At 36.0% G+C, this 60948-nt stretch overlaps 7 protein-coding genes and 1 long non-coding RNA gene across 11 annotated transcripts; 5 read left to right on the top strand and 3 right to left on the bottom strand.

Annotated features, from left to right (window-relative positions):
* The first annotated feature begins 1436 nt into the window (after positions 1–1436).
* On the top strand, positions 1437–6848 carry LOC131001536 (uncharacterized). Of its 4 annotated transcripts, none has more exons than XM_057927941.1 (9): positions 1437–1638; positions 3229–3392; positions 3592–3726; positions 3813–4349; positions 4440–5585; positions 5672–5996; positions 6066–6441; positions 6507–6583; positions 6660–6848. In XM_057927941.1, the coding sequence occupies exons 3-8, from the start codon at positions 3619–3621 to the stop codon at positions 6577–6579; spliced, it is 2565 nt and encodes an 854-aa protein (XP_057783924.1). In that variant the 5' UTR covers positions 1437–1638; positions 3229–3392; positions 3592–3618; the 3' UTR covers positions 6580–6583; positions 6660–6848. The 4 variants fall into 4 exon arrangements, with proteins under 4 accessions (XP_057783924.1, XP_057783925.1, XP_057783926.1 ...); XM_057927942.1 differs by having other exon boundaries at positions 3229–3396; positions 3596–3726; XM_057927943.1 differs by having other exon boundaries at positions 3229–3396.
* A 3231-nt stretch (positions 6849–10079) lies between these two features.
* On the top strand, positions 10080–11031 carry LOC130998149 (uncharacterized). The gene is made up of 3 exons (XM_057923582.1): positions 10080–10264; positions 10493–10673; positions 10867–11031. The coding sequence occupies exons 1-3, from the start codon at positions 10080–10082 to the stop codon at positions 11029–11031; spliced, it is 531 nt and encodes a 176-aa protein (XP_057779565.1).
* Positions 11032–12967: 1936 nt separating this feature from the next.
* LOC130998148 (uncharacterized) lies at positions 12968–14419 on the top strand. Its single transcript, XM_057923581.1, has 2 exons — positions 12968–13699; positions 13781–14419. Exons 1-2 carry the CDS (start codon positions 13589–13591, stop codon positions 14417–14419), a joined length of 750 nt encoding a protein of 249 aa, XP_057779564.1. The 5' UTR covers positions 12968–13588.
* A 934-nt stretch (positions 14420–15353) lies between these two features.
* On the bottom strand, positions 15354–19473 carry LOC131001690 (uncharacterized). Its single transcript, XM_057928266.1, has 3 exons — positions 19317–19473; positions 17548–17973; positions 15354–15648 (listed from the first exon to the last, which is right to left on the bottom strand). Exons 2-3 carry the CDS (start codon positions 17960–17962, stop codon positions 15614–15616), a joined length of 450 nt encoding a protein of 149 aa, XP_057784249.1. The 5' UTR covers positions 17963–17973; positions 19317–19473; the 3' UTR covers positions 15354–15613.
* Positions 16916–17975, top strand: LOC131001717 (uncharacterized). Its single transcript, XR_009093996.1, has 3 exons — positions 16916–17085; positions 17168–17287; positions 17364–17975. It is a non-coding gene; the product is annotated as an uncharacterized LOC131001717 (long non-coding RNA).
* A 4713-nt stretch (positions 19474–24186) lies between the features above and the next one.
* On the top strand, positions 24187–25872 carry LOC131001593 (aspartic proteinase PCS1-like). The gene has a single exon (XM_057928090.1). The coding sequence runs from the start codon at positions 24408–24410 to the stop codon at positions 25722–25724; it is 1317 nt and encodes a 438-aa protein (XP_057784073.1). The 5' UTR covers positions 24187–24407; the 3' UTR covers positions 25725–25872.
* Positions 25873–40946: 15074 nt separating this feature from the next.
* Positions 40947–44434, bottom strand: LOC131001629 (glutamine synthetase cytosolic isozyme). The gene is made up of 13 exons (XM_057928169.1): positions 44358–44434; positions 43999–44196; positions 43323–43362; positions 43121–43224; positions 42984–43032; positions 42789–42895; positions 42609–42696; positions 42170–42298; positions 42008–42082; positions 41868–41921; positions 41736–41773; positions 41485–41644; positions 40947–41372 (listed from the first exon to the last, which is right to left on the bottom strand). The coding sequence occupies exons 2-13, from the start codon at positions 44070–44072 to the stop codon at positions 41220–41222; spliced, it is 1071 nt and encodes a 356-aa protein (XP_057784152.1). The 5' UTR covers positions 44073–44196; positions 44358–44434; the 3' UTR covers positions 40947–41219.
* Positions 44435–56811: 12377 nt separating this feature from the next.
* Positions 56812–59667, bottom strand: LOC130998147 (uncharacterized). Its single transcript, XM_057923580.1, has 4 exons — positions 57966–59667; positions 57429–57547; positions 57051–57342; positions 56812–56963 (listed from the first exon to the last, which is right to left on the bottom strand). Exons 1-4 carry the CDS (start codon positions 59665–59667, stop codon positions 56812–56814), a joined length of 2265 nt encoding a protein of 754 aa, XP_057779563.1.
* Positions 59668–60948: the final 1281 nt, after the last annotated feature.

Here is a 60948-nt window from a genome sequence, read left to right as displayed (position 1 = left end):
AACAAGCTTTCTTTCAACTTCTGAATTTCTTCTAAGTCATCCCATGTTATGATCATATCATCAACATAAATGACTAAGCAAGAAATAAGATCACCTCGCTTATTCAAGAATAAGGTATGGTCTACGTTGCTTTGTTAGTGCCCAAACTTCTTCATAGCTGCGGTGAATCTCCCAAACCAGGCTCTGGGAGATTGTTTGAGGCCATATAAAGTCTTTTTCAGTTTGCACACCTCACTCTCTTCAAAGTCATCTAAAAAACCTTGAGGAACCTCCATGTAAACCTCCCTTTCCTCCTCAAGTTCTCCATGGAGGAAGGCATTTGTAACATCAAACTGGTGAAGATCCCAATCCTTGTTGGCAGCTATGGAAAGAAGAACTCTGACGGTGTTCATCTTTGCTTCAAGTGAGAAAGTGTAATATCCCGCCCATTCCTATTAAGTTTAGAATTTATTTTAAGCTTAGATTAAGATGATTTATGCCGGAGAAATGAAAATGAATTTATTTTAATGCCAACAAAAAAATTATTTTCAAAAGCTTTTTTGCAAAATTTAGTTCTTGATTTTGTGCATTTCATATAAATTGACTTATATGAATATGTGATTGTACAATATGATCAGTATTTATTTGGACAAATTTTAAATTAAAGTCTATTTGCAACTTTGATTGTTAATGCATGTCGTAGTTTAGTAATTTAGTTTTGAACTTTGATTTTATTAAATTTTGTGTATGGATTTAAGAGTCCAGTGCTAGTCATTCTTGAGTTAGTGATCCAGGATTTTATTCAGAACTATTTTGATTAAAAGCCTTGGATATTAATTTTTATTTATTTATTTATTTATTTATACCATCTACTTGTTCTTAACCTTATCCTATCATTCTAAAGGCGTGTTTGATATTGGCTAATACACTGTATTAACTAATTCAGTACAGATCAATCTAGTGTTTGGTATTATTTAGTAATAATGCGGATGTGTGTTTGATATTGGCTAATACACTGTATTAACTAATTTAGTACAGATCAATCTAGTGTTTGGTATTATTTAGTAATAATGCGGATGACCTGATTTAATCCCACGACCCAATATTATTAATTCAGATTTCTTAGGATTAATAATACCACCTCCCCTAGGATTAACTTAAACCATGATAGGTATTATTTAGTAATAATGCGGATGGCCCGATTTAATCCCACGACCCAATATTGTTAATCCAGATTTTTTAGGATTAATAATACCACCTCCACTAGGATTAACTTAAATCATGATATTCTGTATTTAGCCATAATAGCAAACACCAACTCAGTATTAATAATCTGTCATTATCCACACTAAATATCCTGGTTACAAATTATCCTACATAATCCTTTATTGAAAACCAAACGAGCCTTAAATATCCAATTATTTTTATCCAAATCTTTAACTTCCTCATTAAGTAATTTTTACAATCTTCCTTTGTAAGTCAAGCTTAAGCTTTTCTTCGCTCAATCCTCTCACCTGCTCTCTCCCTACTCTCGTTCCAACAAAACCAAAGAAAATCAAGTGCAAAGCTCCATTTAGTATGCAGCAGCAGATTCAACACCAGCAACAAATTGATTCCAGCCATCACAAATCAATAATACAACAAAATTTGTTTCTAAAGGTTCTTCCCTCTAACTCAATTTCCCCAAGCATTTGTTTGAAATCAAACTCAAATTAGAAAATCCCACACGCACATCTGTTCCACCTTTCACATATATATATATATATATATATGCTGAACAAATTCATGTATTTGTTTATTAGAAGAAACAAACTGAAGATGCTTGAATATAAATTTGTATATATATATACATATATGAAACATGATTTGTTTTAACACTGAAAGGAAAAGAAAGGTAGAGTCCTGAATTCTTGTATCTGCTTTTGAACTGGTGTTGTGTGTGTGTTGGGCTGGATCGTGAGAGAGATGCGAGACAGAGGGAGGCCGCGGCACGGCGGCGCTGCCGCTGTTGCCGGACCAAGGACGGAGGGGAACAGGGGAGGGCGCGGCGGCAGTCCGCTTCTTCTGCTGCTGTCGGCCGATTTGAGTGAGGAGGAAGGGAGTTCAGGCGGCGGCGGCTGGTCTGGTGCAGTCTTCGGAGGGAGTTCTGGGTTCGGTGAGATAGAGGGCGAGTGATGGGGGCGGCTGCGTGGCCGGCAACGCCTACCGCCGCCGGAGAAGGGAAGAAGGGGGAGGGGGAGTGTTTTGCAGCGCAGCTGCTGTGTGTGAGTGTGTGCGTGTGTGTTGTGTGTGTGGGTGTGTTAAAATGAAGATGGAATTAGGGGGCTGCCATTTTTTTTAAAGGAAGTGGGCCCATTTTAATTATGTTTTGGGCCTCTGTTTAGGTTAAAGAGATGGGCAGCTATTTATTTAGTTTTCAAGCTAGGATTTCACCATTTTAATTGTGAAGCTTGACTTTTGTTTTAAATTATTGGACTTATTTAATTAAATTATTTATCTATTTAAGTTCAATTAGTTTATTAATTAGACCTTATACTTGGATTTGATTAATTAATAATTTCAAAGTATAATAGCATAATATTATATTATTAATATGTGCATATTTTAAGTGATTACTTATTATATATTTAAAGCATGACATGTATTGCACTTGCATTATGCAATAAAAGTATTTATGATTTAATTGGTTATCCAATTAATAAAGAAAAACGAGTAAGGATATTGTTGGTGTCCTTAACTCAAAAATTTTAGTTTTCAAATATTTATTTTTAAATTTTGAAAACCCGGCTAAGTGAATCATAGAATATTATGCACCTCACCATAACAACTTATATTTGATAATTATTTAGATATTTAATAAATTTAAGCATATTCGGGTAATTAATTAGCATATATATATTACTATTATGAATTTACAATGATGAGAATGAGTACTAAAATTATTTTTAAAATTGAGTTTAAAACGAATACGAATATATAAACAAAATTCATAATTTGTAGATTGTATAATTATCAAATTTATACTTAAAATTATATATAATAATTAATTCCCGTCTACGGTCAGCTTTAATATATTCCATTCTTAATCACATCAAAATGCCAAAAAAAAAAATCATATTCCAAAATGATACGAATTGTCATAAAACCACGGTCCAAATGCCGATTAAATTCTTGCAAGTTGCTTTTATTTTATTCGTTTCTTAGTTATATTGTGAAGGAAGAAACTCTACAAATTCCCTTCTTGTACAGAGAATGAGTTGATCGGATGGAGTAGATTAAAAGTCCCAATGTAACAGTGACCATCTCTTCATTTTCCCTCACATGCACTCTCCAACATTATGAGCTTCCCACCACATATTTGTATTGCAGAGAGAAGAGACACTGTATACGAGCTCATAGTCTTTCTCTTGCAAGCAAGTATTCCCTTCTTTTTTGTTCATGAAATTAACATGTCTTATTTTCTTTCACTGTTTTTTCTTCTGTATGTCACCAATTTTCATTGATGTTTTTTTTGCATGAAAATTCATATGATCAATATTTCTTTTTCCTTATAATTAATACATTTGGAATAAACATTTTATATTTGTGTTGATTACCTGATTGTTCGTGTAGGAAGCTCAACAATAGAAGGGGAAGATCATGGGCTCGATGATTAAGAAGAAAGGAGAGAGAACTCCACAGTTAACTGATTTCATATTTTCTTGGTCCATTGCTGACATAATGAACAAAGATCTTTACAAGGACAAGGTATCATCATCATCATCGTTCTTGCATTCTTGATTTTTCCAAACTTAGCCCAAATTCCATATTGTGATAATATTTCATGGCTGCAGGTTGATAAAATTCCAAAGATCTTTTCATCTGTGGATCATTACTTGAAGTCATTTACAATCCCTCTCATTGTAGAAACGCATGCTGATCTGCTGTCAAATATGACAGCGTTGCACTCTGCTCCATGTTGCGAGGTCTTCAACGTCAAGAAAAGGAAAGCAGTTAGGCTAGATGATGATATCTTGGTAAACACCTTCACTTTCAAAGCAGCTTTAAAAGGAGAGAAAGACTCACCTAAATCATATGAACCTCAGTTTGCGGATTTGGTTGCACTAACAGATGTTAGGCCTAAGTGTGTTAGTGATCTGGATAGCCCTAAAGCACCATTCAATCTTGCAATAGTGAAACGTGCATCTGATACGAAGATACGGATCCTATCTTCGAAGCCAGTGTTGTTTGAGAATGGCCAAAGGGGAGATAGGCTCTTTATCGTGTATTTAACAAACCTGAACACCAACATTCGAATTTGGGGCGCTTTGCATCCGCACAAAGGAGTGAACACCAGCATTTTCACTTCTGTGCTTACAGTTAGTCCATCTGTAAGATATATGCTCAATGATATATTCCTCTTTGTTTCTCTCTTTGTGACATTGGAGTTTTAGCGATTGAATTGATTGTGCAATGTGCAGAATTGTGGTGTTTGCCCCTTCAAGAGAGGTGAGAGCAGAAAAATGGCTAATTCAAGGGAGATTATTACCTCATTCGGGCTTGATGATTCGCAGAAGGCTGCAGTTTCAAACTGCATCGCTCTAACAGAATGCAGCCATAGGAAGAGTGTGAAGCTGATATGGGGACCTCCCGGAACAGGGAAGACGAAGACAATTTCTTCATTAGTATTCACACTTTTGAGGTTGAAGTGCAGGACTGTGACTTGTGCTCCCACAAATGTTGCTATTGTGGGAGTGACTAAGAAGTTGATGAGTTGTCTGAGTGGGAAACTAGAGCACGGGACCTACGGATTGGGCGACGTCGTCTTGTTCGGAAATGGGGAGAGAATGAAGATTGATGAGCATCAAGACCTCCATGATGTGTTTCTTGATCATCGGATTTCTGAGTTGGCACGCCTCTTCAACCCGTTGACAGGGTGGAAGGGCGTCGTGAATGAGATGATCTCCATCTTCGAGGATCCTCAAGGTGTGTATCTGCGCTACTTGGAGCAAGTTAGAGGCAGAGACGACGAAGGAGGTTCATCCATGGCAGCGGCTTTGATTGGATTCTTTAACGAGAATCAACGTAATGACAACAGCATTAATAATGTGTGGACATTGGAGGAATTCTTTGAAAATAAATTTGTTGCTATAAAAGCGCGATTAGTCAGTTGCATAACGGGGTTAATCACACATCTGCCTACTTCTTGTCTTCGTCTGAAAATGCTAGAGAAAATGATGAGAGTTTCTAGAATGCTCCAAACACTAGAAGAAGCATGTCTGCATCATAAGCAGCCATTTATGCAAAATGAAGGCTTCTGCACGTCCAAAAACAAGTGTTTGGAACTAATGAAATTCCTCACTAGAACTCTCTCACTTCCTGAATTGAAAGAATATGATATGGTGAAGGAGTTTTGTCTGAAAAATGCTTGCTTAATCTTCTGCACCGTTTCAAGCTCCGCGAAGCTGCACAACATAAAAGAAATGACACCATTTGAGCTAGTGATCATAGATGAAGCTGCACAGGTCAAGGAATGTGAATCTTCGATCCCCCTGCAGCTTCCGGGGGTGCGCCACGCCATACTAGTCGGGGACGAGAAACAGCTCCCTGCAATGGTCATGAGCAAGGTTGAAACTTGCCCCAACTTCTATACATGCAGACTAGGCCTTGTTTCAATCTGTCACTAACCTGATCTTGTTTCGTTTGTTGACAGAAGTGTGAGAAGGCGGGCTTCGGGAGAAGCTTATTCGAGAGGCTTGTGATGTTGGGACACAAGAAGCATCTTCTGAATGTGCAGTACAGAATGCACCCTTCTATAAGCCTGTTTCCAAATAAGGAATTCTATGAGAACAAGATCAAGAATGGGTGTAATGTGAAAGAAAGAGGTTATAACAGAAGCTTCTTTGAGAAAGAAAGCTTTGGCTCATATTGTTTCATCAACGTAGCAAATGGGAGAGAGCAGTTTGACAAAAGGCGTAGCCTTATGAATAATGCAGAGGTTTCCATGGTTTCTCAATTAGTATCCCAAATCCATAAAGGTCAGATCACAAGTAATCAGCATATATACTCATTTTTGGACTACTTCTTACTGGTGTTTTGTTTGATAGAGTGTGTGAAGTCGAAGAAAAGGGTTCGAATTGGGTGCATATCTCCGTACAAAGCTCAAGTAAACGCGATTGAAGAAGCGGTAGGGAAGGCGTATAGCAGTGACGCGAATGCTGAATTCTCCGTAAATGTGAGGTCTGTTGATGGGTTTCAAGGAGGAGAGGAAGATGTGATCATAATCTCGACGGTTAGGAGCAATGGGCGTGGGTCGGTTGGGTTTCTTGACAATCGAGAGAGGGCGAACGTAGCCTTGACTCGTGCTAGGTACTGTCTGATGGTAGTAGGTGATGCTGAAACTCTGTCGAGGAGCGGTTGCGTTTGGCAGAAGCTGCTGACGGACGCCAAAAGCCGCGGCTGCTATCACCAGCATCCAAACAAGTATGCAGACATTTATTTATTTGTTTTCAATTTCATCATGTGTGATGTTGGTTTGGATGATGCAGGAGGTTGGTCGGTGAAAGTGATGCATGCGCTGAGCTAACCTCAAAACTAGCAGCGATCATGTTGAGGAATTAATCAGGTTAGTTTGAATTTCTGTTTATGGCATATCATATTCATTTTGGATTGATTTACTATGTTTTATGTTTCGTGTGCAGGAAGGTGTGGTTAATAGCAAATATGGTGGGCGATTGGCATTTCCTCTTTTTGAAATTTAAATTGTGTTTCTATGTTGAGGGGCCAAAGCTGGAGTTTTGGGGGTTTATGTAATTGATGCTAATTATTTACAACTTGATATTGTGCTATTGGAATATAAATACTCGAGGCCCATAATATTTCGTCTTCTAGTTTTGGTTTTTATCATTTGATTATCTAATACGTATTGGTGATTTCTAATTTCTTCTTGGACTACTTTAAGTTATGTGACTTGTTAGTTGTTAGTGTCACTGGCGGATCCGGGGGGGCTGAAGCCCCCTCCCAATTTTTGAGTTTCATAATTTTTTTATTTATGTTTATATATATTTTATATATCTATATATATGTATATAAATAAGAAATATAAGAAAAAGATATAATACATTGTTTATAGTATCCAACTATTTATATTATCTATACTATATTAAAAGAGGAGTTTTCAATTTGAAATCAATTTCAAATTGATTTTAATGGTGATTTTGTAATTTATTTGAAAATTAATGGCTTATTGTATATATTCAAAAATTAAGTAAACTAACTTAATTAATTAAAATTACATGTCCCACCCACGTTTGAAAGAAAGGGGCACCAAAAAACTGCTTTGATTCATGCAATTGATTGATAAATTGCATTTGGATTTAAGAAAGTGGAAATAGCACATCATTTTGTGCATAAAAAAAAATTGTTTGTTTATTTATTTTCTTTTATTTTATTATTTTTTAAAATATCCATTCATGAAATTATATGCAATATGGATCTTGAATTAAAGATCGTGATACAAACTTTAATTTGATACATGACACTTAAAAATGAATTTAAAATAAACACATTATAATCATTTAAAATTCCATAATGAATTATATGTTTTATATATATATATATATGTGTGTGTGTGTGTGTACAATTTATAGGCATTCATTGTAAACAATTTAGAAATTTATATTTACATAATACTAATTTATAATATATTAAGAAGGTAACTTTTAATTTCAAATTAATTTTAAAATTAATATTGTAGTTATAATAAAATTGAAGATTTATTTGTAAAGTATAATTTTTATTTATTCCTTTTTCTTTATGTTCTTATTTTTTTATTTCTAAAATTGTGAAATTCGACCATTTATAAAATATTTAATATGCATATCAAATTAAATATCATGATAAGAGCTTTAATTTGATATGTTTTATGTTATATATTTGATTTAAAATGTAAGAGTTACATTTATTTAAAGATTAAATTTTTTAAAAATTCTCTCTCATTTCTCCTCTTTTTGTGAAAAAAAAAATCTACTTTTTTGTTTTGTTCTTTTTACTCATATTATGCATTTTCATAAAATTATTTTTTATTATATTTATAAATATGATAATTAAGTTGGTATCAATTTTATATAAATATAAAAATACAAAAATGTTTCCCGTGCATTGCACGGGGTGCAAATGCTAGTTTGTTTAATATTGTACATTGATTTGTTACATTTATGTTATTTTTATCCTATTTTTCTTTCTTGTTTAATTTTTAATGTTGAATTTGTGTCAATTAATCTCAAGTTAAAAGTAAAATAACAAATAATTAATAATGAAAATTAGTTTATTTGTTTAGAAGATGAAACATTTCATTTTAAAAAAATGCATAAAAGTATTTTTATATACTTTCAATCTACTTGATGTTGAATTAATTGAACTGCAAATAATTTTCTATTATATTAAGTGATTGTTAAGAAAATGTATAAAAATGAATTAATTGAATCCCCGTATAAATATTTTCAGACATCGTACTTCAACAAATTCAGCCCCCTACCATTAAATTTTGGATCCGCCCCTGGTTAGTGTTACTAACCCATGATATATTGCCTCAGTGTCTCGGAGCATGAATGTAAATGTACATGGAAGAACATGCGCAACATTAAATTAAATTAGTACTAGCCAGAGTTAATATATGACGTCGAAATTTTACACCAAAGCTTGAAATTTCAATGAAAAGTCGATGAGCCTGGTTTTATTTTAACTAAATGTCGATTTTTTTAAAAAATATATAATAAGAATTATAATTAAAATATATATTGAATTATTAATTAAATAAATATCGGTTATTCGGTTAACTCGAATAAATTATCGGGTTAATCGATAACCGAAATTTTTGAAAATCTAATAACTGAATCCGATCCAATAATAAAAAAATCTATTATTCGATAAACAAACTCGGATGATTCGGTTCAATTACTGGATTATGCAATATTCGCTATCCGTTTAGATAGCCCTTAATTGGTTAAATACTTAAATGTTTATTAAATAAGAAAATTAATACTAATATTTTTGGGAAAAAAAATATTTTTTAGGATTCACATTCTCTACTTTTTTTAGGTATTCTTTTTTCTTATTTTAGAATTTTTAATTACTTACATATTTAATTTTTTTTTTGTTTTATTAAACACAAACAATATTAGGTGTTTTGCATTATGTCTTATTATCATTATTATTACTAGCATGCCACTCTGGTGCAATGCACCAGATTATATTTCATAATTCCTCCTATTTAATAAAATCAATAGATAAGATATTAGTTAAGGCTTTGATTAAAAAGTAGCAAAAATTATACCCCCTTTGTGTTGAAAGAGTATGCTTAGTTTGTTCCACACAATTTTTAATAAATATTAAGGGAGTGTGTTGTGAATGCAGAAAGAGGTCCACTTGTAACTTATATTGTGACTTGTGTTGTAAAGTAAGAATAAAAAGTAAGGGGCTAAGAGCACCCACAACATCGGGTCACCCACTACAGCGAACGGCGACTCGAGGGAGACACAATACTTTGGGACATACCTGATCTCCTTTAATTAAGGCGCGTGTGGTGCACGCGCCTATTAAAAAAAATCGAATCAAATGGCTTTCACAGCCGTTGCTTCCCTTTTCTTTTTTATTTTTCTCCCCAACGGCTTCATAGCCGATTTTCAACCCTTTCCTTTTTTTTTTTTAATTTTTTCCTTTCTATACATACCTCTCACTCATTTCTTCATTCACACACACAAATAATTTTCTCTTTCAATCTTCCTATATTTCTCCTTCATTCACACACGCAAAAAATGGAATGGTTCGATGATACTTCGTCGTCTTCGTCCGACGGTGTAGTAGAGGCAATCATGGATGAGATCCATGAGCAAAAATAATTGCTTAGTCAAATGTACTCCCAATCGGCACCAGAACGTGTTGTTCATCACCGACAATACATCTACCGTGGTCGTGAGGCTGCCCATTTACGTCTTATGCAAGACTACTCCAACAACAATTCGACGTACGGACCTTCATTTTTCCGACGTCATTTTCGGATACAGAAGGAGTTGTTCTTGCGCATCGTTGTGGCTGTTCAAGGTGAAGATACTTACTTCCAGATGAGCCATGATGCACGAGGTCGGGACTCTCTCACGCCTTTGCAGATATGCACGGTGGCTATCCGCCAATTAGCCACTGGCGTCAGTGCGGATACTTTCGATGAGTATCTCAAGGTCGCCGACACGATAGGGCATCTATGCCTCAAGAGATTCTGCAAGACTGTCATCCGGACTTACGAAACCGAGTATCTTCGATGTCCTATGACGGCGGACATCCAACGCATTCTTCAGATGCACGAGGCGTGACACGAATTTCTCGGGATGCTCGGAAGTCTTAATTGTATGCATTGGGCGTGGAAGAATTGCCCAAAGGCCTGGCACGATGCATATACACGCGATGATCAAGGGGAGCCCACCTTGATCTTGGAGGCCGTTGCATCCTACGATTTGTGAATTTGGCATACCTTTTTCAGTGTCGCCGGTTCAAATAACGACATCAACGTTCTGAACCAGTCGTCTCTGTTCTCCGACGTGTTGGATGGAACGATGACGCCGATGATCTTTGAGACCAACCAACGCTACTACCAGATGGGCTACTATTTGTGCGACGACATATGTCCAGAGTGGCGCTGCTTCCTCAAGAGTCCGCCGATGGCAACCAATCCAAAGGAGGCGAGGTTCAAGAATATGCAAGAATCGGCACGGAAGGATGTCGAACGTGCCTTTGGAGTGCTTCAAGCTCGATGGGGAATCATTCGAAGTCCGGCGCGGGGTTGGCACGTCGAGCATCTCAAGGACATCATGATGTGTTGCATCATTCTCCACAACATGATTGTGGAGAACGAAGGTGAAAGAGCTGCCCATTAGAGAGATGAAGACGCAGGACACGGGATGTCTAGCAGTGACTCGACGGAGAGTGCTCGAGCAACCCCGGTTTGCTTCGAGGAATACGTGCAAAGAGATGCAATTCTCCGAGATAGACAGATATATGCTCAACTCCAACATGATTTGATCGAGCACGTTTGGGCACGTTTCAGACCTCTAGTGCCGGAAGAGTTATTTTAGGATATATTTTTAAATTTTTAAGATTTATGTAATTTTTTAATGTAATTTTTAGGATTTTCAATCAATGTAATTTAAATTTGAAGTAAGTTGTGTTATTTAAATTTATGCAATTAAATTTAAATGAAAAATACAAAAATCAAAACAAAAAAAAATCAGGTCAGCTATCAAGTCACCCCACTGTGGCATCCTGACTCAATGTGGTCCCCCCTTCTATCAGGTCAGCCATCAGGTCATCTCCACTGTGGATGCTCTAATAATGATGGGATCATATCCAAAATACTATTGTGGAAGTTTCATGAAAAAATTAATATGAGATTCAAAATAAAATGAATAGAATAACGTTGTCTTTCTCACTAAAAGAATAAAATTCCATAAATCAAATAATTAATTACTTATATATTTAATATTTCCAAATGCAATAAAAACTATATTGTGTAAAATAAGAGAGATGATAAAGAAACATATATAATTTTAAAACTTCTGACTAGTATAACTTTTTTATTTAAAACTATTATTTTCATATTATATATCAAATTAAAACTTTGCCACGATCTTTATATTTGATATGTATATTGAATATTTTATCATTAACCAAAGTACATGTGTTTTTAGCAAAAATGAAAAAAAAGACAAATAATAAAGAAAGTTATACTCCCTCCATCCCCAAAATAAGTTACTCTTTGGGGACGGCACGAGTTTTAAGGAAAAATAGGAAAGTGTATTGATAATGGAGAAAAATATGTTATAATTAGTATTGAGAGTGGTGAAAATGTGAAAAAGTGTTATAATTAGTATTGGGAGTGATGAAAAAGTGAAAAGTAAGAATAAATAAAGTATTATTAGTGGTGGGGTAGTTGTCCAAAAATGGAAAGAAAGAAAGAAAGAGAAACATATTTGGGGACGTCCCAAAAAGGAAAAAAGAGGAACTTATTTCAGGGACGGAGGGAGTATTATTTATGAAAAAAATTCATGTTGATAGAGAATTATTTTTGAATATATTGAAATGAAACAATAAATCATCATTAAAGTAAATAGATGTAGAATTGCAGAAAAATAAAATAATTCTCTCATTAATTCACGTCGAACTATGAATCCCAAATCATATCTATAATCTATAATCTATAATCTATAATATATTAAAAAGACAACTTCTAATTTGAAATCAATTTGAAAATTGAGTGGCAATTTTGTAGTTATAATAATATTGAATGTTTATTTATAAGCTATATTTTTTCTTTTGTTCTTCTTTTCCTTTAAGTTCTTATTTTTTGTTTTATTTCTTTTCAAAATTGTGAAATTCGATTAATTATAAAATATTTAATATGCACATCAAATTAAAGATCACAATAAGGGCTTTAACTTGATATATTTTATGTAAATATTTAATTTAAAATGTAAAAAATATATTTGTTTAAACATTAAAATTTTAAAAACTCTCTCATCTCTCATCTTTTTTGAATAAATCTATTTTTTATTATTATTTTTTTTACTTTTCATAATATCAAATTTTATAATTGTGAATTCTTCTTTTTCTTTTTCTTTTTTCAATTTTCAATTTTAATATATTCAGTTAAAATTAATTGTTTATTATATTTATAAGCATGATAATTTAATTACTATTAATTTTATATAAATATAAAAATTTAAAAATATTTTTCCATGCATTGCATAAGGTGAAAATGCTAGTGTTATATAATGACTGATAAATTTCACAACTAAGATGAAATCAATAAAATTGGTCAAGTTTGGAATAGCCGTGATCATTCACCCAATGTTTATTGACTTGATTTGAAACTTAATTAAGGACTTCACCGAGAAAATAAAAAATTAATTACAAGGTAAATTAGTTCACGAGATCAACGCCACCAATATATCAGTTTCTCAAAAGCATGAAAATATAATATATAGAGATCAGATTCTTTTTGAGGGGCTATATATAGATCAGATTTGAAATAATCTATAGTAGTACATAGTTTTCCTTCATAGAGTAGACGAAGAGTCCCCGATATTCAAAATATGTATCCCTCGGTAAACGAAGAGAGTCCCAAAAGGAAACAAGGAGCCACAACTCTTCATTTTCCATCACCATCTTCTTCACTCTCAAAAAAATCAAAATAAAATCACCATCACATGCCAAGTGAGTTTGGAGGTGGACTTACATCGACGAATTCCACAACTTAAAACTGGGATATATCATATATTTGTTCTTGTAAGTAATACTACTTTCTTATCTTCTCTTTTGCTTCTAATATATATATTTTTTTAATCATCTTTCTGGGAATGTTCTCTGTAGATATCACTGGAAAAAGGTTTTCTGCGTTTGGCTGTTTTGGTTGCGAGCAAACTTGGCACCTTGCACTGAAAAACTGAAGGAAGAAGAAAAGGGTATAAATTAAGTGAGTTGTTTGTTTTCTGGAACAAGTTGGAAATAAATGTAGCTAGGGTTTAAATGGTTATGCGTTAGTTTGATTGCTCAGGGAAGAAGGCGAAGATCAAACGGAGAGATGCTTGTCTCTTGGAGAAAGAAGAAGCAAGCAAATCCAGATCAGTTGGTCGATATCATTTTCTCTTGGTCCATAGATGATATAATGAACAATAATCTTTACAAGCATAATGTAAGTGATGATGCTCCATTGCATTCTTGATATTCCCAAATTAGGGTTTGTTTATTGCAATAATATCCAAGTATTTTGCAGGTGAATGATATTGATGATACGTTCCCATCAGTGAAGCATTACCTCAACTCATTCATCAACCCACTCATCGAAGAAACGCACGCTGATCTGCGCTCCAACATGACCAGTTTGCATTCTGCGCCCGTTGTACAGGTCCTCGAGGTTGCAGAAGACGACCACTTTGAGCCGCCGGATAACTTACTCTACGAGTTGAAACTGGAAGAAGCTGATAAAACTGCGGAGGAGTATGAACCGCAAGTTGGTGATTTGATTGTACTATCACAAGTGAGACCAAAGTGTATAGATGATTTGCATGGGCCTCACTTGTCGTATCATTTTGCATTGGTTCAAGGCATGAGGGATGAATACGACTTTCTTTCAATCTTATCTTCCAAGCCTATCAATTTAGACAATGCAGATGGTGAATTTAGACACGCATTGTTTGCTGTCTATCTTACCAACTTGACAACCAATCTGCGGATATGGAAGGCTTTGCATCCGGGCGAAGAACCCAATACGGGCATCCTCAGTTCTGTTCTTCGAATTGATCCATCTGTAAGATTCATACAAGACTGTTTTTTATGTTTATGCTGCACACATTTTTATTGTGTTTTGAATAATGCTGTGCATGCAGATGGAGGAGTGTGGTCTTTGCCCTGATAAGATTGAGAGTGGTGATGTGTCTAAGTCGAGGGAACTTATAATGTTATTAGGACTTGATGAATCCCAAAGGGATGCTGTGTTGCAATGCATTGCGTTAAGAGGATGTAGTCATCGGAATAGCGTCAAGCTGATCTGGGGTCCTCCGGGGACAGGGAAAACGAAGACGGTTGCCTCATTGTTGTTTTCGTTGTTGAAGATCAAGTGCAGGACGCTGACTTGTGCCCCGACCAACGTGGCTGTCTTAGGAGTCGCGAAGCGCCTCATGAGCTGCCTCAACGGGTCTTACGGGTTAGGCGATGTGGTCTTGTTCGGGAACGGGAAGAGGATGAGCATTGCTGATCATCAAGATGTTCATGATGTGTTTCTTGACTTCCGTGTCTCGGCACTGATGCATTGCTTCGCCCCAAAATCTGGATGGAGAGGCAGTGTTGATGACATGATTCGCTTGCTTGGAGACCCACAAACTGAGCATCAACGCTACTTGGAGAAGCTGATCGAGGACGGGGAGCTTGTTGAAGATGGAACACACAAAGCAAAGTCGAAAAATGATTTCTTAAGGAAGTTAGTCGTTGAGAATGAAAAGAGAAATAGGGACACGAATAACAGGAGGAAGAAGAAGAATAAGAGTAAGAAGGCGAGTTTTCAAGAAAGAAGGAAACCCAAGTGTAACGGAGATGACGATGAGGGAGCCAAGAGAAAACAGAAAGACGAAGAGATCATTCCATGGAGTTTCGAGGAATTTTTTGCGAACTATATGGTTAGAATCACAGAGCAAATTGCTCTGTGCACAGAGTTGTTGTGCAGCAACATGCCTACTTCATGTCTTCCTTTGAATGAGCTTAGCGCCATGACCAAAGCTGTTGCTATGCTCCAAGTACTAGGAAAGTTCCTTAGTGACAACGAGTGGTCAAAGGGGGATTTGATGGGAAGTGATCACAAGTTATGTTCCATGAGACTTTTGTGCTTGGAAATGATGAATACCATCTCTGCAACTCAACTCCCTAAACTTTACAACGCTTATGACGTCAGTTGCTTCTGTCTGCAAAATTCATGCTTGATCTTTTGCACTGTTTCAAGCTCGGCCAAGCTGCACACACAAGGAATGGCGCCGTTTGAGTTGGCGATAATCGATGAAGCTGCGCAGGTTAAAGAGTGCGAATCCACCATTCCCCTGCAGCTTCCCGGGCTCCGTCACGCTGTGCTTGTTGGTGACGAGAAGCAGCTCCCTGCAATGGTTATAAGCGAGGTTACAAAATCCTTTTTAGACATATATGCGTATAAACAAATCTAGGCAGGTTTTTCTCATTTCTGTCATTAACATATGTGTTTGGGGTTGACAGTTTTGTGAGAGAGCTGGATTTGGGAGGAGCTTATTCGAGAGGCTTGTGATATTAGGCCACAGCAAACACTTACTTAATGTTCAGTACAGAATGCATCCCTCCATAAGCTTATTTCCAAATAAGGAATTCTATGGAAATCAAATCATGAATGGTAGAAATGTCACAGAAAGAAGCCATGAGAGACGCTTTCTCAAGGAGAAGTTGTTCGGAACATATTCTTTCATAAACGTGACCAATGGGAAAGAGGAGTTCGACGCTAAGCATAGTCGAAAAAACATCGTCGAGGTCTCTATGGTTGCTCACATATTGTCTAAACTATACAAAGGTATCACACAACAACATCTCTACTTCAGCACACTTGATTATTTTGAGCTCTTATTTCGTTTACTATGCATGTTTTGCAGAATCTATGAAATCTAAGGAAAAAGTTCGCGTCGGCTGCATTTCACCATATAAAGCTCAAGTTTTCGCGATTCAAGACCTGCTAGGAAAGACTTACAGCTCTGATGCAAAAGATAAGTTCTCTGTAAATGTTCGATCTGTTGATGGTTTTCAAGGTGGTGAAGAAGACATTATAATAATCTCTACTGTGCGCTGCAATGGAAATGGTTCCATTGGATTTCTTGACAATCTTCAAAGGACCAATGTAGCTTTGACTAGGGCAAGGTATCTATCTATCCATTTCTACAACTTTTCGATTCTATTGTGCTTAGATTCACACCATCATATATTCTTCTCTAGATATTGTTTGTGGATACTAGGCAACGCTGCGACTTTGCAAAACAGTGGCTCTGTTTGGGGGAGGCTAGTTGCAGATGCCAAAACCCGCGGCTGCTTTCACAATGCCTACGAGGACGAAAATTTGAGTCGGGGCATCTGCAACGCCTTGATCGAGCTTGGCCAGCAGAGATGCTTGTTTAGTGCGGACTCTATACTCTTCAAAGCAGCTAAGTGGAAGGTTTGCTTCAGCGACGAGTTCCACGAGTCCTTAACAAGATACCACGAGTCAGAAATTTTAATAGAGGCGGCTTCTCTACTACAGAAGCTCTCGAGTGGGTGGCGCCAGCAGCGCGAAGATGAAAGTGGCATCCGTGATGAAGGGCCCTCATCTCGGTTGCTGGAGTGGGATGTTGTGAAGGGGCTGGTGAGGCTGTTTTGGACCATTGACATTCTGAGGGAGAACTCAACTGATACTCAAGTGATCAAAGTCCTCGATCTCTTACCACTATCCCAAGTAGTACAAGTAGTCAAGAAATTCGATCTTCTGGTCGGGGACTACACCATCAATCATATGAACCGTTGTCTGAGCAAGAAATCGGAAGGGTATATGCCGGTTTCCTTTAACCGTAAAACTGCTCAAAACTCTATGTTTTCTTATGTTCTCATGAATGGCTGTGTGATGCAGAGGACTAGTGCTACCTATGACATGGCCTGTTGATCGAGCTAATTCTAGAAGCAACTACTCTAGTAATGATCTAGCAACACAACTCTCCACAATCAGTTTGAGGAATGATCCTAGAAGAAGGTAAACGTATAGCACGAAACTAAGTGTAGTATCACATACAATATCTCATGTGACAGGTTTATTTTTCTCTTAACAGGAAACATATGAAGAGGTGGGAGAATCACCGTGGCAGGACTCGCATTTAACTATCATATGAAGGGGTTTTCAAGCACATAATTCTCCTCTTTTTTGGTCGACAGCAGTTTTTTGTATTGTCTTAGTAACTAAGCAACGGTAGTTAACAACACAATCGACATGTTTAACCAACTAATCATTCTTGCCTTTTGGGAGAACCTTTGAAAACGAGGAGATGCCTGACTTATTGAATGAGTTCTCCCAATTCTGTCCATCGAAATGCCTCGTCTCCACATGTTTTAGTGTTCCAGGATCTATGCATTTGTATGAAACAGCTACGCCGTCTGGATTCGACCTTGGAATGTAGAATGATGTAATTCCACAAACTTTGCAGAATATGTGCTTCGCTGTGTGTGTGCCAAATGTGTATGTTGTTAGGAACTGTTTGGAATCTTCGTTGAGCTCGAATTTTTGAGATGGGACAACGAAGTGAGGGTTTCCTCTCATCGAGCAATCGGAACAGTTGCATTGCCAGACTACAACACTTGAAGGAGCTTCAGCTTTCCACCTTACTCTTTTGCAATGACATCCACCACTGTGCATGACAATCTCAGAGTCCATTGAAGATGTATCTGCAAGATTCAGTGTAAGATACCGTGTCTTGTGTTATTAATCGACATTATAAATGAACAGACGATCTTTAATTGAAGAATTCAGCAGCATATCTAAGTTGATTGCACCTAAAAAGGGAGGTTATTGTCATAGTAAGTAGAAATGATTAGTAATTACCAAAAACTACAAGCTTATGTAGGTGAAAACAGTAGCCTTCCGTTTAGGGATTTTCCCCATAATTAAATTCATATAGACAACTACTATAGTCTATAGAGACTTGATATTAGAAAGGAGAAAGCATGCCAGCTGCAGCAAGTATATATTCTTGAAGAAAATTGGCTCTAAGAATAATAGGAGTCGTGCTACACCTTTGGCATCAAATTTCCACACCATAAATGCTGTAACCTCTAAGTCACCTTACAAAATGGTTATGAGTTGAAATAGTGGTTGCATGAAATGAACTTAGTCAAACGTTGTGATCAATTTGCTGAAGAAATTGAATCTATTCTTACTGAAAATGTTACTTCCAATTTTATCTATGCACAACCTATATATTTTAGCAATTATGGGATAGCTAAAGAGAAGCACTTCCAAAGCCAATGAGAGAAGACATATTTGTGAAACTAGTGACAATTTTCCATGGAGAGACTCACTATGAGACGAATCAAGATTCGGATCCAAATACATATCCAATGACATGTTTGTAATTACAACTCCTAATAAAATTATGAATATATCATTAGTATATGGGTTTGGGTCCGAATCTAGAGTCTTGATATCAATCGCATACTACCTTCTCCACTGTGTAAGAGCGAAATTTGGAATTTTTTGACCACAGAAAAGAATAGTTGAATCCAATTAGCAGGAAACAAATGTTATCGAAACTGAATTTCAAGTCAAGCACTTCTTCGATGTCCCACAAAACCAATAATAATTCACATCATCATTAATCGTCGTATATAATTAAGCTGCAAGCAGATCTAAATTGTGTAGCAACTCATTCCTCATTAATCTCATCTGGTTTTGAGCTGAATGAAAGGAGTTCTAGAAGAGCATCAAAGTTTCTCGGTCATGCTTATCCAAACACATGTTTCTTGAATGCAAGTCAAGGCATTAATTCTAACTCACAAAGCTCGTTGACTTGCACTGCTCATACAAACCGAACCTACAACTAGCTAAAAACATTAAATTCACAAAATAAATCGAAAAAAAAGACATATAAAAAGGTGGATTAACCGATTAATAACTCCGTGATTAGCTGATATATTTCAAACATCATTCTGGAAATTACATACAAAGATCACAGCTTAGTAAAAATTCATAAAAAATATCTCCAGCTGTGATCGAGAGAGGGAACAGATACCTTGTAACGAAGCGAATTAATCTGAAAGCGAAAGCGAGTCAAATGTGGTGTGAGAGAGTAAAGGCAAAGGCTGCTGTGGAACGGTCACGAGTTTAATGAACCAATTTATGGAATCTTAATCAATATCCTTCCTTCTTCTCCATATTATGAATGCGACCCCTTTTATTTCTTAAATTACAATCCCACCCACAAAATACATGGATATTACTAGTTGTTTTACTTTTTTTTTTATAATCGAGTGATATTCAATATTTTATTATCTCTCTTTGCAATATTATGGCTAGTGGACATAGACATAGTTACAGTGGCTAAATACTCTACAAAGTTAAACAAGTTACATATAAGAATATAGTAATTCATTGTTAAAATTTGCACAAGTTGCCATATTTTTAAAGTTAGTATTAATATGATGATTTGAAATAAATATTTCTATATATATGTGGAGAATGAACAACCTGTCTAAAAGTAGGATCCTTTTCATTCAAAATTTGACATATTCCCAACTTTCTTTTATCACTCGTTTTGTTGAGTTGGTGCCGTTTTCTACAATGCTTTATATTCTTCTTATTCTTTCTCCTTTAAATATTTACAGCTGGCTTTTCTTTTGTCACGCACACAGACTCACACGCATCACTATTTCATTTTAGTTCATTGCCTCAAAAGAATAAGGAAAAAAAAGGGGAATAGTGAGAACAAAATGTAAAGCCAATTGCTAAAACTATCAACAATAACATCTTTTACTAGTAATTTGCTAGTGGATTTAGAACGGTAACGAGTTCAAATTGCACAATATCTGGATTTAGATTATTAAATCACATCGATAAATAAATCAGATAAATAATAATAAGGGAAAAGGTGCAGATTGGCCCCCGAAGTAGTAGCCCCTATAGCGTATAACTCCTCTTACTCACTGTGTGTGCAACTAAACCCCTGAACTCCGAGAAAAGGGTGCAAATTCCCCCCTCTGACCTAACGCCGTTAAGTGTCCGTTAACGTTTGAGTTTAATTGCACTCTCTACTTCAGGAGTGGATCTGCACCTTAATTTATTTATTTTTTGTTGTGTTTTTATAATTTCAGCAACCCACCTCCGGCATCAACTTAACCACCCCCGTACTCATCGATTCTTACTTGCACCTTGTCAGCTCGCACGCGCCCAATATCTCTTAGTTGTCGACTGCCCACCGCTTACATGCAGCAACGCCACCAGCTTCTTCACCGCCCCGCACAACAGCATCTCCTCAAACACCTTAACCTTTTAGGCTTATCTTATGATATTAATTGTGTATATATTTATCTATATAATATATATTTAAATTTTATTTATTTATTTTTGAATAATTATTAAAACTCTAGATAATAGTTATGATTTTATTTTTGGTTAATTTAATATTTGTAAATTTATTTTAAAAGAGAAAAAAGAATGGATCCGGGTCAGGACTCGAGACATTGTGAATCTAATGGATCTGGACATGAATCTCGTTTTTTTGGACTTAATAGATTTGGACCGGATCCTGACCTAAGTAAAAAAATACGGATATGGATTTGGACCAAGCAGGATTCGATCCAGGTCCACATCTGGAGTTGGTGATGCTGATGCATGTCGGCGGTAAGCAGTCGACGATCAAGAGATTGAGCGCGTGCGAGTTACAAAGTGTAAGTTGGAGCCGATGAGTACGGGGGCGGTTAAGTTGATGCTGGAGGTGGGTTGCTGAAATTATAAAACAACAACAACAAAAAAATTAAGGTGCAGATCCACCCCTGAAGTAGAGGGTGCAATTAAACTCAAACGTTAACGGACACTTAACGGCGTTAGGTCAGAGGGGGGAATTTGCACCATTTTCTCAGAGTTCAGGGGTTTAGTTGCACACATAGTGAGTAAAAGGGGTTATACGCTATAGGGGCTATTACTTCGGGGGTCAATCTGCACCTTTTCCCAACAGAGGAAAGGTATTGAAATCCTATCCAATTGTGAATTTTTATGGTTAATTCTAAAATAAATCACAATTTTTGATGCATTTGTAATCTAGATATGTACCATCCTTATAACGTTTTAAAAGGTGGATTTTTAGTTTAATGATTTGATATCCCCATTTTTGTTTTTAGCGGTGAAACAATGTCATTTCAAAGGTTGAAAATTGAAATGATGTCTCCGGAGACTAATATATTTTCAAAATTGAGGATATCAAAACATAGAGTTATGATTAGACATTTCAAAAAAACTACAGTCGAAATTATAAAATGAGTCAAAAGTTATGATAATTAACCCAAAAAATTAGTACCATAAACTTAGTAAACTAAACGCTAGCTAGATCGCCTCTAGCTAGATTCTATTTCCCATCCAGTCAAACGATTAAACTAGGAATTAGTTGTAAGTTGACTAATCAGAAGATAATCCAGTATCTTAACGCATCATTAACTATTGCTCCAACACTCTCACACTTGTGCTCCAACAATTGAGGCTCATCTTTAATCATAGCCGTTAGATTCTATGCTCTATAAAATAAAAGAAATGTATGCTTAACCGAACTTAATTAATAAACCGGTTTTTTAGTTTGTAAAGTAAAAGACTAGACTCTAGTATATGCTCATCGCTTTCTTTCACCTAATATATGCACATGTGCTTATTCTATAGTATACCCATTTATATTTTAATATGGTGCGTTCTCTTTGGTTGTAAATTTATAATAGAAAAATGAAGAATAAACAAAATTTCACCCTTTAAATCTTTTCTTTCTTTTTCTACATTTCCTACTTGGCCCTTAATAATTTCCCATTTACACTACAAAGGAGAGATAATATTATCACACCATTTTTGGAGGGATAATATTATCCCTTCTTTGTAGTGTAAATGAGGAATGAGTAAGGGTCAAGTAGGATATTTCGGAAAAGAAAGAAAAGATTTAAAGGGTGAAATTTTGTTTATCCTTCATTTTTCCATGATAAATTTACAACCAAAGAGAACGCACCATAAAAAATGTTAATTTGTGCTACAACTTTGTAATCACTTTTATTATTTTTGTTCTGCTAATTTATTTAAGGTTTAAGTACCACTTATCGCCCAACGTTGTCACCCCTATCGTCTTTAACACTCCAGAGTCAAGATTGGCCTGCTCACTACCCTCCCGTTTTTATGGTAACTTAACCCCGTTAGATTTTTTTATTGTATTTTTAATAATTGTGGGCCTCACTCCAACAGTGTGGCCACAAGTCAATTGTCCATCACAGCATGATCATCAGCCCGCACACCGGAGACGAAGACGGAGAAGGAGGACGTGCATGAAATTCGTCAGAATGTGCAGCAGAATGGCCGCGAACGTGAGTGCCATCACCGACAAAATCACCCCCTGAGCCTTGAGGAAGATCCTAAGAGGGTAGAGAAATGAGGGGAAGAAGAGGTCGAGAATGGCGAAGGCGATGAAATTCTGCGCAACCGAGGAGATCTACTCATCTTGGTTGCACCATAGAGGGATGTGCTTGATGTTGAACCAGACGATGGGGAGGGAGGCGGCGAGGAGGAGGGTGATGGTGTGGTGGAGAGTGAGAGCGAGAAGGTTCATTTGGTCGACAAGGGGCTGTTAAAGGTGAGAAACTGAGACGAAGACGCACGCCGGCCCGGTTGAAGTGGGGCCCACAATTATTAAAAAAAATCTAAACGAGGTTAAGTCACCGTTAAAACGCCGAGAGAAACGGGGTGGGTGGGGGGGAGGGGGGATTTGCTTCTTTTTTGGCACATTAGCGTAATGAACAATGCCAACCCTGACTCTGGAGTGTTAAAGGGGATATGGGTGACAACGTTGGGGAGGGGGTGGGGGGGAAAGTGGTACTTAACCCTTTATTTAATACAGAATGAGTACTATATATTTATGTTTTACAAAATAAAAAAATGAAAAAAAATACTTCATCCATCACATTAAAGATGATTTGCTTCTTTTCGACACGAAGATTAAGTAAAATGTGTAAACTTGATAAAATTATAGTAAGACCCACGAAATGAAAAACGAGTTATCTTTAATGGGACGGAAGAGGTAATAAATTAGAGAGAGAGATGAGTCAATGTAGAATTCGACTACTCGCATGTTCCAAAAAAAGTCATTTTTTATTATTTTGATACGTTCACAAAAAATAGTCTCTTTTCATTTATAAATACTATCCCATAATATATATCATTATCAATATATGAACTTATATACTTCTTTTTTGATAAATTACATAAGTAAATAAAGAAATTCTTAAAGACCGCACGATGGAGGACTCGAAACTAGGACCTCAGGTGTTGAGCATTAACCTCATACCATTAGACCAATACACGCATAGTGAATCACAAACTCTACTCACAACGTAATTAAAATTATAATTATTAACATTATTTTTTAATTGAGATATTTTCTCCAATTATAATACATTCAATTATTTTTATTAAAACTCACGTCACCCGCCCATTTCTCAAAGAATATGGATGTATTTGCTATAGAAAAGTAAAAAAGTTGTCCACCATCATAAAACTAGTAAAATTCTAGAAATTTTTTGTGTTGAAACGAAATACATAATTAAAAAAGACGAAAAAGAACCCAACCCAAACCTACACCATACATTTAAATCAAAATGTTGCTTTATCTTTTGTCGATTAATCGTTGAAAAAATTAGGATTTCTATTTTGCACGATTAAGTTGAGGATACGAATTTAATTTTTTATTTAACAAAATAGTGTGCATTGTTGCATGATCAAAAAGTATTATGGAAACTGTGACTATTACTTACATATTTTTATAAAAATGAATACATTTTCCTTTCCTATATTATCCCAATAAAATATTAAGTTGGTCTGAGAAAAAGATATAGTGAAGCAAACTAAAATGAAGCTCCTGCTGAACTCATTTAGAAGCTAAGTAGCTGTTTGGTGATTATTAGATGCAACCACTCAATTATGAGAAAGCTGGAAACCGCGTTTTCCCTTTCCCCTTCCTTCCTTCCTTCTTTCATTCAAACCCCATTTAAATACGCACCCACCTCTCACCATTCACTACACACACTTCTCCTCCTCACTCCCCACTCTCTCTCTCTCTCTCTTCAAATCTCTCTCGTTGAAGAAAATGGCATCCTCCAACACCTTCTTTCTCCTCCTCTTGACGCTGCTCCTCACCAGTTCCTTCCACCTCACACTTCAAAAGAAGCCTCTCTCTCTCTCCTTCCCTCTCACCTCAGCCCCTCTCAGCTCCAAACCCCACGCCTCCGACGCCAAACTCCTCTCCTCAAAGGTCTCATCGCCGCCGTTCGGCTACAACTACAAGTCAGCCTTCAAATACTCAATGGCTCTGATCATCTCCCTCCCCATCGGCACCCCGCCGCAGGCGCAGCAGATGGTGGTGGACACCGGCAGCCAGCTGTCGTGGATCCAGTGCCACCGCAAGGCCCCCCGCAAGCCCCCGCCGCCGTCTTCCTTCGACCCGTCCCTCTCATCCTCCTTCTCCGTCCTCCCCTGCACCCACCCCATCTGCAAGCCCCGCATCCCCGACTTCACCCTCCCCACCACCTGCGACCAGAACCGCCTCTGCCACTACTCCTACTTCTACGCCGACGGCACCCTCGCCGAGGGCAATCTCGTCCGGGAAAGATTCACCTTCTCCCGCTCCCCCTCCCGCTCCACCCCTCCCCTCATCCTGGGCTGCGCCGCCGACTCCGCCGCCGACGCCGAGGGCATTCTGGGAATGAACCGCGGCCGCCTCTCCTTCGTCTCCCAGGCCAAAGTCCCCAGCTTCTCCTACTGCGTGCCGGTGAGGCGCGCCCGCGACAATGTCACAAACCCCACGGGAATGTTCTACCTCGGTCAAAACCCCAACTCTCGGACCTTCCGATACGTTGACCTCTTGACTTTCCCGGAAGGTCAACGCATGCCCAACCTCGACCCCCTCGCCTACACCCTGCCCATGGCCGGCATCAGAATCGGCGCCAGGAGATTGAACATCTCCGCCGCCGTGTTCCGGCCGGACTCCGGCGGGTCCGGGCAGACGATGATCGACTCCGGGACGCAGTACACGTTCTTGGTGGAGGCGGCGTACAACAAGGTGAGGGAAGAGGTGGTGAGAGTGGTGGGGCCCAGATTGAAGAAGGGGTACGTGTATCAAGGAGCGTTGGATATGTGCTTCGACGGCAATGCCATCGAGATCGGACGGCTGATAGGCGACATGGCGTTTGAATTCGACAAGGGCGTCGAGATTAGCATCAATGGAGATCGAATTCTGGATCACGTCGGCGGCGGAGTCCATTGCGTCGCCATAGGCCGCTCCGAAGCCTTGGGTGTTGCTAGTAATATTATAGGCAACTTTCATCAACGGAATTTGTGGGTCGAATTTGATTTGCTTCATCGACGCCTCGGATTTGGCGTTGCCGATTGTAGTAAAGCTCTATAATTTTTTTTCATTTTTTTTGTTGTAATATAGTTTTTGTAGTTGTGGATAGTGTAATATTATTAGCCAATAGTTTTGGAAGATCTAGCTCCGACCAATACAGAATTTAAGTTATTTTAAATTATTTTATTAAATTAACTTTTGCTACTAAGGGGACATGTTACTTAATTTATGTAGATATGTTAGACAATACTACAAATTTTTTATGACATAGTATTTGTTATGTAGATCATTTTAGCATTTCTCATATAATAAAATAAAATTATAATCATTTAAATTAAAATATAAAAATAGGAGTATTATTTTGGATTATTATGTTCTTATATACTTAAACGAATTTTGTGTAATTAAAATTTGTGTAACAATGTAAATAAAATTGTTATACAAAATTCGCCTAAAAAAACATTGTTACACGAAATTCATATAAATTATGCAAGTGTGTAAGGATATAATAGTTCAAAATAGCTATTATTTCCATATTTTTATCTATATGGTTATAATTTATAATTATTATAGTGTTTTTTTGGCTAGGTTAGAGCGTTACCTCTTGTTTTCTACTTTCTCTGCCCCAAAATGGTATGTTCATTTTTATTTTTTCGTCTCTCCCACAAGAATATATACAACTCATCACTTTTGAACTTGATTTTACCACTAACCCCTTAATTTTAATCTCCACTACACTTATCTATACTTTCATCGGTATGATCCATCATTATTTTTTCTTTTACTTCGATCCACTAATAAAAATAAATTTATTTCTCTACTCACAACACACTTACCTAATATTTGTTAATATATCTGCCGAACAAACTTTTGGGATGGATGGAGTGTATACAATAAGAACAATATAACGAGTGCTGATGATTATGATACTTTTATTGTTTAACAAGTTTTTATCAACTGAAAATAGCAAGTTTTAGTTGATTCATAATATTTGTATGTATTACTATAATATAGTAAATGATTCGTCAATAAATCACCGCATACAGTTGCATACATATTTGTTCGACTGTATATATATATTTCCACATGAGATCCAGTAATCAATCATCAGTCACTAAAAAATCTAAAAATGGACAAAAGTAACTTTAATAATCCATGTTTGGTGTCTGTTTGCTCGAAAATAAAGTTGGGATTGCAAAATGCAAAGTAAATAAAATACAGCAGTCTGTGTCGGACCTAGGAAGGGGCGGTGAGCTTTTTTTTTTTTTTTTTTAGGTAAAAGAGAGATTTTATTCAATGCACGAACACGGAACATGGAGATGACCCTCCACAAACGACGGGGGTTCATTCCAAACATGTATCATAGAAATATCTCTCGCAGCTTTAGCTAAGCAATGCGCTATAGCGTTTCTAGTACGGCGAACATTACATAAACGAATTCCGGGACTAGAGGCCAGCTCGCGACGACAAAAATCAACAAGAACACCTCTTTCATTGATAATCCTCTCATTTTTCAAAATGGCATCACACGCAATTTTGCTGTCGCACTCCACCCAACCATGCAAATACCCAAGACTCTTTAACCAAGACAGTGCCTCCTTCACTCCCATTATCTCTCCCTCAACCACATCCCTACAACCTGGAATCCTCATCGCCTTTCCCGTCACAAACTCCCCCACATGGTTTCTTATAACAATACCAATTCCCATAGAGTTCGCTTGAGTAAAGAAAGCCGCATCCACTCCACACCTTACCCATCCCTCCGGAGTATCATGCCAACCTGCACAGGCCATGACAGCCGAAGAAGCAGTCGTCATCGGACCAGTGGACGAGGAGAAGTCCCGCGCAGCCAACCATTCATCACGACAACACTTCGCAAGTGCGACAGTGCGTCTGGGGATCGGAAGAATATCTTCCCAAACAGCCTTGTTTCTATCCTTCCATATATGCCATAGCAACGTACAAGCCTTAGCCACCAACACTCCCTCGGACCTACTCATAATATACGAGATTGCTTCCTTAAAAGAATCACAGTTCGCTCTCACTTCAGTCAACAAAATCGAAAAACCACCAACCTCCCAACAAAGCTCCGCAAAAGGACAAGCAAAAAAGACATGCCACAAATTTTCATAGCCCACCTTACAGACACTACACTCACCTCCCACTTGCATACCACGCGACAAGAGCTTCGCCTTAGATGGAAGATTTTCCTTCGCCGCTCTCCACATAAAAGACCTCACCTTCGGGGGAACTGCCGTCTTCCAGATTTGAGGCCAAGGCCCCTCCTCACCAAAGCTAGCATCCAGGGTAAGAGAACTCGCCACATTGTAAGCAGTTTTGACGGTGTAGCATCCACTCGAAGAGAAATGCCAAATGGGTACGTCCGCACCAGCATCCGGACAGATCGGAATGGTAATAATAGCAGCCACATCTTCAGCAGGTAACAGCTGCTCAATGAACTCAATATTCCATTCACAGTTGGCCTCATTAATAAGCTCGGCAACTCGTAGCTCCTCCAAGCCCGGCGGAGGTTGAACTGAAACTCTGAAATTATTATCCCGCCGCAACCACGGATCTTGAAACACCTTCACCGCAGAACCATCACCAATCCTCCACCGAACCCCTCTCTTCACAAGCTCTTGGGCCGAATGAATGCTTCGCCAAGTAAAACTAGGATTAGTACCTAATTTAGCAGTAAGAAAATTTCCCGTAGGAAAATACTTAGCCTTCAAAACCCGACTGACAAGGGCCTCAGGGTCGTGAAGCAAACGCCATCCGGTTTTGCCTAACATAGCGGCATTGAAGAGTTGGAAACTTCGAAAGCCCATGCCACCAACCTTCTTGTCAACGCAGAGCTTATGCCAACTCATCCAATTTATACCACGCCCTTCCCCAGCCTTGTTGCTCCACCAGAATTTGTTCAAGAGCCGTTCCATATCATCTGTAAGCCCAATGGGTAACGAGAAGATGGCCATACAGAATGAGGGGATAGCCTGAGCCACCGCCTTAATGAGCACTTCCTTACCCGCCTTGGATAACTTCTTGCCATGCCACCCTTGGATTCTATTCCAGAGTCTATCTCTCAAGTATTGAAAGATCTCCTTCTTTTTACGACCAATAAGAGAGGGGAGACCGAGATACGGGCGGTGAGCTTTTAGCCTCAGCCAAGTAATTTCTTTTTTTTTTTTATGTAAAATATTTAAATTATAAACATTTCATGTGGATATAGTTGTGCAAAAGCTTCATCATCAAATTAAATTGTAGAAAAATTATTTTCTCAATTTTTAAAAACCGAGCTGTCATTAAATAATTATTTTTTTCATTCGCCCGAATATAAGGGAAAAATATTTTTCCAATAATTTAATTATATGAAGTATACTATATTATATTTTTACCATTGATCCGCGACCGCGATAAAAGCCTACAGCATAAATATCTGTACTCATTCTAGAGCATTTAAATATCTAATTAATTTCCACCTATAAAATTAATAATTTGGCAGTGGTGGGCTCTAGATTTGCTGCTTGCTTGCAAACCTGGATGACACACTCTCTTTTCGTACTCTGTTTAAATAATTAACTTTCTGTACTCATGCACATGAACATGATAACATGATTAATCATTATATTGTGCGGTAATTAATCTTTTTAATTAGTTAAATCTCTATCATCATATTGTTGTTTTGGCTTCCACTGTTGCCACGTGGCTTGTTTTGGATGACGTTACATCTTAATCATCTTTAGATTATGGTTGATCTAATTTGATATTATGAGGAATTGACGGCTGCAAGCTTAACGCGGTTTCAATTGATCAAACATTAAATTGTATTTCAGCTGTGTGATGCATATATTTCAATTACTAGTTTATACCCCTGCTGGTAGGACTCTTGCATCTAAGAACGCAGTAGCAATCAATAAATGAATAATAACACATTGTGGCTTTTCTTTATCTGAAAAAGATATATATTAAGAACACGAGTACAAGGGGTACTCCGTCCCTTATAAAAAGATCACTTCAGTGCCAAAAACACTTAAGTAACAGCTCGTAAAAATCACCAAACTTACGACTCCAAACACGATCTGGGATCAGACATCCAACAAGCAATAGAAGCATCAAACAAGTTCTGATCCTTTAAAAGAATCCAAGACCAAACTTTAATCTTAATCTCATCAACCATCTATTGGCGAGCTCAAACACACAACCCTCGAAGACCATTTTATTTCTTGTCTTTCAAATAGACCATACCACCCCTATCCAAATTGTAGCAGCAATTTTTGACAATTTACCTTTTTCAAAAATATCACAATGTTGGAGAAAATATATGATAGGATCATAATGAGATACCATATTCATATTCAGCCATTTGTGACACTCGTTCCAAATAGAGGAGACGATCTTACATTTAAAGAAAAGGTGAATTGTATTTTCCTCATCCTCTTTGCAAAAAACGCACCTTGAGTCTTCATCGTTGAAAATTATTCTCCTCTTGCTCAAGTTATCTTTTGTTGTCATGCTTTGTTTGAACATTTTCCAAACGATAGTTGGAACTCTTCTTGGGGCGAAGCACCCCCACAATTTTTTGAAAGCTTTTTCAATCTTGTCTTCTCCCTTCGTCCAGGCTGCCTGCTCCCGCTAATATGTCATGAGCTATTTTTGTGGAGTATAAGCCATTTGGTGAGAATTTCCAACTCCATACACCATCATTTCCTTGTACCAAATTGCACCTGCTTAATAACAAAAAGGAGAAAATTAAGTAAATCAATTTCTCTTTGTGACAGACTTCTCCTCCATTTCCATTCTCACACCCAATTTCCTTCCACCCACCTCCCCATATCACTCACCAGAGCATCCTTTTGAAGGCTAAAGTTAAACAGCCTCAGGAAATTATTTTTCAAGCTCTCATCCTCTACCCAAACATCATTCCAAAAATAAGTTTTCTCGCCATTTCCCACCACTCTCACTATTTCATTACGAACCCACCAACTCCCTCATAAATCTCACAAATCTCCTTCCACCACCTCGACCCCCCTCTTTTTCTCACTCATGTCCTAAAATCTTCCATTGATCCATATTTAGAGCGAAGCACCCTAACCCACAATCTCTCCGGTTCGACTACAAATCTCCACACCCATTTTCCCACCAAAGCCCGATTAAATAAACTCAAATCCTTAATGCCCAACGGAGCTCTTGTTTCTCTTTACACACCTCGCTCCAATTCACCCAAGAAAATTTTCTATTCTTTCCATCCCCCCACCCCCACCCCCACCCCCACCCCCAAAGAAACCGTCTTTGAATTTGCACAAGCTCACGAATGGGTTTTTTTCGATAATAAGTAAAAGGACAAGCAATAGATCGACATTGTTGCAAGGACAGACTGAATCAGAGTAGTTCTTCCTCCCATTGAGATGTGATTGCTCTCCCAACTTGCAAGCCTTTGCTTGATTTTTTGAACCAAGTTTCCCCAGGACACGTGCCTCTTATGATTAATCCCTACCTTCATTCCTTAACTAAGCAAATGGTAGTTGAGAAATCAAACAATCCAATTCCCCTGACATCCCTCAAGCAGTCACTCGTAACATTTATACCCGTCAAGCTGCATTTATTGAAGTTAACCTTCAACCCTGACAGCAATTCGAAATTCCTTAAGATAAATTTCATGGCCATGATATTTTCCAACTTTCTAGTGCTAAAAAAAATCATATCGTCAGCATATTGTAAGTGAGACACACTTACCTTATCTTTTCCAACTTTTATAGCTTCAAGAACCCCAATTTGCACAGCTCTATTGACTAAAGTACTTAATCCTTCGGCCACTAAAAGAAAGAGAAAAGGTGAAAGAGGGTCACATTGTCTAAGCCTTCTTTGAAGTTGGAATTCTCCGGATGGGCTGCCATCGACAAGAACATTGGCTGTAGCAGTCGAGATACACTCTCTCATCCATCTTCTCCACTTTGCACTAAATTCATCCCTTCCATCATTTCATCCAGAAAATCACATGAAATCAAATCATAGGCCTTCGCAAAATCAATCTTGAAAGTTACCAAACTAAGCTTGCGTCTTTTAGCCTCCTCAATATCTTCATTTAGAACAAGAATGCCATCCATAATAAAGGCTGATTGGTAATCCGAGATGATATTGTGCATCACTTTGGAGAGCCTCTGTGCCAAAATTTTAGAGATTACTTTGTAAACGCAACCGAAGAAGGATATAAGCCTAAAGTCCTCGATGTGTTGTGCTCTTTCTTTCTTCGGAATAAGCACAATAAAAGACGAATTTAGACCTTTTACAATTTTTCCAAATATTTAGAATTCATCCAACACTCGTATCAAGTCCTCCCTAACCAAAGCCCAATGCTCCTTTAATAACCCAAATGAAAAACCATCAGGGTTGGGCTCTTATTGACATCAACTTCAAGAAAAACTTCTTTGATTTCCTCCTCTGAAAACGGTTGAATAAGAGCTTTATTGTCGCAAGAATCCAGTTTGCTGTTGATGAGTGAATGAGGCAAAAGGGGCCGAGTTGAAGTTTCTGAGCTGTAATGTTCCTTGTGAAGTGCTGATGAATTTCGCTCTTGACTCTTTCCATTGATTCAATCCATTTTTCTTTCGCAAAAATTCCTTTGATCTCGTGTGATTTGTACCTCTATTTGATGAAACGATGATTTTTTTTGAATTTGTGTCCCCTTCAAGAATCCACTTTGCCTTCGTCTTTTGGTGGAGTTGTCCATATTTCTATTGCACATCTCTCAATAATTCTGCAAAAACCTTGATCTCAATTCAGCCCCTTCTTCTTCAAGACCTATTGCGTCATCAATCCTATCACGGTTCTCGATCTCAATTGTTTTGTTTTCAATGTTCAAATCAAGTTTTCCAAAGACCTGCTTGTTCCACTCTTTTAAATCCATCTTAAGAAGCTTAAACTTTTCTTTCATCACAAAGCATCCTCATCTTGGATATTGTAGCTTCTCCATTTTGATCAGACAAAATCTTTAAAATTCAGATGTCTTAACCAGCTGTTGATGAATCGAAAAGGTTTCGGACCCCAACAATCCCTGACATTCAACAAAGATTGGGTAGTGATCTGAGACGGTGCGTCTTAGACCTCTCAACTTCAAGTCCTTCCACTTCTCCATCCCTTTCTCGTTCACCAACAATCTATCCAATTTGCTCTTACCAAGGGAACTTTCAGCCAGTTAGCTGAATCTCAAACAAGTTACTCTGGGAAATGAAATTGTTGAATCTCAACTTATCCTTACTAACTCTTTCCTCATCATATCTAATTGAGTTGAAATCGTCCACCACACAAATACGCGTCTCTATATAGTGATTGATTACAGTTTTGATAACATCCCACAACATCAACTTCTCTGCTAAAATACACGTTCAATATGCAACATCTAGATCCATCCTCCCTCCAGACCCCATTCACCACAAGAACTCCAGATAAATGCCATGCGTTTAACTTTCAGAAAACCTTCTTAATTTGTATGTAATAAATAATTTTAAGTTGTTAGCCACCCAATAACATGAGTGGGGGACTTTGTCTTTACGTTGTGCCCAGTTTTTGAATTTTACTGTTGACATCATCACCCTTTATTAAAGTTAATCTTGCTTTTTTGCTAATTGCAATCGCAACTCATGTGATTCTTCATTTCTACTTTCAACTCCTTATTTATTTACATTTTATATATATTAGAATCGATAAAATGTATGATTAAATACTTTCAGAACCGATCATCTACCCACCGTGGGCAAGCATAACGTGCCCACCATTGATGTGGCAATTTTAATTAGGAAAGATAACTAATAAATCTTACTCTAATTAAAATTAGGGTTAATGGCATGTAAATTACTAAACTATAGTCCAATTCTGGTCTGTGTACCATACTTCAAAGTGTATTATGGAAATTCCTACACTATTAATTTGATCTGATTTAGTTACTCCGGCCAATTTTCGGCAAGGGTATTTTGGGTATTCTACATATGTGTCTATTTAAAGTTGTGCTGGAACCATGTTGGCGTCCATGTGTCATCCAACTAGATCAAAGCTACACATGGCGTCCATGTGTCTATTTCAGCCCAACACCCAACTTTTTCTCTCTCTAGTTAGCACGCCGCCCCACTCACCACCATGGGTAGCTACCTGGCACAAACTCCGCTGCGCCGCCGCCCAAAAATCCCAACTCCACGCTAATCAACGGCGGCAGCAAATCCCCGCCGTCCGTCTACGAAGAAACAGTCAAAGAAGCCCTTTCCGAGACCCCGTCATCCCCAAACAACGATTACTGCACATTCCAAGATTCCATGAGAGTGACAGGATGCTCCACCAAAACGACCTCGCCGCAAAGAAGCCCTCCGACTACGGGGTCTCTCTTCTCTTATACGAAAAATTCACAAGTCATAAATTTTACTGCCTCAAGAACTCAAGGCAGCCAAGAACAGCAGATTTTGTACCAGCCGCACACCTCAACTTCCAAAGGTTCATTTTTTTTTTTTGTATAATAGAGGTACCTCTTCATACATTCCTTTACGGGAAGTGGGTGTTGGGATGTTGAATGTGTTGGCTTTGAAAAGTTGAGGGCGACGGACTGTGGTTGAGATAACTTGGGGAAGAGAGACCTCGTCGTCTTTAGCCGGAGTACGGAGAGAACTTGGGGAAGAGGGGGGGAGAAAGACCAGTGGCGGCGGTGAGCTGTTGTCGCTGGAGATCAGAGAGAAACATGGGAATCAGGGGTGTCGTGAGTAGAGGAAGGCGACGGCGTCTTTGCCGTCGCCGAGGAAAGAGGCGGCGCTTCGTGGGGCGGCGCCTTCACCCAGATCTGAGAGTTGCAGGACAGAGGGTGTTCAGGCGGCGCCGCTGGTGTTGGGTGCGATTTAGAGAGGGAGAGAGTCGAGCGGACTCTGTTCATATGAGCGTCTCGCGCTTGGGGTTGAGTTGGGGAGTGAGTTGGTGGCGGCGGTTCGCCGCTGCTGCAGTCCCCGGAGAAGTGAGCCGAGAAGGAAGAGATGGAGAAGTGTGAACAGCATGAACGTGAACTGAGAGAGAGAGAGAGAGATACTTGAGAGGCGACAGGGAGGAGAGTCGACGCCGTCCGGCCTCGCCGGAGATTGAGGGGCGGCGGCGATTGGTTGAGGAAGGAGGCATCTGAGAAGTGTGCGTGAGTGTTGAAGGAAGAGAGAGAGAGAGAGAGAGAGAGAGAGTAATGGAGGTAGGGCTGAGATAACTGCAAATTAAATAAAAAACGACAACGTTTTTATTTAATAAAACGACTGTGTTTAGGATTAGGTCCGGCGTATCCATGTAGGATTTCCAGTTGTCCATGTCATCAATTTTTCGCCGGAAAATTTACGGGGTAGCTAAATCAGATCAAATTAATAGTTTAGGAATTTCCATAATACACTTTGAAGTACGGTACACAGACCAGAATTGGACTATAATTTAGTAATTTACATGCCATTAACCCTTAAAATTATCTTACTATAATTACAATTGTCACATCATGGTGGGCACGTTATGCATGCCCACGGTGGGTAGGTGATCGGTTCTGTAAATACTTTTATCTTTATTACAAATTATTTTTTATTTTTTCAACCTTAAGTCCTTAACTGTTTGAAATGGATATAAGTAGTAAATTATCTCATATTATATAAATAATTAAAGGCTTTAGAATTTTACAATTTTTAGTCTATCTTAGTTATAAAAAAATAGATTAATCTCTATCGTTCCTTTGTAAGTATATTGAGTGCTATCATGTACATGGTCCACCACATCTCGGATGTTTTAAATTTAATATTTATTTATATTCTCTTCGTTCCATAAGAGTATGCACGTTTTACTATTTTGGTATGTTTCATAAGAGTATGTACTTTTAACACTATCCTAATAAACACTCATTTTACATAATTTTTATGGATTATATATAGGGCAAATTGCATGAAAATACCCCACTTTATACCAAAATTTGATTTTTTGACAATCTTTTCAATTGTAGCAAAAATTTGAACTACCTTTCAATTTGTTGCAATTAACTTCTGGAGTAATTTTTCGGCCAACTTAATGCTGATGTGGATTCCCGTAAAGTTGATGTGGCATGCCTCGCCGGACGACAAATTGCATGAAAATACCCCACTTTATACCAAAATCTGGTTTTTTGACGATCTTTTTAATTGTAGCAAAAATTTGAACTACCTTTCAATTTGTTGCAATTGACTTCTAGAGTAATTTTCCGGCCAACTGAGATGAGAAAATTTGGGAGAAGAAATGAGGACATTTGAAGCCCTAATCAACAAATATATAAAACTAAAAATTGTAATTTGCTTAAAATCGTGGAAAACGACATCGTTTAAGGTAATTAGAGACGTTGTCGTTTGATTAGCCGGCGAGGCATGCCACATCAACTTTACGGGAATCCACATCAGCATTAAGTTGGCCGAAAAATTACTCCGAAAGTCAATTGCAACAAATTGAAAGGTAGTTCAAATTTTTGATACAATTGAAAAGATTGTCAAAAAACCAGATTTTGGTATAAAGTGGGGTATTTTCATGCAATTTGTCGTTTGATTAGCCGGCGAGGCGTGCCACATCAACTTTACGGGAATCCACATCAGCATTAAGTTGGCCGGAAAATTACTCCGGAAGTCAATTGCAACAAATTGAAAGGTAGTTCAAATTTTTGCTATAATTGAAAAGATTGTCAAAAAACCAGATTTTGGTATAAAGTGGGGTATTTTCATGCAATTTGCCCTTATATATATTCTTTGCATTGTGTTGGAATTATGCCTTGTGTGATGTCTTTTGCATATAAATTCATATTATTTGGTGATGTCACACTTTGTTATAGTTTGGCTAGTTTTATGCATGAATGAGTATTTTGAAGCAATATTTTAGAGAGAACATGTTCGAGGGGCGAGAACCAAGAGAAATGAGCCCAAAAATTGAGCAAAAGTCAAAGAGGCGGGAAAAGGATGAAAAAAAAGAAAAAACGGCGATCAGCGAATTTGTGAAGGTCCAAGGAAGAACGACGATCGCTGAAGTCGCTGAATTGTGCTGACAAGATCGGCGAGCAGATCGACAATCGTCGAAATCATTAAGCATTGAAGAAGAAAAACGACGATCGTCATTATGTCCGTGTTTTATCTGTCTTCGCCATTTTTATTTGTATTTTTCATTTTTAGACTGGGTTTATCTCTGAGCCAATAAATAGGTCTCATTGTTGACTTATTTAGGGGTTCCACATTCATATTTTCTTATTTCCTGATGCGTCGTTTTACACCAAAAATATCCGGCAGTCAGCCGGTATGCCCACACTGCGCAGACAGCAGTAAGCAAGATCGTCTCCCAAAGGACTGGCGAGAATTTCTCTAATTAAAGCCTGCAAACGTAACCCTCGAAAATTGAGAGAAAAATATATAAAATACTAAACGTTAAAATAAATAAATAAAATCCAAATAAACCAATTTTGATAATGGCGAAAAGATGAATAAAAACTCAACAATTAATAAAAGAATTCCAGCAATCAATTAAGTCCACCCTAGCTTAATTATTCCGATCATTGATGCAAATATAACTTTAAATCATACAAACAAACAAGTTATATATAACCACCGAAGATGCTTCTGACGTGATCTTATTTCTCCTTAATTATTCGGTAACCAGGAAGACGATTCACTAATTACTACCCTAATCGACTAACAACCGTAAGAGACGCTCTATAGGTTTAATGAGCCGACAACATTAATATCTAGAGAAACCCGATTGAAAACCAATAAACTCTTACGCAGGATTATTGAATTAATACTGCTTTTTCCTTGACCCTGATGTGTCAATTTATCACTAATCAAACCTAAACCACAATTACGGATGATCGGTTCAATTGGCTATATAATTAATTCTAACCCAATAAATATTTGCAACTATCTAAAGAATTAAAACAATTAATATCATTAAACACAGAGAATCGCAGATGCAAACATAAAATAAAGTCTAAAAACAAATTAGATCTCACAGAATAATTTTGCTAGTGCTTCTTTAGTCTGCCGAAATAAACGAATTAGCTAGAACTCATAATCAAATAAAATAAATAATTAAATAAATAATTGCAAGACAAGATGAAAAAATAAAAACTTGGGAAGAACTCCAAAATTGTGTCCAATAGCTGCTGTTCCAGAAAGTGGCGTCTGACTTGTGATCTCAAAAGTGGCGTATATCTAATATATATATAACTGAGGAAAATAAAAACTAACCTAAACTAATCTAATAACTAAAGTGGCGCATAAGGCCAAAATTAATAACAAAACTAATCTAGTAAAGTAGCAAGCGGCGCACAGGCCCAAAACAACTAACTAAATTCAAAATCCAAAATAAATTAATAAAGCATATCCCACAAAAATAATAAGATCAGCCCATTAATTTAAAACTCATCCGCCACTCTTCGACAAATTTTGCCTTCAATCTTTACAATTCAAACAGCAATTTAGGTTCTATTCTCCACAGCCTCAAGCTTCAAAATTCTTCTCAAAATCAAATCTTTTCATCAAAACCTATTAAATACCATCAAAATTCATATAAAATCAGAATTCATATCCTAAAGATAATATTTAACACGAATTAAGCATATAAATCATATCAAAATCCCCCAAATAAATGCGTATAAATACGCCTAATCATTTCTAAACTTAGAATTTTACTTTATTTCTAGTTTTTAGAGCTTGGATCAAATTTCAGCAAGATTGAAGATTCAAGTTTGTTACGCTGAATTCATTATGAGTTATATTTAATTTAGTTTTTAATTGCTTTTCTTTTAATTATGTTTTTGATTTATTTTACTATGTCTGGCTAGTTTCATTTTTGATTCTAGGGTTTGTATGAAGTTGATTCAATTTGTGTGTTTGATTTATTAACATCAATTTGCCCTCCAGTTCCTAGTTCATGATTTCCGGTGCTTGGTTTGTTGTAAATTGTCTGATTAATAATTTGCATGTCTAGTAGTTCAGTTTGAGACTTGAATGTAATTATTGTTCAACCGATTTGGGAATTTATGATATAGTTTTACCTTGAGATTTGAATGTGAAAGGTTGGCTATAGGAAACTATTTTTTGAGGGGGGCTATAGAAAACTAAGTTGGATTAAATTGGTAATTGAATTAAGAGATTGAATATATATGTTTAATTAATGTCAATACATTCCTTAGGATCAATGTTTTTATTATTTGATTTATTCTTTACTTTTATTTTGCATTAGTAGAATCTAGTTTTAGATATTCATCATATCTTTGTTTGCTTGCCTCTGGATACCGACTTAGTATTTATTAGGATTACTCATTGTGTTTTCGCTTGTCAGTCCATGTGCTATAATTATACTGTGTTAGTTGCAAGTTTTGTTCCTATTAAAATAGTGATCACAAACCCCTTATTTTCTATCCTTATTTTATCAACTTTCACAACTTTACCATACATGACACACTCAAACCCCTTACTTTTTTTATTTCACTATCATAACGCTATAATAAAATTGGACCTTTCTTTGACTTGTAACATACTAACTTAAATTTTAGTAAAATTTATCATATAATAATAATAATAATAATAATAATAATAATAATAATAATAATAATAATAATAATAATAATAATAATAATAATAATAATAATAATAATAATAATAATAATAATAATAATAATAATAATAATAATAATGACAAGCATTCGATTTTACTGGCATATATTTTATGTATAATTTTGCACACAATAATGCATAAAAAATTACACATAAAAATGCATGCATTTTACCCATGGTTCGGAAGGGGTGGGAGGTCGATTTTTTTTTTTTTTTTAAAGCTGACATGTATTTCATGTATAATTTTACACACAAAAATGCATATATATTGACACAAATATGCATAACATTGCACACAAAAATGCATGCATGTTATGCATAGTTCATACGGGGTGGGTGGGGGGAGGGAAGTCAGCAGCGAGAGGTCCTTGGCCGGTCGCATAATGCAATGCATTTTGTGTACAATGTAATGTATTTTTGTGTGCAAAGTTATGCATGAAAAACATGTCAGGTTGGAAAAAAAAGATTTGGGGCAGGGGGCGAGATATACCTACGCCGTCCCATAATTCAATATATTTTTGTGTGCAATGTTATGCATAAAAAATATTTTAGTTTTTTTTTAAGAAAAAATAATTTTCAAAAAAATTATTCCGATTTGACTCAAGTGCATATTTTGACTTGGGAGGCCTTGGAAGTCATCTGTCACGTGTCACGTTCTTGGTGCGCCACATGAACAAAATGTGTGATATAGAATTAGTATTACATACTTAAGACTTATGGATGAGAAAATGAGGGATAACAAAAATTTATGCCTTTAAATGTCTCCTTTCTTATCCCATATTTTACACAAAAGAGAAGTTCACCATTTTTTCTTCCTTATTTTCACTTAAAGTAGGGATAATATTATCCCTATTTGAAATGAAAATAAGGAAGAAAAAATGGTGAACTTATCTTTTGTGTAAAATGTGGGATAAGAAATGAGACATTTAAAGATATAAATTTTTGTTATCCCTCCATTTAGAGGGATAAAAAGCAAATACACCTTTAGGGTATTATATAATCTCATTCCTATACACACTACTTTAGAATCTTTATTTTAGTTTAAAATCTTGAACAATGGCAGAAAATTCGATCGGCCTCCATGAAGTATGACCTTCAACCACATCATTGTTTCTCATGAAATGTACAGTAGGTAAATTGTGACAGGATATTCATAAAGCACATGTATATATTGTATATAAAATAGTCGAACTTGAAAAGAAACTACCTGGGGTGTACACAAATTCCTTTCCAATCAATAGAATGCAAGAGTAAAAACAAAACTTACAAAAAGTTGTGATTTTATGGTTCCATCGCCAGAGAATAAATTATTATAAAGTTCACAATAGAAACGAAACGGATTGCATTATTAAATCCAGAAAGGCGACAACCCAATTCCAATGTCTATATTTTCCCAATCAATCAGTATAGATTACGTAGTAACTTTCCAAAATTTAACAAAAACATGTTTATGCTTGACAAAAGATTGAGAATGAGTTGCCTAAGAAAACAGAGAGTTGAGAATTAGAATTCTATACATATGCTAAATTTAGTAAATCAGAGGTCCAGTTCTTTTATTTCATATTTCATCTATCAATAATACAGTTACACAAACCACATAATAATAATAATAAAGGAACTAAATAAAATGAAAATGAACTAAGATCAAACATGCCATAACAGAAAACTCTGAGCAAAACATGATTAAAACAAATTTCAAAGTAGCTGTTTGTTGAATTTCCAAGGCTTGGAAAATCAACCCTCACAGAAATTATTAACATCAGTGATCTCAATCAGGCTGGTAGGGATGAACTCAACCTCGCAGCCTGACTCGCTAAAAATGATGTTCCATAACAACAGTAACACAACATAGAGAGAGAGAGAGACTATGAAAAACTATGCTACATATGTGAAGTAAACAGAAATGGCCTTGTTCCAGAACTTTTTAAGCTGATAACCGGACTCACTGCTTGCCGAGGAGGGTGGTCTCCGCGATCATTGAGGTGACAATGTAAGGGTCCATGTTGGAAGCTGGCCGCCTATCCTCAAAGTAGCCCTTGCCTTCTTTCTCAGTGTCGCGACCCACACGGATGGATGCACCGCGGTTAGCAACACCCTGAGCACACATTTTAAGATGATCATCAATTACAAATGTGTGTTTTGTGTTGAAAGAAAAATAATGCTTCTTGAAGCTGATGGACATCATTGGAAATGCTAAGAATGTTTACCCATTTGAAGGTGTTTATGTCAGCAGTTTCGTGTTTTCCAGTGAGGCGACGCTCGTTGCCCTCCCCGTAAGCAGCAATGTGCTCCTTGTGCCTCAGCCCAAGCTTCTCAATGGCCTTCTTGATGACTTCAAAGCCTCCCTCTTCCCTCATGGACTTGGTGCTGCAAGAGTGTTTACAAAGAGAATTAAATAATCGAGCCTTGAACGAGAATACAGAAGTCTGCATTGACATAATGGGATCAAGAACATTACCTGTAGTTGGTGTGTGCACCAGCCCCATTCCAGTCACCCTGGTGCCATAAAAGATAAGAATCACAACTATGATAATGGAAATAATAAGCTACCTCACTCAAAAATATTCATGAAAAGATGCACTAGATTCACCTCGATGGGCTTGGGGTCGAATGATACAACAACTCCAGCAATCTCAGTGATCCTCTGCCAAGATTGAAAAACATGTATAAGCACAAGCAGTGAAAATCATTGGTGCTTGTATTTATATAATGTCAAGAACGAATCAATACCTCCAATATGTAACGAGCTATCCACAGCTCGTCTCCAGCTGAAACGCCAACAGATGGTCCGACTTGAAATTCCCACTGCAGATGTTCAAATACATCAAGTCATCATCATCTTTACATTTTTGAGTCGGGCTAAGATGAGATTTTGGAGAAAGCAAATTTTACCTGGCCAGGCATCACTTCTCCGTTGATGCCACTGATGTTGACTCCGGCATAAAGGCAGGCCTTGTAGTGTGCATCAACAATATCACGTCCGAAGGCTTTGTCTGCTCCAATTCCACAGTAATAAGGACCCTATATGCAACAAAAGACTAATTAGTAAGTCCATCTAAATCAAGCTATATATAATCCAATACCAGAAAAGAACATCATCAGTTGCTAAATGCAGAGTTTGAGTTTAGAAAGACAACGATATAATCAACAAGTAAGAGTATAGCACCATATCAAGCTTGTTTCAGTGAAATAACTCGCAATTACTTAAGCAAGATCATCATCCAGATCACATTCATAAGTCAACTCTTATTACAAGCCTAAGAAATTAAGTTAACTCTGACAAACAATGATCAAGGAACAAAGAAAGCGAGAAATTTGGAGTGCTCATGACCTGAGGTCCAGGAAAACCACCAACGGGCCATCCTAGAGGCCACTTGACTTCCTTTTGCAGCAGAGTGTATTCTTGCTCAATACCATACCTATAACAAGATTAAAGATCCAACAAAATTGAGCGTTTTCGCAAACTGAATCCATGAATTATGTCACCAGATGAAAGAAATCATTGTAATACCATGGTTCCTCCGCAACAACATCAGGATGGCTGAAAATCTTGGCTGCATTGTGTCGGTTGTTTGTTGGAATAGGCTCACCCGCAGGGGTGTACGTATCACATATGACCTACAAGCAAGAAAATACAAAGTATTAAACAAATACAATCCAAACACAAATATAGATGCAGAATAGTATAAGGCAGAAAACTGCACACCAGAATGTTATTTCCCCTCCTAAATGGATCTCTGAAAATTGCCTGGGGACTGTTCCATCGCATAATAAATTCATCAGTACATAATTTTTTTTCCAAAAATAAAAAAAATTTAAAAAAATCAAAGACTATTAACATACTATAGGATCACTTCACTGTCCTCTCCGGGAGCTTGGCCCGTGCTAGATCCGTCGTAGTTCCACTTGGGGAGCTTTGAAGGATCGCTAACAGGGCCAGCAAGAGTCTGCAAATATGAAATACCGTATCTCATTAATTTTCTTAAATGTAGAGGAAATACTGTGCAATAAAAAGGTAAATCTTTTCAGTGAATTAGATTATCACCCTTGCTTTGCTTCTAAGGTCCATACCAGAGCCACCAATCCTGCAATAAATATTTTGCATCATAAATACATATTAGCAATCACCAAAGCCGAATTAAATCGAAAAAAGCATGTTAGAGAGATCGTTCTGAAATTAATGAATTTGAGTCAACGGTGAAGTTGAATTGATTATGCTTTAGCAACAAACAGAAGTCCATTTCATTTTCTATAGTTTAGAAAAAGAAAATTTCGTTCTGATTTTTACTGAAAATAAGGAAGAAGGCAAACAGTAACATGGATGACCAATCGCAAACTGACTGGAATTATTACAGCATACGAGACAACAAAAGATACGATCCTTATCCGATCTCAAACACCTTTGAATCAAATAAAAATTCTGCAGTAAAAAAGTAAAGAAAAATCAAAGAATCTCTAAGTCAAAGATCCAGATTCTTGTTTCCTTAACCAAAACAAACAGAAAGAAGGAGAAGAGGAGAAAAACTATAAATAAATAAATATACAGGGCAACATGAATCACTGAGACAAACAAACAAAGAAATCGAACCACTAAAAGACATATTAAAACCAATAAGAGATCAAAAGGAAGCAAATCAGTATTCCAAAAAGATATCAAAAGCGAAGAATCAACAAAACAAAAAAACAGAGCATGCAAACAGAAATGGAGGAAACGAACTCACCACACATATTCAGCAATGATCTTATCAGTAGATGCTGTGAGGTTAAGGTTGATGAGATCTGTAAGCAGCGACATTTTGCAAGAAATTCACCCGGTTTTCCTTCTCTCTCTCTCTAACAAGAAGAAGAATTATTTGTACTTAAAGAGGTGAGCCGCTGAGAGTAGCTCTTTATAGGAGAGTTTTCAAGAGACGATCGCTCTGAGAGAAAATATATATAAATATATATATTGATATTTCTTGCGTGTTTAGTGATAAGAATATCTGAGCAATTGGAACTAAATTAATTGTTAATATACATAAATATATTATGAACGAGAATACATTAAAGGAAATATAAAGAAAAGTAAAAGTAATTTAACCAAATTGGTTGTTGAGACTTGAGACTTGAGACTTGAGCGAGGTAGGTAAATGCTGACTATGCTAATGAGAGAGAATCTTGTGGGAGAGATTCTGAACTACACATGGGAGCTGATGACATTTTGTAGGATGACGATTCTACCCCTCAGGAAAATACACAGAAATTTCCGAAAGGGGAAATTTGGAGGTGCCGTTCCGAAAGGGGAAAATACACGGAAAATCTTTTGCTTCAATTTATATTCTATTTGTAGTTTTTATACTATAATTTTTTCCATTCAAAATATGTCTTGCATAAACATGCTTTACGATTTTGAGATAAAGATTCCATCTTTTTGAGGCATGAAACATAAAGTTTTTGATGGAATTAAATGTTAGTATAAATTATTTTATAAATTAAATGTTAATATATTTTCCACTTGAACATAAGAATGACGTTAATTTGATGCTCAAAAATATTTTGTTGATGCCGCTTTGAATATACCCAAAAATAATTAGTTATATGCCAAAATGTTCCTCTTCTCGAACCCCCTTCAAAATCAATTTTTGATTTCTCAAATTAAAGACTGATAAAAATTTATCTGAAATCGAAAGCTTAACAAATCAAACAAAATATAGTGTGATTCTTTTTTTTTTTTTTGATCGGGCAAAGTCATGTTAGATGTTAGTAATTAGTTCCCCATCCACTCCAAGAACCACCTTATCTCTCCATTCACCAAGATCCACCTTATATCTCCAATCTCCAATCTCCAAATATAGTGTGATTCTAATTACAATAAATCCAAATTAAAGATTGAATAATATTAATTTGAAAGTGGTTTTGAAATTGTAAATTAGTCTAAAGTTCTTATCTTCTTCTTTTCTTGAATAAATTACACATGTAAATAAAGAATTTTAAAGACTACACGACGACGATGGTCGATGGACTCAAATCCAAAATTTTTGAGCTTAGATTTTAGTCACCTACTGTTAGGTCAACGCACGAACACTAAAGTTCTTATCTTTAACCGCAACTAACTCTAATTTATTTTTTTCGTTTTTTGATAAATTAATAATATTAAATAAAGAAATTTATAGGCCACGTCACAGAGGACTCGAACACAAAACCTTTGGCCCTTTTTTTTTAGCCATTAACCATTTACCGTTTGACCAACTAACTCTAATTTCTATTATGTTATATAAGCCACAAACCTAATTTCTATTATGTGATATAAGCCACAAACCGTGATTGGAAATAGTAAAAGACTATCCCCAGATATAAATCAAAAAGAATTGTGGAATTATATCATTATAGGACAAAGTCAATTTTCATTATCAAATCCACCAACTTTTGAAGTCTACTAACCAACCAAATTACATTAAAAATAACTATTATATCCTTCTTTTGTCATATTTTTAAAAATCTATATACTTGTATGATATTCCCTCCGTCTCAATAGTAATATATCCCATTTTTCTTTTTGAAATGTTCCAATACAAATGTCTCATAATATATTTTCTCTCTATATTTAATATTTAAATAATTTTCATTAATACACTTTATCTACTTTTTACACATTTCTTAATCTCCATGCCGAAAAATTATGGGACACTATGGAGTAATATTTTTTAAACAAATTATAATTGCATGGATGTATTACAATTTTTTACGATATTAGAAAATATCCGAATGTGAAAATCATAAATAGTTTTCTGAACATAAACATCCAAGATTGGAATTAAAAATACATAGAAATTTTGCGATGATATATTTAATAGTTAGCGAAACAATCACTACGATTAAACATTTATCGAACCGAACATCCAATCCTTGAAAAAAAGAGGACACATGACCTTTACTTACACGAATCTTTCACTAGGTTAGTAGGTTTGACATGTTATATATATGTTCAATCTTATTTCATAACGTAACATTTTTACTTTTTTTTTTTTTTGCACAAAGATCTTCTATTTATACTAGTATGGGTACTTCCTGAGTTGGTCACAATTAGGTTACATTTTGACCCGCATCCTAACGTGCACTCTGATTCGAACCTGCATCCTTATCTGAACCATGTAAATGACACTATTCAGTTATACAAATGACACTATTCGGTTATACAAATGACATTACGTATAAATGACACTATAACATTGTAAATAACACTGTGTATAATTGACACTATTCGATTATACAAACGACACTAACAATGTAAATGACATTATTCGGTTGTACAAATGACACTATAACATTTTTAAATGATATAGTGTCATTTGTATAATCGAATAGTGTCATTTACAATGTTATAGTGCCATTAATACGCAGTGTCATTTGTATAATCGAATATTGTTAATTATAAACAATGTCATTTGTATAATTGATCAATAGTACTGTCAATTATATGCAGTGCTATTTGTATAACCGAATAGAGTCATTTGCACAGTTAGGTCAGAATGAAAATTCGGGTCAAGATGCGGGGTAAGATGTATGTCAGAGTGCAATCCAATTATACCCAATTTTTTGTGTTTAATTTGAATGGCGTTACTCATCGAGCTAATTTGATTTACCTATATCCACTTCAAATGGGTAGGATATTAATTAACACCGTTGTATCCGCACCTATTGTTATCAATAATAATAATAATAATAATAATAATAATAATAATAATAATAATAATAATAATAATAATAATAATAATAATAATAATATGATTTAAAATTAAACTAATAAAATAAGATACTGTATTAAAAATATGGTAGAAACATATGACCGGAATCTGCTAGTTACTCGAACATTTAATTCCACAAAGAAAAGTCAACAAGAATTGAAAAAAAGAAAAAAAGATTCGAACAATTAATTATAAATTCAGATTAGTCTGAATTTGATGATACTTTGAAGGGTGCGCCAAGTCATCCTCTCCCTCTTCTAAATGAACATAACATGCATGGCCGCAATTAAAATATTGTATAAAATGTTTTGCATCTTTTTTTATTGACATTTAATTCAGACAGTATATGCCCACACACGGGCGGATCTACATGGAAGGTGGAGCGGGTTCAGCCAATGCAAGCCCAAAATTTTATCTTATACTCCATTCGTCCCATGAATTTTGACACGTATTTTTTTTTGGACCGTCCCACAGATTTTGATACATTTTTAAATATATTATTCCCTTCGTCCACAATTTAATACCCTACTTGCCTTTAAAAATCTGTCAATAATTTAATGCCATATTCTACTTTTTGTACCATTTTACTCTTCTTCTTTTCCTATATTTACTATGCTTTGCCATTAATGGACCCACCTTAAAACACTTTTATCATTTTTATATTCTATATTTACTACACTTTATCACTAGTGAATCCACTCACAACACTTTTATCACTTTAGTCAACTATCTTTATCACTTTAGTCAACTACCCTTATATTCCATCCACATCACATTTTTCAGCTTTCTTAGTCTCCGTGCCCACACCCAAATAGGGCATTAAATCATGGACGGAGGGAGTAACAACTATTACCTCTTTCTTCTACTTTATCATCTTCTCTCTCATACTTTATCACTTTATTACCTTCTCTCTCCTACTTTATCACATTTCCTCTCTTACTTTATCACTTTTATACTTTATTACCTACACACTTAAAATACTAATCTACAACTCCTTAATTCTCGTGCTGAAACCAAACGTGTCAAGATTCGTGGGACGGAAGGAGTATATATTAAATATATTTAGTCTAATATCTATATAATTCAGTCTTAGCTCAGTCTAGCTTTCAGAAAAAAAATAAAAATAACTTTCAATATACTAATAAAAATAAGTTTATTCTTGTAGAAACTAGATTAATTTTTTTAAAAACATATAGCGGTAGATTTTATATGCTTTCAATATATATGTTATTGAATCAATAGAAATAGAATAATTATTTATTATAGTAGGTGATTGAATTTTAATCCTAAGTCTATTAAAATTCTACTTGAACATAAAAATGAGCTGTACGGACTCCCAAAATTTTTGGCTCGGGGGTGGTAGCCCCGAACCCCCACTTAATACTGTCAAAAGCCAACCCCCCTATTAGCAAATTATGGATCCACCCTTGTGCCCACAGTTTTAATATAATATACTCCCTCCGTCCCCAAAATAAGTTCCTCTTTGGGGACGACACGAATTTTAAGCAAAAATGGTAAAGTGTATTGATAGTGGAGAAAAATATGTTATAATTAGTATTAGGAGTGGTGAAAAGGTGAAAATGTGTTATAATTAGTATTCGTAGTGGTGAAAAAGTGAAAAATAAGAATAAATAAAATATTATTAGTGGTGGGATAGTTGTCCAAAAATAGAAAGAAAGAAATATGAACTTATTTGGGGGACGTCCCAAAAAAGAAAAAGAGGAACTTAAGTATATCAATATAGTATTATATAGGATATTGGATTATTCAGCCTGCCTGATAGTCTGATACTTTGTAAACAACCACGACAACGATGGAGATCAAGTTAGTTACGATTTATTTCCTTATTATAACTAGTTTTTCATTATAATTATAAATTATAAATTATAAATTGATTGTAAGAAATTATCTAGTGGAACAATACTTTCCGTAGTCATATACTCATATTCCCTCCGTCCACGAAAATGAGTCATATTTACCTTTTTTTTTTGTTCATGAAAAAGAGTCACATTTAACTTTTTGAACTATTACATCATATATTTTCTCTTACATTTAACTATATATTGTATTTTTATTCTACTTTTTTGTACTAATATTATCCCTACAAATTGTACCTTTATTCCACTTACTTTAACAACTTTCTTAAAATCAGTGTTGAACTCCAAATGGAACTCTTTTTCGTGAACGGAAAGAGTGTTAGATAAACAATCATGCCAGTGTGCTCTATTAATTTTTAATATTTTTCGATCCATTCTTATCTTAACACGTATATATGTAACAAATTTATATGATAAGTAAAAAAAAGACTATATGTGAATAGTACAATATTATTGTTACACGATTGGTTTGTAAATTATAATTAGTATATAAACCGGTAATATATACTTAGAATTGCCTATGATTCAAGATCCAGTTTAATACTCCCTCTGTCCCGCCTAAGATGCTACATATTCCTTTTTGGACCGTCCCAACGAAGATGCTACATTTCTATATTTGGCAAAAATAAGGAATTTTAAATACTTAATTAACACTAATTAAATATTTCTTTATTACATTCTCTCTCCTACTTTATCACTTTATTATCTTCTCTTTCTTACTTTATCACTTTATTACGTTCTCTCTCCTACTTTATCACTTTACTATTACACACTTAAAACATTAATCTACAACTCCTTAAATCTCGTGCTGAAAAGCAAATGTAGCGTCTTGGCCGGGACGGAGGGAGTAAGTATTATATATGAAGTTTTCATTAACTCATTTCGTGACTGGCATACAAGGATCGGCGGGTGGCCTCTATATATGGACAAATTGTTTTCTACCTTTATACTAGATCCTGAAACAGGTGACCATCCCTATAAGTTAAGGATGTGTTTTTTAAAAATTAATGCACCCATGCATGTAAAATTGTAAATTTAGGTTAAAATACACTTTATTCACGAACTCTGAAAATTCTATTTTTTATCAAAAACTTTTATAGTTATTCAATTTTACCACCAATTCCATCTCCTATAAACTTAAAATTGACGTGACACTGATATGGATCTAATTTTATACGTGGACACGTAACAACATCATGTTACAAATGAAACGACGTTATTTCAGGATAATCTAATTAACATTCCATGAAATTGATTTTTCCCCTTTCTTTAGCTTTCAAACAAAGAGAAACTACGGTTGTAAAAAAAAATAAAGAGAAACCACAGTATTAATAAAAAAACTACAGAGGCAGCGCTAGGATCTTTCACAAGCAGCGAACCTTGGGCCTTCAGTTTCTGCAAACCAAAGTTCCAATTACATAAGACAGTGTTAGGGTTTTCTGGAAGTGGCGAGATTCCAATTTGAAAGAAGGCAGCAATGCACTCAACAAAGTTAGGGACTTAGTGTGGCATCAACACAGCTCTCATGCTCTTTAACACCACCAGTTATACTTGAAAGACGACACTACTACAAAAGTTTACATACATAACAGTGAATAGATAACGGTTTTTTTCAAAAACCGTTATGTATGAGCGCACTTTTAGGAATAGATAACGGTTTTGCGAAAATCCGTTATCTATGTACTGTTATCTAAATGCATAGATAACGGTTTGAACAAATGCGTTATGTTTTTGCGTTATCTATTAGTTGCATACGTAACGGTATTACAAACCGTTGTGCCACCGTTATCTATGACCATCTTTTATAACAGTAATTTACAACGGTTTTTGAACCGTTATGTATAAGAGTCATTTACAACGGTTTTTGAACCGTTATGTATGAGCGTCTCTAAAAACTGTTATGTATAATTTTTTTTATTAATTTTTTTAAAATAATATTATATTATCTTATATTATATTAAAAAATAACAAATAAATTATTTATCCTAAAATTTGAATTTATTCCTAGATATAGACTTTGAAAAATAAAAAATTCATAACATTTTTTTATTAAAAATCTAAATTAGAAATCTAAATACCAAAAATTGAATATTAAAAGTGAAAAAAAGAAAAAGACAAATCCTTATTTCTCTTCAAAATTTCCCCCAATCTCTTCAAAAATTTTCTCCAATCCCGCGCTGAATCCAATCCTGTCTCCTCCCTGTCTCTCGACTCCCTCTCTCCCCTCTCAACTCCGCCGCCGGCGCCGCTGCCCTGCACCGGCCCGTCGCCGCCCACCCTCCCTGCTGCCCCGCGCCCTAGTTCTTCTCTATTCGATTGGTTGAGCCCTAGTTCTTCTCTGTTCGAAACAACCCAGCCGTCGCCATCTCAGGAAGACCGGCGAGCTACGCGACCTAGAGCCCGCCCATCGTTGCTGGTGGTCCGAGGATCGGCGAGCCGATGGTGTTCTACGGCCGGTTCTCTTCTCAACTCCACATAATCGAGGCAGGAAAGGGGGAAAGCCCTAATTCTCTAATTTGCAATCGAGAGCAGATGAGGTTGATAATTGGGCGTCGAACAAGAGTTTTGCCCCTTCTCCCTCTCTCTACCTCCTCTCTGCGCCGCCTTTGTCTCCGGCGAGCAGCCGCTAGCCGCCACCTTCTCCAGCCTGGCGTCGCCCCCCATCCCCATCACCCCTCTCTCGCTTCCACCACCACGGTATACTCTCTCTCTCTCTCTCTCCATTTTCTATATGTATTTCTATCTTTGCGTAATTTTTGAATTTGGGCAGAGCAACCTCCATCGTCGGCTCAGCGCCCACCACCGCTCCAATCGCACCACCACTACCCCTGGCACCTGTCTCCAGCCTCTGACTCCGACAACAGTCGCCCTCATTCTTCAGGTAACAACTAAATGAAATTGAAGAGTGCATTAGGTAGCAAATTTTAGGGCATTTTGGACTCGAATTTTAGGGATTTATGGCTTGAATTTTCGCTAGTTTTTTTTTCTTGTTTCAGTTCATCTCATCTTTTTGTTCTTGGTTATTCTGAATTGAGAATATTGAACACTGCTTTCTGAAAAGAAGTTGCTTAAATTCATCTCATCTGTTTGTTTCCCCAAAGTTAGGGCTGAAACTGTGCATGCTAATTAGGTTGTTCGAAGCAGAAGAAGTGTTGGAATAACAAATCTGCTGCTGTTGCTGATGGTTTAGAATAGGAGCAGCACTGGTTCACAGCTATATTCTAGCTTGTTTTGCTTCTTCTTAAAAAAAAAAAAAGGAAACTGATAAACGAGCTCGTGTTATGCAGTTCAAGCTCTTCAAAATTTGTACAGGTCACTTAACAAGCCGATGCAGCTGGAGCATTGGAAAGAAGAGAGTGGAGACCCTTGTGCAGAACCACCCTGGACTGGAGTTCAATGCATCGGATAATCAATTATCGACCTGTAGTTCTTCATTATCGATATGATGATATAGATTCTTCTTACAGATTGACTATTATAGTGACTCTGACTTCTTATTTGTGTTCTTTTTTTTTCAGTAAACTTCATGGGCTGGGGCTGACAGGAAGCATTGGATTTGAGCTCTCAAATCTCAAGAGTCTGAAGAAATTGTAAGAAAATTCTGTCAATTTCTGTGTTCTTCATTCATCATCGAGAAAATTCTGTCAATTTCTGTTTTGGTTCTCTTCAATGCATATCAGAAACTTCGCTGAGAACAAATTTAGTCAGAGCTTTCCATACTCGATAGAGAAGATGAAACACCTCCAACATCTGTAAGTAGCTCTATGTTTAATAGGATGTGGTACTGAGAATTCCAAGTCTTCTGTATGATTACTGACCGTGTTTTACTCCGTGTTTTATTAAGATCTTAATTAAGATTGTAAGTCGATGTTGCTTGGTTATTACATCTAACTAATGTTATATATTTGTTTTTGGAGGTGAATTTGCGTTAATCACTCTTTTATGTCTGTTAGTATTTGTGGTTGTAGATATGTTATAGTAGGTGGTGGAAATTCAGTTGGTTATGCTGCTCGGACTTTTGTTGAGCATATTTGCATTCATTTCGTATACAAATACAATGATCCTTGTGTGACTTTAAACCTATTTTGATTTCACATGCTTCCATTTGACATTTATTTTATGAACACAGGCAACAAAGTCAGCAAAGCTCCTAAGAGTGGAGATGAGAAAGTGATAGGAGGACTTTCATGCTTGATGTCGGAAATTGGTCAAGCTGTGGGTATCATTTTACAATTATTTTGAGGTCAAAAGACAACCAGAGAATCATAGCAGGTTGACTAACTAGTTCTTGAGGATTTGGTGCTAGAAATATTGTATGATAGATTTTTATTTTAGCTATAAGGTAGTTGGTATTTTCAATTTTGAATAGGAATATGCAATGATGATGTATACTTGATATTTGGTTCATTTGTATAATAATGTATGAATATTTTGAATGATATATAATATTGTTATTGTTGATTTTATCATTTTGTCGTTTTATAAAAAGTGCAAAATTTAAAAATATACTACAATTATAAAAAGTGCAAAAAACTGTTATAAAAAGTGCAAAAAAGCGTTATGTATTCTAATCAAAGATAACGGTTAAAATCGTTATAAAAAGTGCAAAAATCGTTATAAAAAGTGCAAAAAACCGTTATAAAGAGTGCAAAAAACCGTTATGTATTCTATCAAAGATAACGGTTAAAACCGTTATAAAAAGTGCAAAAAACTGTTAACTATGATAAAAAAAAAAAAAAATTAATACATAACGGAAAAATCTTAATACATAACGGTGAAAAACCGTTATGTATTCTATCAAAGATAACGGTTAAAACCGTTATAAAAAGTATAAAAAACTGTTAACTATAATATGAAAAAATATATATTATGGAATAGATAACGGATAAATTATAATACATAACAGTCGAAAACCGTTATGTATAATCAATATAGATAACGGTTTTATAACCGTTATGTATGTGTGGTTGTACTGTTATCTATTCCCTTCATAGATAACGGTTTTATAACCGTTATGTATGTGTGGTTGTACTGTTATCTTTTCCCTTCATAGATAACGGTTTTTAAACCGTTGTGTATGACACCTATAATAGATAACACCACTATACACAACGCTTTTTTTGCTCATAGATAACGGATAAAATCCGTTATCTATGGGCGTTTTTCTAGTAGTGCGAGGGTGCACAAATCGAAACAGATCTCTTTGACCCTACAGAGACCCCAACCGCACTCTCTTACCAGGCTTTGACAACGGCATAGGTGTCTTCAACCCCGACAACAAAGAAGAATAAGAAGAGATATTATTGTTCTGATTTCAATTTCATGGATTTAATCACAACTCTGTACAAAAGGACTTACATTTGTACTATTATAAAACGATGTTTCAATTTATTAGATGAGAAAAATTATGGTGCGTGCTCGCGAGCCACATAATATGTAGTGTTGATTAACAATATTATAAAAAATTAGTAAAATTTTCGATCCCTCAACGATTCGAACCTAGGTAAAAGTTTTCCTCCTCCAGATAAACATGAGCCATAGAGATACATTAAATCAACACCTACAAATTTAATGTAAGATCTCACCATATATAGGGAATTTCATTGGAACGCTCCCATATATATATATATGGACAGGTTATACTGAGAATGCTATCTTTCGTGAGAAATGAGAATGATTCCATAAGCTAATATATAGTGTTGCATAAGCTGCAGTATAATACTGCATAAAATTTTTACTTGGGTTCGAATCCTGGAGGGAGCGAAATTTTTATTTAATTAATTAAATTTCGTTATGCAGTCATTACAAGCAGCTTATTCAAATTACAAGCATTTTATGCAATATATATACTAGCTTATACAATCATTCTTCATTCTCACCACATTCGTCCATTCTCATTTGATCTTCTCCCTATATATATATATATATATATATATATATATATATAGGGAAGTGCTAAAATAAGAGCATTTCTTACGATATAAAATAAGAATAATTTTCAGCCCTTAGATCATCAAGATCTACGGTTGATTCGTAACCCTGTTGGATGGATTTATGGTCTTGGCCACCGGGTCCTCACTTTAGTGATGAGACTCGGGTTCGATCCCCATTGAGAGCGAATTTGGTGTTTGGAAAGATAAGGTGGGCTTGGTGATTTCTTGGAGTGTTTGGGGTACTAACTGTTAACTTTTAACATTACTTTGTCCGATCAAAAAAAAGCACATATATATAAATTAGCTAGAATGTACGAATTCCATGTTGAACACGTATAAATTCGTTGTGTAACCTTATAAATTGCGAAAAATAATTTTTTTGCTACTTATGGGTTTCGAACTCAGGATCATGAATCCATGCAACAAGGTGATGAATCAACTGTAGATCTTGATGATCTAAGGGCTAAAAATAGTTCATATTTTATATTCTAAGAGGTGTTTTTATTTTAGTCCAACCCTACATGTATATATATATATATATATATATAGGGTGCGGTTATAGTGAGAACCACACTTATCGTGAGAACATAAGAACCATTAAAATCAATGCATCTACTATATAAATTAATGCATTCGCTATTAAATTTAATGCATCCGAAAATAATAAATTTTTTGCTCCCTTCAGGATTCGAACCCAGGATCTGCATTCATCCACCAAGATGATGCATCCACCGTAGATCTTGATGAACGAATGGTTTAAAATGGTTCTCTGTTCTAATTTTATTTAGTGGTTCTTATTTGAACCTCTCCCTATATATATATATATATATATATATATATATATATATATATATAGAAAATGGATCATGTAGATCTTATTCTTTTAGATAAATCTAAATTTGGATCATATATTTTGTTCATGCAGCACACTAAAAATGTAACACATGGCAAAGTTTTCTAGTATAAAAATTGGGAGGCGGGGAGGAATAGCAATTTCAGGTAAAATAAACGCGCATGTGTATCATTCAATTCATGCGGATCACAAACTTATGCATATTTACGTTTAACTATATGCAAAATCAAGATGACAAATGTTCGCTTATTTTATTAACACGCCGCAATTATACGGGTGTAATTGTGTACAGTAGCAAGCAATAGGCCGTATTCCACAGAGATCAATTAATATTAATTCTTTCTAAATTATTATTCTCTATCCGGACAACAGAATTGAAGGTTTGATTTTAAAACTAAGAAATATAAATACTGGAAAACAAATAAATCAAGCTGCAGGGAAGAATTAAATAGTAATAAATTATCCCAAGGTAGAGGTTTCAACATATTGGAAATCTCAACAGATTCAATTCAACAATCAAGATAATTCTCATAGGACAATCTCAAAGCTAGTCTATACACACTCCCGTGACATACAAACAGTTGATTACATGCAAGACTACCGTCCCCGAATCACTCTTCTAACATGCAACTCCTAAAAGTTCCTAGGATTAATGTTCTCACAAATACCAATTCCCTTTAGAATTAAAATAAATGTGTTATATGTTTTTCGTTCAGGTAATAATTATTATCTCCCGATATCAAATTAAAACCCAAGATTATGCTAAATTGGTGATCAGACAATAAAGCAAACAACAGACACAAGAACATAAAAATGATAAATAAATCAGATTTAAAACTGTTAAAGATCCAAATCAAGATACTTCCTAAACCCTAGGATAAAAGATTACTAGCCACACACAATGTTGTAAAAATCTTAAGGCGGGATTGAGGCGTTTTGCCTCGTCGAGGCGAGGCGGTAAGCCTCGAGGCGGTTTCAGACCGAACACAAAAAAAAAACTCATAATAATTTTAAATAACAAATAACACCATTTAAAAGTTTAAAATATATATAAATTATGAGTTTAAAAGTCTTAAAATAATTAAACTAAAAGCTGAAAATATATAAAAATAATAATAAATCTTCAGTTTGTAAAATATTCAAAATTTTAATCATCCCAAGCATTAACATCCTCATCTTCATCATCATTCCCATCCAAATTTGTTGGATTTATCTCAAAATCATCATTATCATCTTCAGGCTCATCCTCTTCCTCGTTCTCGTCCTCATCGATCAAATGCATGACTCTCTTATTTTTTCCTAAGTTACATACAATATAAGTATATATGAAGAGAATAATAATAATAATAAATTTACATTCACTAGAACTTAATAATTAAAGTTTACCTTTTGAATTTGTGCTCTTCTTTCTCTTCTTACTTGTCCTTGATGAAGATGCATTTTCCTTAATCATTTGTGTACTTGCACCTGACTCAATTGGAAGATGTTCATTTGCCTCATCCTCATTACCAACATACCATTCATCATCTGAAGCCAAATTATCAACTTCCAATGGGTCTATATCTCCACCCCTACTTGTCAATTTGACATGTTTCCCTCTCAACCTCCTATTGTACATGATGTACACCAAAGAGTTGAGCTTCTGTGTAGTCAAACGATTACGCTTCTTCGTGTGAACCTATAAAATTAGAAGTATATAATTATTAATCGAAACAAATAATTTTTCAGATTGCTAAAAAAAGAAAATAATAATAAACACAATACCTGATTGAACATACTCCAATTACGTTCACACGCTGAAGCTGAACATGTCAAACTCAGTACTTTGACAGCAAAACTTTGTAGCTCAAGGGTCTCATCTCCATATTGAGTCCACCAATTTCCTAGTAAGAATAATAAAGATTAGTGGTTAGTGATTAGTGGATTGTACACTTGGCATGTCAAAAGCAATATGAAACACTAGTACTCTAGTAGATTATACACTTGAAGGTCTGTACACTTGGCAGATTGAGTACACTAGCACGTATACTATACTATTACTAATAGATTAGATAGAGAAGCATTAAGCATATGAAATTATGAATACATATATATAATTTGAAGGTCTGTACACTTGTCACTTGGCAATTGACACATGGCAGTTGGCAGGTTAAAACTTAAAAGTAATACACAGACATACGCTAGCATAATAAAACAGTAGCATATTCGATACTTGAAGGTCTGTACAGTCACACACATTAGAATATATATACTTGGCAGGTTAAAAGTAATACACAAAAATTTTGTATAAAAAAGACATACCGGGGGTTCTTGTTTTGAAACTTTCCAGTGCTGCGTATCGTCCAAAAAGCCCATCACACGATCTAAAATTATCCAATTGAAGATCAGCTTGCAATTGATCGGCGGGTGGAATTAATTTCTCCATGCAACACAGTAAACCCTTCTTAATTTCAGGATGTTTGGAGAAATTTTCACCATATTGAAAACGAGGATTTAGAAAGTATGCCGCAGCGTGTAAATCATGATGCAATTGATTCTCCCATTTGGCATCAATTATATCCCATATCTCTTTATAATCCCCAAGCTGACCCCCCACATTTTTGGCAATTTCCTCCTTCGTTGTGTCCATGGCACCATAGATAAATCCCATTGCAGGCATTTGTTCACCGTCCACCATTCTTAAGACCTTCACCAATGGCCTTGTAGTATTTAGGGCATATTGAACAGCACGCCAAAATCGCTGATCACTTAAGATTATCTTTTTAATCTCTTTTCCATCATTTTTCTTGGCCCATGTAGTCCTTTCCCAATCAGTAGATGTAAACATAGCTTGTAGAGGTTGCCTCAACTCCATCATACTCTCCAATGTCAAAAAAGCAGTAGCAAATCTCGTCGTTGCCGGACGAATAAGCTCTCTGTTCGTGTGTTTTCTCATCATTGCCAACACCAATCCATGATTGTAGATGAAGTTGCTCACTTTCCTTGCTTTCATCAATGCATTCTTGTGTTGAGGTAGCTCTCCTAGCTTCTCCAGCATCAAATCAATACAGTGCGCAACACATGGTGTCCAATAAAGACTCTTCATCTTCTCCATCAATAGTTTTCCGGCAGCCTTATAGTTGCTAGCATTATCAGTCACAACATGAACCACTAGTTCCTCTCCAATTTCCTCCACAATCCCATCTAAAAGCTGAAACAGCAAATTGGCATCTTTGACGGCGTCTGAAGCATCAATAGACCTTAAAAACACAGTACCATGGGGGTTGTTGACTAGGAAATTGATCAAGCTTCTCCCTCTCATGTCTTTCCATCCATCAGATAATATGGATACACCTGTTTGTATCCAAGATCTTTTGATATCATCAACAATCACGTCCGTTGTCTTCACTTCTTCCTTCAAAATCCACGTACTCAACTCATGTCTAGAAGGAACCTTCAAACCTTTTCCATACAATCCGATGGACCTACACATGCTGACAAATGATGGAGACTCGATACAATTAAACGAAATCCCATTTTCAAAGAAAAATCGTCCAATATCCATTGCCACCTGCTTTCTTGCTTCTTTGACATGGAGAGACATATCCTGTGGCGGATTTGCAGCTTGCTTATCTGGAATCCCATCAGTGTTATCATCCACATGCACAAGAAACTTGTCCATCGGCCCTCTTATGCTTCTTGTGTCATCGGCAACTTCACATGCAGGATTCGAATTACCACGGAAATATGCTCCAGCATCAACCATATCATAAAATTTTTCCTGTCGCTTTTCCTTAGCTGTCGTCCCCCTCTTCACATAATCCAAAATTTCCTGTTTGACTTCATCAGGAACTTTTGGGCAAGCTTTCACATTCCTATGGGTCCAAGCAAGGTGATCCTTCATTCTTGCAACGCCACCTTTAATTTGTTGTTTGCAAAAATTGCATTCAAAATACTTATGTGGTTTTCCAGTTGGATTTGGAATTTCTGTCCCATACTTCCAGGCAGGATCCTTTCGACTCATGATTGAAATTCCTAACAAAATTGATATAATCAAGTTAATACCAATATTTATTAAATCTGATTTAAAATAATAACATGCTCCGATTAATAAAACTAACACGATGATAAAAAAAATTAGTAACAATAATTTGCATGCTTCATGAACTCGTATTTAATGGAATATTTAACTAGCTTTACATTGCTCCGATTAATGAAACTAACATGATAACAAAAAACAATTAGTAACAATAATTTGCATGCTTCGTGAACTCGTGTTTAATGACAATATTTATTAACTTTGCATGCTTGTTAACGAAACTAACATAATGATAAAAAAATTAGTAATAATAATTTGTATGATTCGTGCACTGGTGTTGAACAGAAAATTTAATTAATTTTGAATGCTTGTTAAATTATATGTTGAATGATGAATTTAATAATCTATCATGCTTCATTGTAGTAATAATAAAAATTGAACTTACACTTAATTTTCAGCCGCCAAATTCTGATGTTGAACAATGAGGAAGTTGACTGCTGCTGCTCTAGTTTGATGCTGTTTGTCGAATCTTGTATGATTGTATCTCAATAATATTTTTATTTATACTTTCAATAGATTAGGGTTAAACTATGATATTTTTAAGGCCCACCATCCCAAAGTTGCGGCTGATATAGGTATAGCTTGGAAATAAGAGAATAAAAGAGGTCAAACATTGCGGCTGTGATAGGTTAAAAATTAACTTATTTATCACCGCCTCACCGCCTCATGTATTATTTTTTTTTTGATGAAATTACATTATAAATAATACAAACCACACACACACCCCACCTAGTGGTTATTGTGGCCGAGAGTACTCGAACCTGTGACCTCTTAGACAACAGGCAACCACCCTAACCACTAGGCCATCCCAAGGGGACACCTCATGTATTATTTGATTCCTTGAGGCGCCGCCTCAATTGCTTTAAGGCGCAAATTCGTAAAATATGCATAAGGCGTATAGGCGGTGCAGGTATATCACCGCCTCGCCTTGAGGCGTGCCTCAAGGCGGCCGATTAATTCGATTTTCACAACACTGGCCACACATAAACATATGAACTAGCAATGAAAAATCAAGAATAAAAATAAACATTCATAAATAAACCATAGGGAAAAAATGTGAATCTTCAGTTCTTACTCTTGAAGTTTTCTCCGTCTGTGTCTCTCTGCTCTCAGAAAAAGTAGAATATGATAAAAGTTCTCTTCAATATGTTTATGGGGAATATTTATATGCCATAGGTCTAAAAAATATAGGTCAAAATTGTGTAG

This window comes from Salvia miltiorrhiza, chromosome 8, assembly GCF_028751815.1.
Source record: "Salvia miltiorrhiza cultivar Shanhuang (shh) chromosome 8, IMPLAD_Smil_shh, whole genome shotgun sequence".
Taxonomy (NCBI): Eukaryota; Viridiplantae; Streptophyta; class Magnoliopsida; order Lamiales; family Lamiaceae; genus Salvia; species Salvia miltiorrhiza.
This window is presented reverse-complemented; position numbering and strand designations above follow the sequence as displayed.

What these genes read in the sequence shown, in the direction of transcription:
- LOC131001536 (XM_057927940.1), top strand. Translation starts at nt 3,619, where the DNA reads ATGGGCTCGATGATTAAGAAGAAAGGAGAGAGAACTCCACAGTTAACT. An exon ending in AAGATCTTTACAAGGACAAG is followed by an intron (nt 3,727 to 3,812) that starts GTATCATCATCA and finishes TCATGGCTGCAG; the next exon opens with GTTGATAAAATTCCAAAGAT. An exon ending in CTGCAATGGTCATGAGCAAG is followed by an intron (nt 5,586 to 5,671) that starts GTTGAAACTTGC and finishes GTTTGTTGACAG; the next exon opens with AAGTGTGAGAAGGCGGGCTT.
- LOC130998149 (XM_057923582.1), top strand. Translation starts at nt 10,080, where the DNA reads ATGAGCCATGATGCACGAGGTCGGGACTCTCTCACGCCTTTGCAGATA. An exon ending in ATCCGGACTTACGAAACCGA is followed by an intron (nt 10,265 to 10,492) that starts GTATCTTCGATG and finishes TACCTTTTTCAG; the next exon opens with TGTCGCCGGTTCAAATAACG. An exon ending in TCCTCAAGAGTCCGCCGATG is followed by an intron (nt 10,674 to 10,866) that starts GCAACCAATCCA and finishes TGGAGAACGAAG; the next exon opens with GTGAAAGAGCTGCCCATTAG.
- LOC130998148 (XM_057923581.1), top strand. Translation starts at nt 13,589, where the DNA reads ATGCTTGTCTCTTGGAGAAAGAAGAAGCAAGCAAATCCAGATCAGTTG. An exon ending in ATAATCTTTACAAGCATAAT is followed by an intron (nt 13,700 to 13,780) that starts GTAAGTGATGAT and finishes AGTATTTTGCAG; the next exon opens with GTGAATGATATTGATGATAC.
- LOC131001690 (XM_057928266.1), bottom strand. Translation starts at nt 17,962, where the DNA reads ATGGACTCTGAGATTGTCATGCACAGTGGTGGATGTCATTGCAAAAGA. An exon ending in TTCAAAGGTTCTCCCAAAAG is followed by an intron (nt 15,649 to 17,547) that starts GCAAGAATGATT and finishes TAACCATTGCAG; the next exon opens with GGAGCTGCTTCTCGTCACCA.
- LOC131001593 (XM_057928090.1), top strand. Translation starts at nt 24,408, where the DNA reads ATGGCATCCTCCAACACCTTCTTTCTCCTCCTCTTGACGCTGCTCCTC.
- LOC131001629 (XM_057928169.1), bottom strand. Translation starts at nt 44,072, where the DNA reads ATGTCGCTGCTTACAGATCTCATCAACCTTAACCTCACAGCATCTACT. An exon ending in TAGCTCGTTACATATTGGAG is followed by an intron (nt 41,922 to 42,007) that starts GTATTGATTCGT and finishes CAATCTTGGCAG; the next exon opens with AGGATCACTGAGATTGCTGG. An exon ending in TCGACCCCAAGCCCATCGAG is followed by an intron (nt 41,774 to 41,867) that starts GTGAATCTAGTG and finishes TTATGGCACCAG; the next exon opens with GGTGACTGGAATGGGGCTGG.
- LOC130998147 (XM_057923580.1), bottom strand. Translation starts at nt 59,667, where the DNA reads ATGAGTCGAAAGGATCCTGCCTGGAAGTATGGGACAGAAATTCCAAAT. An exon ending in ATTGGAGTATGTTCAATCAG is followed by an intron (nt 57,343 to 57,428) that starts GTATTGTGTTTA and finishes CTAATTTTATAG; the next exon opens with GTTCACACGAAGAAGCGTAA. An exon ending in GAAGAGCACAAATTCAAAAG is followed by an intron (nt 56,964 to 57,050) that starts GTAAACTTTAAT and finishes TATGTAACTTAG; the next exon opens with GAAAAAATAAGAGAGTCATG.